This window comes from Callionymus lyra, unplaced genomic scaffold (genome assembly GCF_982586985.1).
Source record: "Callionymus lyra unplaced genomic scaffold, fCalLyr1.hap1.1 HAP1_SCAFFOLD_309, whole genome shotgun sequence".
NCBI classification, from domain to species: Eukaryota; Metazoa; Chordata; class Actinopteri; order Syngnathiformes; family Callionymidae; genus Callionymus; species Callionymus lyra.
The window spans coordinates 1-52,500 of record NW_028258706.1 but is presented as its reverse complement, the minus strand read 5'-3'; the positions used below and the strand labels follow the sequence as shown (position 1 = coordinate 52,500).

Below are 52,500 nucleotides of genomic sequence, written 5' to 3'. Positions count from 1 at the left end.
TCTCATCTTACCTTTCTGGGCAGTTTTAGTGTATCTGCCAATCAAATGAGGTCTGAATCGGCAGATCTGTTGTGTGGAGTCCCTCAAGGTTCTGTTCTGGGTCCTTTATTATTTGTACTTGATTCCTATGGTCAAATCATTCCTGATGTTTCTTCCACATGTTTGCTGATGACATCCAGCTCTACTGTTGATCCAACTGAGCTCCAGAGGCTGAACTTAGTCAATTGTTGCTAGAAATCAAACAATGAGTGAAAACACTTTGAAGCTAAATGTGGACAAAACTGAAACTCTGGTGATTGTTGATGATAAGGTTCAGGGTTGAGTCAGTACTTGAGTGACTTATGTCAGTCTGTCAAACTGAGCCTGAGAAACCTGGGTGTTGTATTTGATAAAGACATGTCTCTTGTTCAACACTGAAGAAAACTGACCAGAAACTGTTTCCTTCAACTGAGAAAAATCTCTAAACTTAGGAAAATGTTGTCGGAACATGATCTGGATCTTATAATCCATGCGTTTGTTTCTTCTCGTCTGGACTATTGTAACAGTTTGTTTTCATGTCTTAACAAGAAGGATCGTCTCTTCTGCAGTTGATTCAGAACTCTGAGCCGCTCTAGTAGAAGAACTCACATTTCTCCTTCCAGACTGTTGCTCTTAAGCTTCTCCTCTCTTTGCTCTTGATGATCTACTGACTCCTTCAAGAAACATCTGTGTTTGATGATCTACTGACTCCTTCAAGAAACATCTGTGTTTGATGATCTACTGACTCCTTCAAGAAACATGTGTGTTTGATGATCTACTGACTCCTTCAAGAAACATCTGTGTTTGATGATCTACTGACTCCTTCAAGAAACATCTGTGTTTGATGATCTACTGACTCCTTCAAGAAACATGTGTGTTTGATGATCTACTGACTCCTTCAAGAAACATGTGTGTTTGATGATCTACTGACTCCTTCAAGAAACATCTGTGTTTGATGATCTACTGACTCCTTTAAGAAACATCTGTGTTTGATGATCTACTGACTCCTTCAAGAAACATCTGTGTTTGATGATCTACTGACTCCTTCAAGAAACATCTGTGTTTGATGATCTACTGACTCCTTCAAGAAACATGTGTGTTTGATGATCTACTGACTCCTTCAAGAAACATGTGTGTTTGATGATCTACTGACTCCTTCAAGAAACATGTGTGTTTGATGATCTACTGACTCCTTCAAGAAACATGTGTGTTTGATGATCTACTGACTCCTTCAAGAAACATGTGTGTTTGATGATCTACTGACTCCTTCAAGAAACATCTTAAGACACTTTTATTTGTTCAGACCTTTCCTTGATTTTCTGGAACTCCTGTGTTGTTCTCAGTTTTATCTTGATCTTTAAAATATATACTTTATTGAGTATTGTTTTGATTGTTTAAGTTCTTTGTGACCCTGGTCTGGAAGAGCTCTCTATAAATCACCTGCTCTCTCTCTTCAGCCTGGAACGATGGTAAGATCCGTGGCTTCGGTCCAGAGACTGGACGTCTGTTGTTCGTGGTCCACGACGCTCACACTGAGGGAGTGACATGTGTGTCCGGCAGCAGAGACAGCAGGAGGCTGGTCAGCGGAGGAGGAGAGGGTCAGGTCAGTGGAGGAGGAGAAGGTCAGTGAAGCTCCTCCAGCTCAGATCTTCTCAACCACCTCCTCTCGCAGGTGTGTGTGTGGGAGCTGACGCGGCCCAGACCTCGACTCCTGCACCTCATGAAGGAACATCGAGGTTCTGTCAACGGCATCAAGGTCAAGAGCGACGACAGAGAGTGTGTGTCCGTCAGCTCGGACCGGACCTGCATCATCTGGGACCTGGTGTGAGTTCAACGTGTGCTGAGGAACATGAGGAACATGAGGAACATGAGCAACATGAGGAACATGAGAAACATTAGGAACATGAGGAACATGAGGAACATGAGAAACATGAGGAACATGAGGAACATGAGGAACATGAGGAACATGAGAAACATGAGGAACATGAGGAACATGAGAAACATGAGGAACATGAGGAACATGAGGAACATGAGAAACATTAGGAACATGAGGAACATGAGGAACATGAGAAACATGAGAAACATGAGGAACATGAGGAACATGAGGAACATGAGAAACATGAGAAACATGAGGAACATGAGGAACATGAGAAACATGAGAAACATGAGGAACATGAGGAACATGAGGAACATGAGAAACATGAGAAACATTAGGAACATGAGGAACATGAGAAACATGAGGAACATGAGGAACATGAGAAACATGAGGAACATGAGGAACATGAGGAACATGAGGAACATGAGAAACATGAGAAACATGAGAAACATGAGGAACATGAGGAACATGAGAAACATGAGAAACATGAGGAACATGAGGAACATGAGGAACATGAGGAACATGAGGAAGAAAGATCTGACACGAGTGTTCACTTGATGAACTTCTTTCATGATCATGAATCATCAATGTGTCGAGTCATGACTCATGTAAGAGTCAAAATATTGAGTCATCCATGTTTCTCCAGACGCTTCGTGAGCCTCCAGCTGGTCACTGCAAACTCAGTGTTCCTGACGGTTTGTTACCATCCTGAGGAGTTTCAGATCCTGACCAGTGGCACCGACGGGAAGGTGAGTCGCTTCTTTGACCTTGACTTGTTGCAGCATGTGTCTTTCGTCTGTTTTTCATGTGTCTTTCGTCTGTTTTTCATGTGTCTTTCGTCTGTTTTTCATGTGTCTTTCGTCTGTTTTTCATGTGTCTTTCGTCTGTTTTTCATGTGTCTTTCGTCTGTTTTTCATGTGTCTTTCGTCTGTTTTTCATGTGTCTTTCGTCTGTTTTTCATGTGTCTTTCGTCTGTTTTTCATGTGTCTTTCGTCTGTTTTTCATGTGTCTTTCGTCTGTTTTTCATGTGTCTTTCGTCTGTTTTTCATGTGTCTTTCGTCTGTTTTTCATGTGTCTTTCGTCTGTTTTTCATGTGTCTTTCGTCTGTTTTTCATGTGTCTTTCGTCTGTTTTTCATGTGTCTTTCGTCTGTTTTTCATGTGTTTTTCATGTGTCTTTCGTCTGTTTTTCATGTGTCTTTCGTCTGTTTTTCATGTGTCTTTCGTCTGTTTTTCATGTGTTTTTCATGTGTCTTTCGTCTGTTTTTCATGTGTCTTTCGTCTGTTTTTCATGTGTCTTTCGTCTGTTTTTCATGTGTCTTTCGTCTGTTTTTCATGTGTCTTTCGTCTGTTTTTCATGTGTCTTTCGTCTGTTTTTCATGTGTCTTTCGTCTGTTTTTCATGTGTCTTTCGTCTGTTTTTCATGTGTCTTTCGTCTGTTTTTCATGTGTCTTTCGTCTGTTTTTCATGTGTCTTTCGTCTGTTTTTCATGTGTCTTTCGTCTGTTTTTCATGTGTTTTTCATGTGTCTTTCGTCTGTTTTTCATGTGTCTTTCGTCTGTTTTTCATGTGTCTTTCGTCTGTTTTTCATGTGTTTTTCATGTGTCTTTCGTCTGTTTTTCATGTGTCTTTCGTCTGTTTTTCATGTGTCTTTCGTCTGTTTTTCATGTGTTTTTCATGTGTCTTTCGTCTGTTTTTCATGTGTTTTTCATGTATTTTTCATGTGTTTTTCATGTATTTTTCATGTGTTTTTCATGTGTCTTTCGTCTGTTTTTCATGTGTTTTTCATGTGTCTTTCGTCTGTTTTTCATGTGTCTTTCGTCTGTTTTTCATGTGTTTTTCATGTGTCTTTCGTCTGTTTTTCATGTGTCTTTCGTCTGTTTTTCATGTGTCTTTCGTCTGTTTTTCATGTGTTTTTCATGTATTTTTCATGTGTTTTTCATGTGTCTTTCGTCTGTTTTTCATGTGTTTTTCATGTGTCTTTCGTCTGTTTTTCATGTGTTTTTCATGTGTCTTTCATCTGTCTTTCGTCTGTTTTTCATGTGTCTTTCGTCTGTTTTTCATGTGTTTTTCATGTGTCTTTCATCTGTTTTTCATGTGTCTTTCGTCTGTTTTTCATGTGTCTTTCGTCTGTTTTTCATGTGTTTTTCATGTGTCTTTCGTCTGTTTTTCATGTGTTTTTCATGTATTTTTCATGTGTTTTTCATGTATTTTTCATGTGTTTTTCATGTGTCTTTCGTCTGTTTTTCGTGTGTTTTTCATGTGTCTTTCGTCTGTTTTTCATGTGTCTTTCGTCTGTTTTTCATGTGTCTTTCGTCTGTTTTTCATGTGTCTTTCGTCTGTTTTTCATGTGTCTTTCGTCTGTTTTTCATGTGTCTTTCATCTGTTTTTCATGTGTTTTTCATGTGTTTTTCATGTATTTTTCATGTGTTTTTCATGTGTCTTTCGTCTGTTTTTCATGTGTTTTTCGTCTGTTTTTCATGTGTCTTTCGTCTGTTTTTCATGTGTTTTTCATGTATTTTTCATGTGTTTTTCATGTGTCTTTCGTCTGTTTTTCATGTGTTTTTCATGTGTCTTTCATCTGTTTTTCATGTGTTTTTCATGTGTCTTTCGTCTGTTTTTCATGTGTTTTTCATGTGTCTTTTGTCTGTTTTTCATGTATTTTTCATGTGTTTTTCATGTGTTTTTCATGTGTCTTTTGTCTGTTTTTCATGTATTTTTCATGTGTTTTTCATGTGTTTTTCATGTGTTTTTCATGTGTTTTTCATGTGTCTTTCGTGTGTTTCTCGTGTGTTTTTCATGTGTCTTTCGTCTGTTTTTCATGTGTTTTTCATGTGTTTTTCATGTGTCTTTTGTCTGTTTTTCATGTGTTTTTCATGTGTTTTTCATGTGTTTTTCATGTGTCTTTTGTCTGTTTTTCATGTATTTTTCATGTGTTTTTCATGTGTTTTTCATGTGTTTTTCATGTGTCTTTCGTGTGTTTTTCATGTGTCTTTTGTCTGTTTTTCATGTGTTTTTCATGTGTTTTTCATGTGTCTTTCGTGTGTCTTTCGTGTGTTTTTCATGTGTCTTTTGTCTGTTTTTCATGTGTTTTTCATGTGTCTTTTGTCTGTTTTTAATGTATTTTTCATGTGTTTTTCATGTGTTTTTCATGTGTTTTTCATGTGTTTTTCATGTGTTTTTCATGTGTTTTTCATGTGTCTTTCGTGTGTTTCTCGTGTGTTTTCATGTGTTTCTCATGGATTCCTCTGAGTCTCACTTCACTTCTTTAATCTTCAACACCTGCTGCTTTGATTGACACGCGGCTGATCCAATCAAATCTCTTCTGGACTTTCATGTGTCAATAAATCATGAACGTGATCAAATATCAAAATGTTCAAATCTTGTTCGTTGAGATGATTTCACAGGAGTGACCTTGAAAACAATCTTTGTTAATGATAATAATATAATAATCCTGGTGGTCATTACACTGTGACCTTCAGGTGACCTTCTTTGACCTTCTGTGACCTTCAGGTGACCTTCTGGGACGTGCACTCGGGCTCGGCCATCAGGGAGATGGCGGCGTCTCAGGGAGCAGCGATCAACGACCTTCACATCAGCGAAGACGGAAGATTCTTCGCCACAGGTTTGTTTCCACGACGAGTCTTTCACGACACGAGTCAAAGATTCATCATTGAAATGATAGATGGTTGACTGAGAAGATGTGAACCTTCACTCCTCAGGTGGAGAAGACAAGGTGCTGAAGGTCTGGGACTACATGACGGGTTCTCTGACTCATGCTGGGACTCATGGAGGCAACATCACCAGAGTCCACATCAAGAACCAGATCCTCATCAGCAGCAGTGCAGACGGAGCCGTTCACTGCTGGAGGTTTCCTTCGACCTAGAAGATACAGAGTCAAGGTCATGACGCTGAGTCAAAGGTCATGATGCTGAGTCAAGGTCATGATGCTGAGTCAAGGTCATGACGCTGAGTCAAAGGTCATGATGCTGAGTCAAGGTCATGATGCTGAGTCAAGGTCATGACGCTGAGTCAAAGGTCATGATGCTGAGTCAAGGTCATGATGCTGAGTCAAGGTCATGACGCTGAGTCAAGGTCATGATGCTGAGTCAAGGTCATGACGCTGAGTCAAGGTCATGACGCTGAGACAAAGGTCATGATGCTGAGTCAAAGGTCATGATGCTGAGTCAAGGTCATGACGCTGAGTCAAAGGTCATGATGCTGAGTCAAGGTCATGATGCTGAGTCAAGGTCATGATGCTGAGTCAAGGTCATGATGCTGAGTCAAAGGTCATGATGCTGAGTTAAAATATAAACAGAAAATACACTAGAATTGTAAATAAACATGTTGTAATAACAATAGTCAATATGAGATCAATGTGTTTTCATGTCATGTCGTTACAAGAGATGACATGAAAATATCTCTGAAGATAAGATGATCCTCCACATGAAGGTGTTTGAAGCTCCGGAATAAAGTGTCTTCATTGATGAGTAACAAGGAGTAACAACAGAACTTGAGTAACAACAGAATGTGAATAACAATAGAACGTGAGTAACAATAGAACGTAAGTAACGATAGAATGTGAGTAACGATAGAACGTGAGTAACAATAGAACGTAAGTAACGATAGAATGTGAGTAACGATAGAACGTGAGTAACAATAGAACATGAGTAACAATATAATGTGAATAACAATAGAACGTGAGTAACAATAGAACATGAGTAACAATATAATATGAATAACAATAGAACGTGAGTAACAATAGAACGTAAGTAACGATAGAATGTGAGTAACGATAGAACGTGAGTAACAATAGAACATGAGTAACAATAGAACGTGAGTACCGATAGAACATGAGTAACGAAAGAACGTGAGTAACAATAGAACATGAGTAACAACAGAATGTGAATAACAATAGAACGTGAGTAACGATAGAACGTGAGTAACAATAGAACGTGAGTAACGATAGAACGTGAGTAACGATAGAACGTGAGTAACAATAGAACATGAGTAACAACAGAATGTGAATAACAATAGAACGTGAGTAACGATAGAACGTGAGTAACGATAGAACGTGAGTAACAATAGAACGTAAGTAACGATAGAATGTGAGTAACGATAGAACGTGAGTAACAATAGAACGTGAGTAACAATAGAACGTAAGTAACGATAGAATGTGAGTAACGATAGAACGTGAATAACAATAGAACATGAGTAACAATAGCATGTGAATAACAATAGAACGTGAGTAACAATAGAACATGAGTAACAATAGCATGTGAATAACAATAGAACGTGAGTAACAATAGAACGTAAGTAACGATAGAATGTGAGTAACGATAGAACGTGAATAACAATAGAACATGAGTAACAATAGAACGTAAGTAACGATAGAATGTGAGTAACGATAGAACGTGAGTAACAATAGAACATGAGTAACAATATAATGTGAATAACAATATAACGTGAGTAACAATAGAACATGAGTAACAATATAATGTGAATAACAATAGAACGTGAGTAACAATAGAACGTAAGTAACGATAGAATGTGAGTAACGATAGAACGTGAGTAACAATAGAACATGAGTAACAATAGAACGTGAGTAACAATAGAACTTGAGTAACAACAGAATGTGAATAACAATAGAACGTGAGTAACAATAGAACGTGAGTAACGATAGAACGTGAGTAACAATAGAACGTAAGTAACGATAGAATGTGAGTAATGATAGAACGTGAGTAACAATAGAACATGAGTAACAATAGAACGTAAGTAACGATAGAATGTGAGTAACGATAGAACGTGAGTAACAATAGAACATGAGTAACAATAGAACGTAAGTAACGATAGAATGTGAGTAACGATAGAACGTGAGTAACAATAGAACGTGAGTAACGATAGAACGTGAGTAACAATAGAACGTAAGTAACGATAGAATGTGAGTAACGATAGAACGTGAGTAACAATAGAACGTGAGTAACAATAGAACATGAGTAACAATAGAACTTAAGTAACGATAGAATGTGAGTAACGATAGAACGTGAGTAACTATAGAACATGAGTAACAATATAATGTGAATAACAATAGAACGTGAGTAACAATAGAACATGAGTAACAATATAATGTGAATAACAATAGAACGTGAGTAACAATAGAACGTAAGTAACGATAGAATGTGAGTAATGATAGAACGTGAGTAACAATAGAACATGAGTAACAATAGAACGTGAGTAACAATAGAACTTGAGTAAAAACAGAATGTGAATAACAATAGAACGTGAGTAACAATAGAACGTGAGTAACGATAGAACGTGAGTAACAATAGAACGTAAGTAACGATAGAATGTGAGTAACAATAGAACATGAGTAACAATAGAACGTGAGTAACAATAGAACTTGAGTAAAAACAGAATGTGAATAACAATAGAACGTGAGTAACAATAGAACGTGAGTAACGATAGAACGTGAGTAACAATAGAACGTAAGTAACGATAGAATGTGAGTAACGATAGAACGTGAGTAACAATAGAACATGAGTAACAATAGAACGTAAGTAACGATAGAATGTGAGTAACGATAGAACGTGAGTAACAATAGAACATGAGTAACAATATAATGTGAATAACAATATAACGTGAGTAACAATAGAACATGAGTAACAATATAATGTGAATAACAATAGAACGTGAGTATCAATAGAACGTAAGTAACGATAGAATGTGAGTAACGATAGAACGTGAGTAACAATAGAACATGAGTAACAATAGAACGTGAGTAACAATAGAACTTGAGTAACAACAGAATGTGAATAACAATAGAACGTGAGTAACAATAGAACGTGAGTAACGATAGAACGTGAGTAACAATAGAACGTAAGTAACGATAGAATGTGAGTAATGATAGAACGTGAGTAACAATAGAACATGAGTAACAATAGAACATAAGTAACGATAGAATGTGAGTAACGATAGAACGTGAGTAACAATAGAACATGAGTAACAATAGAACGTAAGTTACGATAGAATGTGAGTAACGATAGAATGTGAGTAACGATAGAACGTGAGTAACGATAGAACGTGAGTAACAATAGAACATGAGTAACAATAGAACGTAAGTAACGATAGAATGTGAGTAACGATAGAACGTGAGTAACAATAGAACATGAGTAACAATATAATGTGAATAACAATAGAACGTGAGTAACAATAGAACATGAGTAACAATGTAATGTGAATAACAATAGAACGTGAGTAACAATAGAACGTAAGTAACGATAGAATGTGAGTAATGATAGAACGTGAGTAACAATAGAACATGAGTAACAATAGAACGTGAGTAACAATAGAACTTGAGTAAAAACAGAATGTGAATAACAATAGAACGTGAGTAACAATAGAACGTGAGTAACAATAGAACGTAAGTAACGATAGAATGTGAGTAATGATAGAACGTGAGTAACAATAGAACATGAGTAACAATAGAATGTGAGTAACAATAGAACTTGTGTAACAATAGAAAGTAAGTAAATATAAAACATGAGTAACGTGAGTAACAATAGAACGTGAGTAACACTAGAACTTGGGTAACGATAGAACGTGAGTAACGATAGAACTTGAGTAACAATAGAACGTGAATTACAATAGAACTTGAGTAACAATAGAACGTAAGTAACGATAGAACTTGAGTAACAATAGAACGTGAGTAACACTAGAACTTGGGTAACGATAGAACGTGAGTAACGATAGAACTTGAGTAACAATAGAACATGAATAACAATAGAACTTGAGTAACAATAGAACGTAAGTAACGATAGAACTTGAGTAACAATAGAACGTAAGTAACGATAGAACTTGAGTAACAATAGAACTTGAGTAACAATAGAACGTAAGTAACGATAGAACTTGAGTAACAATAGAACGTAAGTAACGATAGAACTTGAGTAACAATAGAACTTGAGTAACGATAGAACTTGAGTAACAATAGAACGTAAGTAACAATAGAACTTGAGTAACAATAGAACTTGAGTAACGATAGAACTTGAGTAACAATAGAACGTAAGTAACGATAGAACTTGAGTAACAATAGAACTTGAGTAACGATAGAACTTGAGTAACAATAGAACTTGAGTAACGATAGAACTTGAGTAACAATAGAACGTAAGTAACGATAGAACTTGAGTAACAATAGAACTTGAGTAACGATAGAACTTGAGTAACAATAGAACCTAAGTAACGATAGAACTTGAGTAACAATAGAACTTGAGTAACGATAGAACTTGAGTAACAATAGAACGTAAGTAACGATAGAACTTGAGTAACAATAGAACGTAAGTAACAATAGAACGTAAGTAACGATAGAACTTGAGTAACAATAGAACTTGAGTAACAATAGAACTTGAGTAACAATAGAACTTGAGTAACAATAGAACGGGAGTAACAATAGTGAGATAGTCTAAGATCCAGGAGACCAGACCAGGGTCCACATGCATCAGTTTGTCCTGCAGCAGAGTGGACTTGATGGTGTTGAAGAACATGATCTTATGCAATACAACAATAATAGTAATAATAGTTCAAACAATAATAGTAATGATAGTTAAAAACAATAATAGTAATAATAGTTCAAACAATAATAGTAATAATAGTTCAAACAATAATAGTAATAATAGTTCAAACAATAATAGTTATAATAGTTCAAACAATAATAGTAATAATAGTTCAAACAATAATAGTAATAATAGTTCAAACAATAATAGTTATAATAGTTCAAACAATAATAGTAATAATAGTTCAAACAATAATAGTAATAATAGTTCAAACAATAATAGTAATAATAGTTCAAACAATAATAGTTATAATAGTTCAAACAATAATAGTAATAATAGTTAAAAACAATAATAGTTATAATAGTTCAAACAATAATAGTAATAATAGTTCAAACAATAATAGTAATAATAGTTCAAACAATAATAGTAATAATAGTTCAAACAATAATAGTTATAATAGTTCAAACAATAATAGTTATAATAGTTCAAACAATAATAGTAATAATAGTTCAAACAATAATAGTTATAATAGTTCAAACAATAATAGTAATAATAGTTAAAAACAATAATAGTTATAATAGTTCAAACAATAATAGTAATAATAGTTCAAACAATAATAGTAATAATAGTTCAAACAATAATAGTAATAATAGTTCAAACAATAATAGTTATAATAGTTCAAACAATAATAGTTATAATAGTTCAAACAATAATAGTAATAATAGTTCAAACAATAATAGTTATAATAGTTCAAACAATAATAGTAATAATAGTTCAAACAATAATAGTTATAATAGTTCAAACAATAATAGTAATAATAGTTAAAAACAATAATAGTTATAATAGTTCAAACAATAATAGTAATAATAGTTCAAACAATAATAGTAATAATAGTTCAAACAATAATAGTAATAATAGTTCAAACAATAATAGTTATAATAGTTCAAACAATAATAGTTATAATAGTTCAAACAATAATAGTAATAATAGTTCAAACAATAATAGTTATAATAGTTAAAAACAATAATAGTAATAATAATTCAAACAATAATAGTAATAATAGTTCAAACAATAATAGTTATAATAGTTCAAACAATAATGGTAATAATAGTTCAAACAATAATAGTAATAATAGTTAAAAACAATAATAGTTATAATAGTTCAAACAATAATAGTTATAATAGTTCAAACAATAATAGTAATAATAGTTAAAAACAATAATAGTTATAATAGTTCAAACAATAATAGTAATAATAGTTCAAACAATAATAGTAATAATAGTTCAAACAATAATAGTAATAATAGTTCAAACAATAATAGTAATAATAGTTAAAAACAATAATAGTTATAATAGTTAAAAACAATAATAGTAATAATAATTCAAACAATAATAGTAATAATAGTTCAAACAATAATAGTAATAATAGTTAAAAACAATAATAGTTATAATAGTTAAAAACAATAATAGTAATAATAATTCAAACAATAATAGTAATAATAGTTCAAACAATAATAGTTATAATAGTTAAAAACAATAATAGTAATAATAGTTCAAACAATAATAGTAATAATAGTTAAAAACAATAATAGTTATAATAGTTAAAAACAATAATAGTAATAATAATTCAAACAATAATAGTAATAATAGTTCAAACAATAATAGTTATAATAGTTCAAACAATAATAGTTATAATAGTTCAAACAATAATGGTAATAATAGTTCAAACAATAATAGTAATAATAGTTAAAAACAATAATAGTTATAATAGTTAAAAACAATAATAGTAATAATAGTTCAAACAATAATAGTAATAATAGTTAAAAACAATAATAGTTATAATAGTTCAAACAATAATAGTTATAATAGTTCAAACAATAATAGTAATAATAGTTAAAAACAATAATAGTTATAATAGTTCAAACAATAATAGTAATAATAGTTCAAACAATAATAGTAATAATAGTTCAAACAATAATAGTAATAATAGTTCAAACAATAATAGTAATAATAGTTAAAAACAATAATAGTTATAATAGTTAAAAACAATAATAGTAATAATAATTCAAACAATAATAGTAATAATAGTTCAAACAATAATAGTAATAATAGTTAAAAACAATAATAGTTATAATAGTTAAAAACAATAATAGTAATAATAATTCAAACAATAATAGTAATAATAGTTCAAACAATAATAGTTATAATAGTTAAAAACAATAATAGTAATAATAGTTCAAACAATAATAGTAATAATAGTTAAAAACAATAATAGTTATAATAGTTAAAAACAATAATAGTAATAATAATTCAAACAATAATAGTAATAATAGTTCAAACAATAATAGTTATAATAGTTCAAACAATAATAGTTATAATAGTTCAAACAATAATGGTAATAATAGTTCAAACAATAATAGTAATAATAGTTAAAAACAATAATAGTTATAATAGTTAAAAACAATAATAGTAATAATAGTTCAAACAATAATAGTAATAATAGTTAAAAACAATAATAGTTATAATAGTTAAAACAATAATAGTTATAATAGTTCAAACAATAATAGTTATAATAGTTCAAACAATAATAGTAATAATAGTTAAAAACAATAATAGTTATAATAGTTCAAACAATAATAGTAATAATAGTTCAAACAATAATAGTAATAATAGTTCAAACAATAATAGTAATAATAGTTCAAACAATAATAGTAATAATAGTTCAACCAATAATAGTAATAATAGTTCAAACAATAATAGTAATAATAGTTCAAACAATAATAGTAATAATAGTTAAAAACAATAATAGTAATAATAGTTAAAAACAATAATAGTAATAATAGTTAAAAACAATAATAGTTATAATAGTTCAAACAATAATAGTAATAATAGTTCAAACAATAATAGTTATAATAGTTCAAACAATAATAGTAATAATAGTTAAAAACAATAATAGTTATAATAGTTCAAACAATAATAGTAATAATAGTTCAAACAATAATAGTAATAATAGTTCAAACAATAATAGTAATAATAGTTCAAACAATAATAGTAATAATAGTTCAACCAATAATAGTAATAATAGTTCAAACAATAATAGTAATAATAGTTCAAACAATAATAGTAATAATAGTTAAAAACAATAATAGTAATAATAGTTAAAAACAATAATAGTAATAATAGTTAAAAACAATAATAGTTATAATAGTTCAAACAATAATAGTAATAATAGTTCAAACAATAATAGTAATAATAGTTAAAAACATCAATAATAGTAATAATAATATTAATAGTTAAAACAATATAATAGTAATAATAGTTCAACAGTAACAGGGGGAGGAACAGCAGGAACAGCAGGAAGTGACTCTCGCGTCGATCAAACGTCAGGTCATGACACACACACACACACACACACACACACACACACACACACACACACACACACACACACACACGTGACGCGGACACACGCACGCGGGGATGTCGGACATTCGTCGCTCAGGTGTGTTTCCTGCTGACGGGCGAGCGCGCGCGCAGGTGACAGGTGCACGACATGGAGTCACGGAAACGTCCCGCGAAGAAGCGCCGGGACCAGAAGTCACGGAGGTTCGGAGGAAGAAGATCCTTCAGGAGCTTCCTGGGCAGGATCCTCAGGACTCTGACGGCGCTGACGAACTTTCGTGACGGCGCGAGACCGGATGTGGACGACGGAGGGTTCGGTCCACGTGACACCGGCGGGTCGAGGTTCGACGGGACCCAGAAGCAGAGCCAGGAGCCCGGACCTGGACCCGGACCTGGACCCGGACCTGGACCTGGACCTGGACCCGGGGCTCACGGGGACCAGACCCCGGGCGCGCTGGGCCTGAAGAACCACGGGAACACCTGCTTCATGAACGCGGTGCTGCAGTGTCTCAGCAACACGGACCTGCTGGCGGAACATCTGGGTCTGGAGCGGTACCGCCTCGAGTCCGCCCGGGGCGAGGTGACGGAGCAGCTGGCCGGGCTGGTCCGAGCCCTGTGGACCCTGGACTACACCCCGCAGCTGTCCGTGCAGTTCAAGGTGAGTCCACGCTCACCTGTGGCTCACCTGTGGCCCACCTGTGGCTCACCTGTGGCTCACCTGTGGCTCACCTGTGGCCCACCTGTGGCTCACCTGTGGCCCACCTGTGGCTCACCTGTGGCCCACCTGTGGCTCACCTGTGGCTCACCTGTGGCTCACCTGTGGCCCACAAATCGATTTTTAGTTTATTTTGATCAAAGTTCTTTTATTGTGAAAATATATATATATATAAATATATATAATTATATTATATAATTTATATATATATAGTATAAATTATATATATAATATAAATTATATATATAATATAAATTATGTATAAATATATATTATATATATCATGTGTGTGTATATATATATATATATATATATATATAATATGTCGTCAAGTCTTTTTTTTTTGTCGTCCAGTCCTTCTCGTTTATGTCGTCAAGTCTTTCTCTTTTGTCTCATCAAGTCTTTCTCGTTTATGTCGTCAAGTCTTTCTCGTTTATGTCGTCAAGTCTTTCTCGTTTATGTCGTCAAGTCTTTCTCGTTTATGTCGTCAAGTCTTTCTCGTTAATGTTGTCAAGTCTTTCACGTTTATGTCGTCAAGTCTTTCTCGTTTATGTCGTCAAGTCTTTGTCGTTTATGTCGTCAAGTCTTTCTCGTTTATGTCGTCAAGTCTTTCTCGTTTATGTCGTCAAGTCTTTCTCGTTTATGTCGTCAAGTCTTTCTCGTTTATGTCGTCAAGTCTTTCTCGTTAATGTCGTCAAGTCTTTCTCGTTTATGTCGTCAAGTCTTTCTCGTTTATGTCGTCAAGTCTTTCTCGTTAATGTCGTCAAGTCTTTCTCGTTAATGTCGTCAAGTCTTTCTCGTTTATGTCGTCAAGTCTTTCTCGTTAATGTCGTCAAGTCTTTCTCGTTTATGTCGTCAAGTCTTTCTCGTTTATGTCGTCAAGTCTTTCTCGTTTATGTCGTCAAGTCTTTCTCGTTTATGTCGTCAAGTCTTTCTCGTTTATGTCGTCAAGTCTTTCTCGTTAATGTCGTCAAGTCTTTCTCGTTTATGTCGTCAAGTCTTTCTCGTTAATGTCATCAAGTCTTTCTCGTTAATGTCGTCAAGTCTTTCTCGTTAATGTCGTCAAGTCTTTCTCGTTTATGTCGTCAAGTCTTTCTCGTTTATGTCGTCAAGTCCTTCTCGTTTATTTCGTCAAGTCTTTCTCGTTTATGTCGTCAAGTCTTTCACGTTTATGTCGTCAAGTCCTTCTCGTTAATGTCGTCAAGTCCTTCTCGTTATTGTCGTCAAGTCTTTCTCGTTTATGTCGTCAAGTCTTTCTCGTTTATTTCGTCAAGTCCTTCTCGTTAATGTCGTCAAGTCTTTCTCGTTTATGTCGTCAAGTCTTTCACGTTTATGTCGTCAAGTCTTTCTCGTTTATGTCGTCAAGTCTTTCTCGTTTATGTCGTCAAGTCTTTCACGTTTATGTCGTCAAGTCTTTCTCGTTAATGTCGTCAAGTCTTTCTCGTTTATGTCGTCAAGTCTTTCTCCTTATTGTCGTCAAGTCTTTCTCGTTAATGTCGTCAAGTCTTTCTCGTTTATGTCGTCAAGTCTTTCACGTTTATGTCGTCAAGTCTTTCTCCTTATTGTCGTCAAGTCTTTCTCGTTAATGTCGTCAAGTCTTTCTCGTTTATGTCGTCAAGTCTTTCACGTTAATGTCGTCAAGTCTTTCTCGTTAATGTCGTCAAGTCTTTCTCGTTAATGTCGTCAAGTCTTTCTCGTTTATGTCGTCAAGTCTTTCTCCTTATTGTCGTCAAGTCTTTCTCGTTAATGTCGTCAAGTCTTTCTCGTTTATGTCGTCAAGTCTTTCACGTTTATGTCGTCAAGTCTTTCTCGTTAATGTCGTCAAGTCTTTCTCGTTAATGTCGTCAAGTCTTTCTCGTTAATGTCGTCAAGTCTTTCTCGTTAATGTCGTCAAGTCTTTCTCGTTATTGTCATCAAGTCTTTCACGTTTATGTCGTCAAGTCTTTCTCGTTAATGTCGTCAAGTCTTTCTCGTTTATGTCGTCAAGTCTTTCACGTTTATGTCGTCAAGTCTTTCTCGTTAATGTCGTCAAGTCTTTCTCGTTAATGTCGTCAAGTCTTTCTCGTTAATGTCCTCAAGTCTTTCTCGTTAATGTCGTCAAGTCTTTCTCGTTATTGTCGTCAAGTCTTTCACGTTTATGTCGTCAAGTCTTTCTCGTTAATGTCGTCAAGTCTTTCACGTTTATGTCGTCAAGTCTTTCTCGTTAATGTCGTCAAGTCTTTCTCGTTTATGTCGTCAAGTCTTTCTCCTTATTGTCGTCAAGTCTTTCTCGTTAATGTCGTCAAGTCTTTCTCGTTTATGTCGTCAAGTCTTTCACGTTTATGTCGTCAAGTCTTTCTCGTTAATGTCGTCAAGTCTTTCTCGTTAATGTCGTCAAGTCTTTCTCGTTAATGTCGTCAAGTCTTTCTCGTTAATGTCGTCAAGTCTTTCTCGTTATTGTCGTCAAGTCTTTGTCGTTTATGTCGTCAAGTCTTTGTCGTTTATGTCGTCAAGTCTTTGTCGTTTATGTCGTCAAGTCTTTCTCGTTTATGTCGTCAAGTCTTTCTCGTTTATGTCGTCAAGTCTTTCTCGTTTATGTCGTCAAGTCTTTCTCGTTATTGTCGTCAAGTCTTTCTCGTTAATGTCGTCAAGTCTTTCAGGTTACTGTCGTAAAGTCTTTCACGTTTATGTCGTCAAGTCTTTCTCGTTAATGTCGTCAAGTCTTTCTCTTTAATGTCATCAAGTCTTTCTCGTTTATTTCGTCAAGTCTTTCTCGTTATTGTCGTCAAGTCTTTCACGTTTATGTCGTCAAGTCTTTCTCGTTATTGTCGTCAAGTCTTTCTCGTTAATGTCGTCAAGTCTTTCACGTTTATGTCGTCAAGTCTTTCTCGTTACTGTCGTAAAGTCTTTCACGTTTATGTCGTCAAGTCTTTCTCGTTAATGTCGTCAAGTCTTTCTCTTTAATGTCGTCAAGTCTTTCTCGTTTATTTCGTCAAGTCTTTCTCGTTATTGTCGTCAAGTCTTTCTCGTTTATTTCGTCAAGTCTTTCACGTTTATGTCGTCAAGTCTTTCTCGTTATTGTCGTCAAGTCTTTCTCGTTAATGTCGTCAAGTCCTTCTCGTTAATGTCGTCAAGTCCTTCTCGTTATTGTCGTCAAGTCTTTCTCGTTTATGTCGTCAAGTCTTTCTCGTTTATTTCGTCAAGTCCTTCTCGTTAATGTCGTCAAGTCTTTCTCGTTTATGTCGTCAAGTCTTTCACGTTTATGTCGTCAAGTCTTTCTCGTTTATGTCGTCAAGTCTTTCTCGTTTATGTCGTCAAGTCTTTCACGTTTATGTCGTCAAGTCTTTCTCGTTAATGTCGTCAAGTCTTTCTCGTTTATGTCGTCAAGTCTTTCTCCTTATTGTCGTCAAGTCTTTCTCGTTAATGTCGTCAAGTCTTTCTCGTTTATGTCGTCAAGTCTTTCACGTTTATGTCGTCAAGTCTTTCTCCTTATTGTCGTCAAGTCTTTCTCGTTAATGTCGTCAAGTCTTTCTCGTTTATGTCGTCAAGTCTTTCACGTTAATGTCGTCAAGTCTTTCTCGTTAATGTCGTCAAGTCTTTCTCGTTAATGTCGTCAAGTCTTTCTCGTTTATGTCGTCAAGTCTTTCTCCTTATTGTCGTCAAGTCTTTCTCGTTAATGTCGTCAAGTCTTTCTCGTTTATGTCGTCAAGTCTTTCACGTTTATGTCGTCAAGTCTTTCTCGTTAATGTCGTCAAGTCTTTCTCGTTAATGTCGTCAAGTCTTTCTCGTTAATGTCGTCAAGTCTTTCTCGTTAATGTCGTCAAGTCTTTCTCGTTATTGTCGTCAAGTCTTTCACGTTTATGTCGTCAAGTCTTTCTCGTTAATGTCGTCAAGTCTTTCTCGTTTATGTCGTCAAGTCTTTCACGTTTATGTCGTCAAGTCTTTCTCGTTAATGTCGTCAAGTCTTTCTCGTTAATGTCGTCAAGTCTTTCTCGTTAATGTCGTCAAGTCTTTCTCGTTAATGTCGTCAAGTCTTTCTCGTTATTGTCGTCAAGTCTTTCACGTTTATGTCGTCAAGTCTTTCTCGTTAATGTCGTCAAGTCTTTCACGTTTATGTCGTCAAGTCTTTCTCGTTAATGTCGTCAAGTCTTTCTCGTTTATGTCGTCAAGTCTTTCTCCTTATTGTCGTCAAGTCTTTCTCGTTAATGTCGTCAAGTCTTTCTCGTTTATGTCGTCAAGTCTTTCACGTTTATGTCGTCAAGTCTTTCTCGTTAATGTCGTCAAGTCTTTCTCGTTAATGTCGTCAAGTCTTTCTCGTTTATGTCGTCAAGTCTTTCTCCTTATTGTCGTCAAGTCTTTCTCGTTAATGTCGTCAAGTCTTTCTCGTTTATGTCGTCAAGTCTTTCACGTTTATGTCGTCAAGTCTTTCTCGTTAATGTCGTCAAGTCTTTCTCGTTAATGTCGTCAAGTCTTTCTCGTTAATGTCGTCAAGTCTTTCTCGTTAATGTCGTCAAGTCTTTCTCGTTATTGTCGTCAAGTCTTTCACGTTTATGTCGTCAAGTCTTTCTCGTTAATGTCGTCAAGTCTTTCTCGTTTATGTCGTCAAGTCTTTCACGTTTATGTCGTCAAGTCTTTCTCGTTAATGTCGTCAAGTCTTTCTCGTTAATGTCGTCAAGTCTTTCTCGTTTATGTCGTCAAGTCTTTCACGTTTATGTCGTCAAGTCTTTCTCGTTTATGTCGTCAAGTCTTTCACGTTTATGTCGTCAAGTCTTTCACGTTTATGTCGTCAAGTCTTTCTCGTTAATGTCGTCAAGTCTTTCTCGTTAATGTCGTCAAGTCTTTCTCGTTATTGTCGTCAAGTCTTTCACGTTTATGTCGTCAAGTCTTTCTCGTTAATGTCGTCAAGTCTTTCTCGTTAATGTCGTCAAGTCTTTCTCGTTAATGTCGTCAAGTCTTTCTCGTTAATGTCGTCAAGTCTTTCTCGTTATTGTCGTCAAGTCTTTCTGGTTTATGTCGTCAAGTCTTTCACGTTTATGTCGTCAAGTCTTTCTCGTTAATGTCGTCAAGTCTTTCTCGTTAATGTCGTCAAGTCTTTCACGTTAATGTCGTCAAGTCTTTCTCGTTAATGTCGTCAAGTCTTTCTCGTTAATGTCGTCAAGTCTTTCTCGTTAATGTCGTCAAGTCTTTCACGTTAATGTCGTCAAGTCTTTCTCGTTATTGTCGTCAAGTCTTTCTCGTTTATGTCGTCAAGTCTTTCACGTTAATGTCGTCAAGTCTTTCTCCTTATTGTCGTCAAGTCTTTCTCTTTTATCTCGTCAAGTCTTTTTAGTTGATCTCTTCAAGTCTTTCTCGTTTATGTCGTCAAGTCTTTCTCGTTTATGTCGTAGAGTCTTTGACTTTTATCTCGTCAAGTCTTTTTAGTTGATCTCTTCAAGTCTTTCTCGTTTATGTGAATCTAATGTTCTATTTATACTTGACCATTGATTCATTCTCACTTCCTGTCATGTGATGCTTCTATGAAACGCTGACATCATCGCGTCTCCTCTAGAGCACAGTCGCCAAACACGCCTCTCAGTTTCGAGGGAACTCGCAACACGACGCTCTGGAGTTCCTGCTGTGGTTGTTGGACACGGTTCACGAAGACGCCAGCGACGGCAGCGACGCCAGAATGGAGGTGAGAACATGACGCGTGTTGTTGGTGAAGATACGTCGTCAACATCTGGACACGGAACGTAAACACGTCTGTGGAACATCTCAGTGAAGCTTCTGGTTCTGGAGGGAACATTTGTTTCGAGATGATCTTTGTCTTTGAATCTTGACTCGTGTCTGTAACTGGACGAGTGTCTCTGAGATGTTGATGTTTCTGTTCAATGTTCTTGAACATATTTAATAACTTGTTTGTTTCGATTTTTAACAATAATAATAATAATAATAAAATAATTACACAACAATAACACACTCTAATGTTGCTCAGATTAAAAGTTTTCATGTTTGTTACACATGTTTGTTACACATGTTTGTTACTCATGTATGTGACACATGTTTGTTACACATGTTTGTTACACATGTTTGTTACACATGTTTGTTACACATGTTTGTTACACATGTTTGTTACACATGTTTGTTACTCATGTATGTGACACATGTTTGTTACACATGTTTGTTACACATGTTTGTTACACATGTTTGTTACACATGTTTGTAACACATATATGTGACACATGTTTGTTACACATGTTTGTTACACATGTTTGTTACACATGTTTGTTACACATGTTTGTTACACATGTTTGTAACACATATATGTGACACATGTTTGTTACACATGTTTGTTACACATGTTTGTTACACATATATGTGACACATGTTTATTACACATGTTTGTTACACATGTTTTTGACACATGTTTGTTACACATGTGACACATGTTTGTGACACATGTTTGTGACACATGTTTGTTACACATGTATGTGACACATGTTTGTAACACATGTATGTTACACATGTTTGTTACAGATGTTTGTTACACATGTTTGTTACACATATATGTGACACATGTTTGTTACACATGTTTGTTACACATGTTTTTGACACATGTTTGTTACACATGTTTGTGACACATGTTTGTGACACATGTTTGTTACACATGTATGTGACACATGTTTGTAACACATGTATGTTACACATGTTTGTTACAGATGTTTGTTACACATGTTTGTTACACATGTTTGTGACACATGTTTGTTACACATGTATGTGACACATGTTTGTTACACATGTATGTGACACATGTTTGTGACACATGTTTGTGACACATGTTTGTGACACATGTTTGTGACACATGTTTGTTACACATGTTTGTGACACATGTTTGTTACAAATGTTTGTTGCACATGTTTGTTACACATGTTTGTGACACATGTTTGTGACACATGTTTGTTACACATGTTTGTGACACATGTTTGTTACACATGTTTGTGACACATGTTTGTGACACATGTTTGTGACACATGTTTGTGACACATGTTTTTGACACATGTTTGTTACACATGTTTGTGACACATGTTTGTTACAAATGTTTGTTACACATGTTTGTTACACATGTTTGTTACACATGTTTGTGACACATGTTTGTTACACATGTTTGTTACAAATGTTTGTTACACATGTTTGTTACACATGTTTGTTACACATGTTTGTGACACATGTTTGTTACACATGTTTGTGACACATGTTTGTTACACATGTTTTTGACACATGTTTGTTACACATGTATGTGACACAAGTTTGTGACACATGTTTTTGACACATGTTTGTTATACATGTTTTTGACGCATGTTTTTGACGCATGTTTGTTACACATGTTTGTTTACACATGTTTTTGACACATGTTTGTTACACATGTTTGTGACACATGTTTGTGACACATGTTTGTGACACATGTTTGTGACACATGTTTGTTACACATGTTTGTTATACATGTTTTTGATGCATGTTTGTTACACATGTTTGTGACACATGTTTGTTACACATGTTTGTTACACATGTTTGTGACACATGTTTGTTACACATGTTTGTGACACATGTTTGTTACACATGTTTGTTACACATGTTTGTGACACATGTTTGTTACACATGTTTGTTATACATGTTTTTGACGCATGTTTGTTACACATGTTTTTGACACATGTTTGTTACACATGTTTGTTACACATGTATGTGACACATGTTTGTGACACATGTTTGTTACACATGTTTGTTATACATGTTTTTGACACATGTTTGTTACACATGTTTGTTACACATGTTTTTGACACATGTTTGTTACACATGTTTGTTACACATGTATGTGACACATGTTTGTGACACATGTTTGTTACACATGTTTGTTACACATGTATGTGACACATGTTTGTGACACATGTTTGTTACACATGTTTGTTATACATGTTTGTTACACATGTTTGTGACGCATGTTTGTTACACATGTTTGTTACACATGTTTTTGACACATGTTTGTTACACATGTTTGTTACACATGTATGTGACACATGTTTGTGACACAAGTTTGTTACACATGTTTGTTACACATGTATGTGACACATGTTTGTGACACATGTTTGTTACACATGTTTGTTACACATGTATGTGACACATGTTTGTGACACATGTTTGTGACACATGTTTGTTACACATGTTTGTTACACATGTTTGTTACACATGTATGTGACACATGTTTGTTACACATGTTTGTTACACATGTATGTGACACATGTTTGTGACACATGTTTGTGACACATGTTTGTTACACATGTTTGTGACACATGTTTGTGACACATGTTTGTTACACATGTTTGTTACACATGTTTTTGACACATGTTTGTTACACATGTTTGTTACACATGTATGTGACACATGTTTGTGACACATGTTTGTTACACATGTTTGTTACACATGTATGTGACACATGTTTGTTACACATGTATGTGACACATGTTTGTGACACATGTTTGTTACACATGTTTGTTACACATGTATGTGACACATGTTTGTTACACATGTTTGTGACACATGTTTGTTACACATGTTTGTTACACATGTTTGTGACACATGTTTGTTACACATGTTTGTTACACATGTTTGTTACACATGTTTGTTACACATGTTTGTTACACGTGTTTGTTACACGTGTTTGTTACACATGTTTGTTACACATGTTTTCAGTCATCGTGAGATCAGTGTAACACAACTGTTGTGTTGTTCTCTGGTGAGAAAGTTGTTCTTCATCAACGTTGTTTCCTTTGATCGTCTCCGTGAACATTATAAAAATGTTCTTCACGAAACATGACGTGAGTTCAAAGGTCGAGACAAAGATTCATTGAAAAGCAGCTTCAGATCCTGAACCTCAGAAACTGGACGAACCTGCTGGTCCTCGTGGTTCAACACGAACCACATTCTTGTGCAGCTTAAAGCATGACTCAAGCTCCGCCCCCTGAACCCGAGTCAACATGGTTTCACTCAAATACATGGAAGTCAGTGAAGAAATAAGATTTGAACACAATCGTCGTGAAGATGTTTCAAAGTCGAGCAACATCAGCAGGTGTCGCAGGTGACTCGTCAGTCACGTGACCCTGATGACATCATGGATGATTGACACCTGCAGGAGCCGGTCGAGCAGGTCAAGGAATGTTTCAGCAGCAGAGCCAGTTCTGCAGGTGGTTCAGCAGGTGGTTCTTCAGGTGGTTCTTCAGGTGGTTCTTCAGGTGGTTCTTCAGGTGGTTCTTCAGGTGGTTCTTCAGGTGGTTCTTTAGGTGGTTCTTCAGGTGGTTCTGCAGGTGGTTCTTCAGGTGGTTCTGCAGGTGGTTCTTCATGTGGTTCTTCAGGTGGGTTCTGCAGGTGGTTCAGCAGGTGGTTCTTCAGGTGGTTCTTCAGGTGGTTCTTCAGGTGGTTCTTCAGGTGGTTCTGCAGGTGGTTCAGCAGGTGGTTCTTCAGGTGGTTCTTCAGGTGGTTCTTCAGGTGGTTCTTCAGGTGGTTCTGCAGGTGGTTCAGCAGGTGGTTCTTCAGGTGGTTCTTCAGGTGGCTCTTTAGGTGGTTCTTCAGGTGGTTCTTCAGGTGGTTCTGCAGGTGGTTCTTCAGGTGGTTCTTCAGGTGGTTCTTCAGGTGGTTATTCAGGTGGTTCTTCAGGTGGTTCTTCAGGTGGTTCTTTAGGTGGTTCTTTAGGTGGTTCTTTAGGTGGTTCTTCAGGTGGTTCTTCAGGTGGTTCTTCAGGTGGTTCTTCAGGTGGTTCTTTAGGTGGTTCTTCAGGTGGTTCTGCAGGTGGTTCTTCAGGTGGTTCTGCAGGTGGTTCTTCAGGTGGTTCTTCAGGTGGTTCTTCAGGTGGTTCTTCAGGTGGTTCTTCAGGTGGTTCTGCAGGTGGTTCTTTAGGTGGTTCTTCAGGTGGTTCTGCAGGTGGTTCTTCAGGTGGTTCTTCAGGTGGTACAAGGAACACGTCTCGATGACAGAAGTCGTAGATGTTCATCACGACAGTGACCCGAGTCTTCACTCACGAGCGTCATATGACGTCAAGAATCCTTCAAAAATCCTCCAACATCCAGATGTTGTGTAGAAATCATTGAACACATGATCCACTCGTGAGAAGAACATTTGGTTTAACTTCAAGAAATTAGTATGTGTGTGTGTGTGTGTGCGTGTGTGTGTGAGTTTGTGTGTGTGTGTGTGTGTGTGTGTGTGTGTGTGTGTGTCTCTCTCCAGTCTAAGCTCCTCAATAGAACCTTCAGGTCACAGGAGACTCGTTTCTCTACTTTATTCTCTTCTTCACGTCATTCTTTCAGTCGAAGGTTCTTGTGTTTCTTCAATATTCTCAGAAGATTCACTTCAAATGTTGATTATTTTTAATGTTTTCCTTTTATTTGAGCGGAGAATAGAAAATAATCTGTCAAATGTTTTTTAAACATTTAAAAATGTACATATTAAAATGGACTAAAATATTAAAATGGACACAATTGAATATATATAGTATATATACTATATATACTATATATATTCAGTATATATAAAATATCATCTTCTAGATCAATTTTCAGTGAGCAGGTTTCTTAAGACTCACACATTATAAGTAATAAACACAAATAAATGAAAACTGTGATCCTCCTTCACACCACAAGATGTCACTGTGACATTGATTTAAGGAACATCTTGACTTCAGATCATCTTTGTACCTGCAGGACACGAGGTCTCTGGACTCCAGGACCAGATCCACTCATCAGCCCAAGAGTCGGAACAGTTTTGTCCAAGAACACTTTCAGGCTCAGTACAGGTGAGACTAACATGTGTCAGTGGATCATACGTGTTGAAGACTAACATGTGTCAGTGGATCATACGTGTTGAAGACTAACATGTGTCAGTGGATCATACGTGTTGAAGACTAACATGTGTCAGTGGATCATATGTGTTGAAGACTAACATGTGTCAGTGGATCATATGTGTTGAAGACTAACATGTGTCAGTGGATCATATGTGTTGAAGACTAACATGTGTCAGTGGATCATATGTGTTGAAGACTAACATGTGTCAGTGGATCATATGTGTTGAAGACTAACATGTGTCAGTGGATCATACGTGTTGAAGACTAACATGTGTCAGTGGATCATACGTGTTGAAGACTAACATGTGTCAGTGGATCATACGTGTTGAAGACTAACATGTGTCAGTGGATCATATGTGTTGAAGACTAACGTGTGTCAGTGGATCATATGTGTTGAAGACTAACATGTGTCAGTGGATCATATGTGTTGAAGACTAACATGTGTCAGTGGATCATATGTGTTGAAGACTAACATGTGTCAGTGGATCATACGTGTTGAAGACTAACATGTGTCAGTGGATCATACGTGTTGAAGACTAACATGTGTCAGTGGATCATACGTGTTGAAGACTAACATGTGTCAGTGGATCATATGTGTTGAAGACTAACGTGTGTCAGTGGATCATACGTGTTGAAGACTAACGTGTGTCAGTGGATCATACGTGTTGAAGACTAACGTGTGTCAGTGGATCATATGTGTTGAAGACTAACATGTGTCAGTGGATCATATGTGTTGAAGACTAACATGTGTCAGTGGATCATACCTGTTGAAGACTAACATGTGTCAGTGGATCATATGTGTTGAAGACTAACATGTGTCAGTGGATCATACGTGTTGAAGACTAACATGTGTCAGTGGATCATATGTGTTGAAGACTAACATGTGTCAGTGGATCATATGTGTTGAAGACTAACATGTGTCAGTGGATCTTATGTGTTGAAGACTAACGTGTGTCAGTGGATCATACGTGTTGAAGACTAACGTGTGTCAGTGGATCATACGTGTTGAAGACTAACATGTGTCAGTGGATCATATGTGTTGAAGACTAACATGTGTCAGTGGATCATACGTGTTGAAGACTAACATGTGTCAGTGGATCTTATGTGTTGAAGACTAACGTGTGTCAGTGGATCATACGTGTTGAAGACTAACATGTGTCAGTGGATCATATGTGTTGAAGACTAACATGTGTCAGTGGATCATACGTGTTGAAGACTAACATGTGTCAGTGGATCTTATGTGTTGAAGACTAACATGTGTCAGTGGATCATACGTGTTGAAGACTAACATGTGTCAGTGGATCATAAGTGTTGAAGACTAACATGTGTCAGTGGATCATATGTGTTGAAGACTAACATGTGTCAGTGGATCATACGTGTTGAAGACTAACGTGTGTCAGTGGATCATATGTGTTGAAGACTAACGTGTGTCAGTGGATCTTATGTGTTGAAGACTAACGTGTGTCAGTGGATCATACGTGTTGAAGACTAACATGTGTCAGTGGATCATATGTGTTGAAGACTAACATGTGTCAGTGGATCATACGTGTTGAAGACTAACATGTGTCAGTGGATCATACCTGTTGAAGACTAACATGTGTCAGTGGATCATATGTGTTGAAGACTAACATGTGTCAGTGGATCATATGTGTTGAAGACTAACATGTGTCAGTGGATCATATGTGTTGAAGACTAACATGTGTCAGTGGATCATACGTGTTGAAGACTAACATGTGTCAGTGGATCATACGTGTTGAAGACTAACATGTGTCAGTGGATCATACGTGTTGAAGACTAACATGTGTCAGTGGATCATATGTGTTGAAGACTAACATGTGTCAGTGGATCATATGTGTTGAAGACTAACATGTGTCAGTGGATCATATGTGTTGAAGACTAACATGTGTCAGTGGATCATACGTGTTGAAGACTAACATGTGTCAGTGGATCATATGTGTTGAAGACTAACATGTGTCAGTGGATCATATGTGTTGAAGACTAACATGTGTCAGTGGATCATATGTGTTGAAGACTAACATGTGTCAGTGGATCATATGTGTTGAAGACTAACATGTGTCAGTGGATCATATGTGTTGAAGACTAACATGTGTCAGTGGATCATATGTGTTGAAGACTAACATGTGTCAGTGGATCATACCTGTTGAAGACTAACATGTGTCAGTGGATCATATGTGTTGAAGACTAACATGTGTCAGTGGATCATATGTGTTGAAGACTAACATGTGTCAGTGGATCATACGTGTTGAAGACTAACATGTGTCAGTGGATCATACCTGTTGAAGACTAACGTGTGTCAGTGGATCATATGTGTTGAAGACTAACATGTGTCAGTGGATCATATGTGTTGAAGACTAACATGTGTCAGTGGATCATATGTGTTGAAGACTAACATGTGTCAGTGGATCATACCTGTTGAAGACTAACATGTGTCAGTGGATCATATGTGTTGAAGACTAACATGTGTCAGTGGATCATATGTGTTGAAGACTAACATGTGTCAGTGGATCATATGTGTTGAAGACTAACATGTGTCAGTGGATCATATGTGTTGAAGACTAACATGTGTCAGTGGATCATACGTGTTGAAGACTAACATGTGTCAGTGGATCATATGTGTTGAAGACTAACATGTGTCAGTGGATCATATGTGTTGAAGACTAACATGTGTCAGTGGATCATATGTGTTGAAGACTAACATGTGTCAGTGGATCATATGTGTTGAAGACTAACATGTGTCAGTGGATCATATGTGTTGAAGACTAACATGTGTCAGTGGATCATATGTGTTGAAGACTAACATGTGTCAGTGGATCATACCTGTTGAAGACTAACATGTGTCAGTGGATCATATGTGTTGAAGACTAACATGTGTCAGTGGATCATATGTGTTGAAGACTAACATGTGTCAGTGGATCATACGTGTTGAAGACTAACATGTGTCAGTGGATCATACCTGTTGAAGACTAACGTGTGTCAGTGGATCATATGTGTTGAAGACTAACATGTGTCAGTGGATCATATGTGTTGAAGACTAACATGTGTCAGTGGATCATATGTGTTGAAGACTAACATGTGTCAGTGGATCATACCTGTTGAAGACTAACATGTGTCAGTGGATCATATGTGTTGAAGACTAACATGTGTCAGTGGATCATATGTGTTGAAGACTAACATGTGTCAGTGGATCATATGTGTTGAAGACTAACATGTGTCAGTGGATCATACATGTTGAAGACTAACATGTGTCAGTGGATCATATGTGTTGAAGACTAACATGTGTCAGTGGATCATATGTGTTGAAGACTAACATGTGTCAGTGGATCATATGTGTTGAAGACTAACATGTGTCAGTGGATCATATGTGTTGAAGACTAACATGTGTCAGTGGATCATATGTGTTGAAGACTAACATGTGTCAGTGGATCATATGTGTTGAAGACTAACATGTGTCAGTGGATCATACGTGTTGAAGACTAACATGTGTCAGTGGATCATATGTGTTGAAGACTAACGTGTGTCAGTGGATCATATGTGTTGAAGACTAACATGTGTCAGTGGATCATATGTGTTGAAGACTAACATGTGTCAGTGGATCATACGTGTTGAAGACTAACATGTGTCAGTGGATCATATGTGTTGAAGACTAACATGTGTCAGTGGATCATATGTGTTGAAGACTAACATGTGTCAGTGGATCATATGTGTTGAAGACTAACATGTGTCAGTGGATCATACGTGTTGAAGACTAACATGTGTCAGTGGATCATATGTGTTGAAGACTAACATGTGTCAGTGGATCATATGTGTTGAAGACTAACATGTGTCAGTGGATCATACCTGTTGAAGACTAACGTGTGTCAGTGGATCATATGTGTTGAAGACTAACATGTGTCAGTGGATCATATGTGTTGAAGACTAACATGTGTCAGTGGATCATACGTGTTGAAGACTAACATGTGTCAGTGGATCATATGTGTTGAAGACTAACATGTGTCAGTGGATCATACGTGTTGAAGACTAACATGTGTCAGTGGATCATACGTGTTGAAGATTAACATGTGTCAGTGGATCATACGTGTTGAAGACTAACATGTGTCAGTGGATCATACGTGTTGAAGACTAACATGTGTCAGTGGATCATACGTGTTGAAGACTAACATGTGTCAGTGGATCATACGTGTTGAAGACTAACATGTGTCAGTGGATCATATGTGTTGAAGACTAACATGTGTCAGTGGATCATATGTGTTGAAGACTAACATGTGTCAGTGGATCATATGTGTTGAAGACTAACATGTGTCAGTGGATCATATGTGTTGAAGACTAACATGTGTCAGTGGATCATATGTGTTGAAGACTAACATGTGTCAGTGGATCATATGTGTTGAAGACTAACATGTGTCAGTGGATCATATGTGTTGAAGACTAACATGTGTCAGTGGATCATACGTGTTGAAGATTAACATGTGTCAGTGGATCATACGTGTTGAAGACTAACATGTGTCAGTGGATCATACGTGTTGAAGACTAACATGTGTCAGTGGATCATATGTGTTGAAGACTAACATGTGTCAGTGGATCATACGTGTTGAAGACTAACATGTGTCAGTGGATCATATGTGTTGAAGACTAACATGTGTCAGTGGATCATATGTGTTGAAGACTAACATGTGTCAGTGGATCATACGTGTTGAAGACTAACATGTGTCAGTGGATCATACGTGTTGAAGACTAACATGTGTCAGTGGATCATACGTGTTGAAGACTAACATGTGTCAGTGGATCATACGTGTTGAAGACTAACATAACAACTATAAGTTTCCTGAGAATGTGGTGAACACTTTACTCATGTGTGTGTTAAAGTTACAACAACAGTTGTGTTGTTAAGAATAATATTAAAACACTTTAACTTTCATCTAAACACATCTTTGTTTCTCTTCAAGGTCACAGTGACCTTCAAACATGAGCTTCTTTCAAAAACACTTTGTTTGAATGTTTGTTTAAGTCAAGTTGGTGAAGAATCGTATCTAAGATTCAACGAACATGTTAACACGCGTGTCGTCCTCAGGTCGTCGCTCACGTGTCCTCACTGCCTGAGACAGAGCAACACGTTCGACCCGTTCTTGTGCATCTCACTGCCTGTCGCTCTGCGCCAGACGAGGTGAGACAAGATTCTTATCTTTTCAAATCTTGAAACATGTTGATATAATGTTGTTTTGAACAACATCAGAGTCGCTCGTGCTATGTTGCTTCTGTCTGACTCTATTGTTGCTGTCTGACTCTATTGTTGCTGTCTGACTCTATTGTTGCTGTCTGACTCTAGTGTTGCTGTCTGACTCTATTGTTACTGTCTGACTCTATTGTTGCTGTTTGACTCTATTGTTGCTGTCTGACTCTAGTGTTGCTGTCTGACTCTATTGTTGCTGTCTGACTCTATTGTTGCTTCTGTCTGACTCTATTGTTGCTTCTGTCTGACTCTAGTGTTGCTGTCTGACTCTAGTGTTGCTGTCTGACTCTATTGTTGCTGTCTGACTCTATTGTTGCTGTCTGACTCTATTGTTGCTGTCTGACTCTATTGTTGCTGTCTGACTCTAGTGTTGCTGTCTGACTCTATTGTTGCTGTCTGACTCTATTGTTGCTGTCTGACTATATTGTTGCTTCTGTCTGACTCCATTGTTGCTGTCTGACTCTATTGTTACTGTCTGACTCTACTGTTACTGTCTGACTCTATTGTTGCTGTCTGACTCTATTGTTGCTGTCTGACTCTATTGTTACTGTCTGACTCTATTGTTGCTTCTGTCTGACTCTATTGTTGCTGTCTGACTCTATTGTTGCTGCCTGGCTCTATTGTTACTGTCTGACTCTATTGTTACTGTCTGACTCTATTGTTGCTGTCTGACTCTATTGTTACTGTCTGACTCTATTGTTACTGTCTGACTCTACTGTTACTGTCTGACTCTATTGTTGCTTCTGTCTGACTCTATTGTTGCTGTCTGACTCTATTGTTGCTGCCTGGCTCTATTGTTACTGTCTGACTCTATTGTTGCTTCTGTCTGACTCCATTGTTGCTGTCTGACTCTATTGTTGCTACCTGGCTCTATTGTTACTGTCTGACTCTATTGTTACTGTCTGACTCTATTGTAGCTGCCTGACTCTATTGTTGCTGTCTGACTCTATTGTTACTGTCTGACTCTATTGTTGCTGTCTGACTCTATTGTTGCTGTCTGACTCTATTGTTACTGTCTGACTCTATGGTTGCTGTCTGACTCTATTGTTACTGTCTGACTCTATTGTTACTGTCTGACTCTATTGTTGCTTCTGTCTGACTCTATTGTTGCTGTCTGACTCTATTGTTGCTGCCTGGCTCTATTGTTACTGTCTGACTCTATTGTTACTGTCTGACTCTATTGTTGCTGCCTGGCTCTATTGTTACTGTCTGACTCTATTGTAGCTGCCTGACTCTATTGTTGCTGTCTGACTCTATTGTAGCTGCCTGACTCTATTGTTGCTGTCTGACTCTATTGTTGCTGTCTGACTCTATTGTAGCTGCCTGACTCTATTGTTGCTGTCTGACTCTATTGTTGCTGTCTGACTCTATTGTTACTGTCTGACTCTATTGTTGCTGTCTGACTCTATTGTTACTGTCTGACTCTATTGTTGCTGTCTGACTCTATTGTTGCTTCTGTCTGACTCTATTGTTACTGTCTGACTCTATTGTTACTGTCTGACTCTATCGTTGCTGTCTGACTCTATTGTTACTGTCTGACTCCATTGTTGCTGTCTGACTCTATTGTTGCTTCTGTCTGACTCTATTGTCGCTTCTGTCTGACTCTATTGTTGCTTCTGTCTGACTCTATTGTTGCTTCTGTCTGACTCTATTGTTGCTTCTGTCTGACTCTATTGTGCTTCTGTCTGACTCTATTGTTGCTTCTGTCTGACTCTATTGTCGCTTCTGTCTGACTCTATTGTTACTGTCTGACTCTATTGTCGCTTCTGTCTGACTCTATTGTTGCTTCTGTCTGACTCTATTGTTGCTTCTGTCTGACTCTATTGTTGCTTCTGTCTGACTCTATTGTGCTTCTGTCTGACTCTATTGTCGCTTCTGTCTGACTCTATTGTTGCTTCTGTCTGACTCTATTGTTGCTTCTGTCTGACTCTATTGTGCTTCTGTCTGACTCTATTGTTGCTTCTGTCTGACTCTATTGTCGCTTCTGTCTGACTCTATTGTCGCTTCTGTCTGACTCTATTGTCGCTTCTGTCTGACTCTATTGTTGCTTCTGTCTGACTCTATTGTCGCTTCTGTCTGACTCTATTGTAGCTTCTGTCTGACTCTATTGTTGCTTCTGTCTGACTCTATTGTTGCTTCTGTCTGACTCTATTGTTGCTTCTGTCTGACTCTATTGTTGCTTCTCTCTGACTCTATTGTCGCTTCTGTCTGACTCTATTGTTACTGTCTGACTCTATTGTCGCTTCTGTCTGACTCTATTGTTACTGTCTGACTCTATTGTTGCTTCTGTCTGACTCTATTGTTGCTTCTGTCTGACTCTATTGTTGCTTCTGTCTGACTCTATTGTTGCTTCTGTCTGACTCTATTGTCGCTTCTGTCTGACTCTATTGTCGCTTCTGTCTGACTCTATTGTTGCTTCTGTCTGACTCTATTGTTGCTTCTGTCTGACTCTATTGTTGCTTCTGTCTGACTCTATTGTCGCTTCTGTCTGACTCTATTGTTACTGTCTGACTCTATTGTTGCTTCTGTCTGACTCTATTGTTGCTTCTGTCTGACTCTATTGTTGCTTCTGTCTGACTCTATTGTTGCTTCTGTCTGACTCTATTGTCGCTTCTGTCTGACTCTATTGTTGCTTCTGTCTGACTCTATTGTTGCTTCTGTCTGACTCTATTGTTGCTTCACAGGCCGGTGTGTGTGACCCTAGTGTTCAGTACCAAAGGTCAAAGGTACCTTCGGGTCGGTCTTGCGGTTCCTCTGTTCGGGTCCATGTCGACCCTGCGAGTGCTGGTGGCAGAAGAAGGAGGTATTTCACCTGCACAGGTGAGTCGTTGTTCTCCAGGTGTAGCTGACGATCGCGTCTTCATTATTATTTTCTATCTGCGTCTGACGGTGAACTCTGACCTGAGGCTCGTCTCTGCAGGTCATTCTCTCCGAGCTCAACTCCACGGGTTTCCATCGTTCCTTCTGGGACGCCGACGACCTGACGTCGGTGTCGGACTCTGACGTCGTCTACGCCTTCCAGGCTCCGCCCCCTCTCGGCCGGGGGTCGTCCTCGCTCTCGGGTGCGTTGTCGAGTTGACCTTCAGTGACCTTGAGTGACCTCGTGACGACCCCGTGTTCGTGCTTCATCAGAACATCATGAGGATCGAGTGTTTATGAGCAGATGTTCCTTCAAAACATCCAGAAACATCTCCTGGTCTTTGATGTCAATCAAATCACGAGACGTTTAAATCCTTAAATCCTAGATTATTATCGATCGAACAGAAACAAATGATTGAATGTGAAGTAATTCTACTTCCTGTTTCTTTGACGAGCTGCAGCACAAACAGGAAGTGAGTCTGTGATTTGTCTCCAGGGTCTCACCGCAGCCTCCCGTCCTCGCCCGTCCACAGACCCCCGCAGAGGTCGGCGACCTCGACCCTCGAGCACCGGGGTCACGGATCCAAAGTCCTGCTGCTGGTCTGCAACACGGCCGGGTCTGGACCTCAGGCCGTCAGGTCCGGAGTTTAACATTATTGTCATTAAATCATGAGATTTAACCTTTGACATGTTGAAACTTTATTGAAGTGTTTTGAGTTCAAAGTTCAGAACATGTTGAAGTCAAGGTTCTGGTCTCAGGTTCGGACCCCCGTTCCTGCTGTGGGAGGACAGGACTGTGTCGTGGCAGCAGCTGCAGCAGAACCTCCTCAACAAGATCTACTACTTGATGCTGGACACGTCCCAGGCTCAGGTAACTGACCTGCATGACCTTGACCTGTGACCTTTGAAGACACTCCATCAGATTCAACTCTTTACGTTTGTTTTCTTTTGATTCTTACTTTCTAGACGATGTTTATATTTTCTGAAGAAACTTTTGTCTCGATGTTTGAAAAAAACAGTTTGATTCGTGTTGATCTCAAGGTCACGACCTGAACCCTAAACAAGAGAAACTGTTAATGAAATAAAGGTTAATAATAATGTCGGTGAATATTCAACACGTCTCTGCAAACATCAAGTCCTTCTGCTGTCAATCATTTAAGGTTTAAAAACTTGTTAAAAAGTTTAAAAACTCATTTAAAAAGTTTAAAAACTCATTTAAAAGTTTAAAAACTCATTTAAAAGTTTAAAAACTCATTTAAAAAGTTTAAAAACTCATTTAAAAAGTTTAAAAACTCATTTAAAAGTTTAAAAACTCATTTAAAAGTTTAAAAACTCATTTAAAAAGTTTAAAAACTCATTTAAAAGTTTAAAAACTCATTTAAAAGTTTAAAAACTCATTTAAAAAGTTTAAAAACTCATTTAAAAAGTTTAAAAACTCATTTAAAAGTTTAAAAACTCATTTTTAAAAGTTTAAAAACTCATTTAAAAGTTTAAAAACTCATTTAAAAGTTTAAAAACTCATTAAAAAGGTTTAAAAACTCATTTAAAAGTTTAAAAACTCATTTAAAAGTTTAAAAACTCATTTAAAAAGTTTAAAAACTCATTTAAAAGTTTAAAAACTCATTTAAAAGTTTAAAAACTCATTTAAAAAGTTTAAAAACTCATTTAAAAAGTTTAAAAACTCATTTAAAAGTTTAAAAACTCATTTTTAAAAGTTTAAAAACTCATTTAAAAGTTTAAAAACTCATTTAAAAGTTTAAAAACTCATTAAAAAGGTTTAAAAACTCATTTAAAAGTTTAAAAACTCATTTAAAAGTTTAAAAACTCATTAAAAAGGTTTAAAAACTCATTTAAAAGTTTAAAAACTCATTTAAAAGTTTAAAAACTCATTAAAAAGGTTTAAAAACTCATTTAAAAGTTTAAAAACTCATTTAAAAGTTTAAAAACTCATTAAAAAGGTTTAAAAACTCATTTAAAAGTTTAAAAACTCATTTAAAAGTTTAAAAACTCATTTTTAAAAGTTTAAAAACTCATTTAAAAAGTTTAAAAACTCATTTAAAAGTTTAAAAACTCATTTAAAAGTTTAAAAACTCATTTTTAAAAGTTTAAAAACTCATTTAAAAGTTTAAAAACTCATTTAAAAGTTTAAAAACTCATTTAAAAGTTTAAAAACTCATTAAAAAAGTTTAAAAACTCATTTAAAAGTTTAAAAACTCATTTAAAAGTTTAAAAACTCATTTAAAAAGTTTAAAAACTCATTTAAAAAGTTTAAAAACTCATTTAAAAGTTTAAAAACTCATTTAAAAGTTTAAAAACTCATTTAAAAGCACATTTTCCCCGAAACCTTTTGCGACTTCATAAAATATTGACAGTTTACGTCAAGATTTAAATCTTCGGCTTCGATCATTGAAGTTCGACTGAAGATCGGATTCAAAGAGAAACAGAATCTTGTTTTTAAATAAACGACAAACCCTGTGATTCCATCAAAGATCTTTCCTTTAAAAACTCCTCAATGTCAGAGTGAACATGACTTTACGTTGACACTGTTTTCTTCACCAGCATTAAATACGTTTCAAAAACTAAACATATTTCCAACAAGGATGTCATTTTCTCTCCGTCCAGTAGATGGTGCAACAGTTTCTTCATCACGTGATTAAAATGAGATTAAACTAAGAATCTATCAAATATTTGATTGATTTCTACTGTTGATTGAAAGTAAGATAGAGCTTCATAAGAAAGCAGTTGTTCTTGTGAGTCTGGTCGTCCTCGAGAGTGAAGGTGACCTCCTGTGACCTCCTGTGACCTCCTGTGACCTCCTGTGACCTCTTGTAACCTCCTGTGACCTCCTGTGACCTCCTGTGACCTCCTGTGACCTCCTGTGACCTCCTGTGACCTCCTGTGACCTCCTGTGACCTCCTGTGACCTCCCGTGACATCCTGTGACCCCCTGTGACCTCCTGTGACCTCCTGTGACCTCTTGTAACCTCCTGTGACCTCCTGTGACCTCCTGTGACCTCTTGTAACCTCCTGTGACCTCCTGTGACCCCCTGTGAACTCCTGTGACCTCCCGTGACCTCCCGTGACCTCCCGTGACCTCCTGTGAACTCCTGTGACCTCCCGTGACCTCCTGTGACCTCCTGTGACCCTGTAGATGTAGATGTGTTTGACTCACTGACTCACGACTGTGCTGCAGGCCGAGGTCCAGTCGTTCCGGCTGCGAGTGTTGGGAGGATCCACCGCCTTCAGCTACTTATCGCCGCAGGACGACCGACCGCTCGTCCATCCTGCCTTCGACAGGTACGACCTCTTGACCCCGAGAAGAACCGTCAGTAGATCCTCAGTTGATTTTTATATTTAAAGTCAATATAAAAGTTATTAAAGTGTCTCCAGACATTACTAACACTATATGTTGACGCTTTTATGATCCAAACAACTTGAATGTTTTATCGTCAAGTTTCTATTTACACGACATTTGTTTCTTCATATTTGCTGTCGTGAGTTTTATTATTTATTATTATATATTTAGTTACTAATGTTAATATATTTGTACTGAACCACCACCACATCGCAGTTACTCTGTTCTGACACTGGGGGAGCCAGAGTCAGTGAGTCGAAGCCAACATTTGTGATATTTTCCAATATTAACGACACATGAACGACACATGAACGACACATGAACGACACATGAACGACACATGAACGACACATGGACGACACATGAACGACACATGAACGAAACATGAACGAAACATGAACAACACATGAACGACACATGAACGACACATGAACGACACATGGACGACACATGAACGACACATGAACGAAACATGAACGAAACATGAACGACACATGAACGACACATGAACGACACATGGACGACACATGGACGACACATGGACGACACATGAACGACACATGAACGAAACATGAACAACACATGAACGAAACATGAACGACACATGAACGACACATGGACGACACATGAACGACACATGAACGACACATGAACGACACATGAACGACACATGAACGACACATGAACGGTACATGAACGACACATGAACGAAACATGAACGACACATGAACGGTACATGAACGACACATGAACGACACATGAACAGTACATGAACGACACATGAACGGTACATGAACGACACATGAACGGTACATGAACGGTACATGAACGACACATGAACGACACATGAACGGTACATGAACGACACATGAACGACACATGAACAGTACATGAACGACACATGAACGGTACATGAACGACACATGAACGGTACATGAACGACACATGAACGACACATTAACGACACATGAACGACACATGAACGGTACATGAACGACACATGAACGACACATGAACGACACATGAACGGTACATGAACGGTACATGAACGACACATGAACGACACATGAACGACACATGAACGGTACATGAACGAAACATGAACGGTACATGAACGACACATGAACGGTACATGAACGACACATGAACGACACATGAACGACACATGAACGGTACATGAACGACACATGAACGACACATGAACGACACATGAACGACACATGAACGGTACATGAACGACACATGAACGGTACATGAACGGTACATGAACGGTACATGAACGACACATGAACGGTACATGAACGACACATGAACGACACATGAACGACACATGAACGGTACATGAACGACACATGAACGACACATGAACGACACATGAACGACACATGAACGGTACATGAACGGTACATGAACGACACATGAACGGTACATGAACGACACATGAACGACACATGAACGGTACATGAACGACACATGAACGACACATGAACGACACATGAACGACACATGAACGACACATGAACGACACATGAACGACACATGAACGACACATGAACGACACATTAACGACACATGAACGACACATGAACGACACATGAACGCGCATGAACGACACATGAACGGTACATGAACGGTACATGAACGGTACATGAACGACACATGAACGACACATGAACGACACATGAACGACACATGAATGACACATGAACGAAACATGAACGACACATGAACGGTACATGAACGACACATGAACGACACATGAACGGTACATGAACGACACATGAACGGTACATGAACGACACATGAACGGTACATGAACGACACATGAACGACACATGAACGACACATGAACGGTACATGAACGACACATGAACGACACATGAACGACACATGAACGGTACATGAACGGTACATGAACGGTACATGAACGACACATGAACGACACATGAACGACACATGAACGACACATGAACGACACATGAATGACACATGAACGGTACATGAACGACACATGAACGGTACATGAACGACACATGAACGACACATGAACGACACATGAACGACACATGAACGGTACATGAACGGTACATGAACGACACATGAACGACACATGAACGGTACATGAACGACACATGAACGGTACATGAACGACACATGAACGGTACATGAACGACACATGAACGACACATGAACGACACATGAACGGTACATGAACGACACATGAACGACACATGAACGGTACATGAACGACACATGAACGACACATGAACGACACATGAACGGTACATGAACGGTACATGAACGACACATGAACGGTACATGAACGACACATGAACGACACATGAACGACACATGAACGGTACATGAACGACACATGAACGACACATGAACGACACATGAACGACACATGAACGACACATGAACGACACATGAACGACACATGAACGACACATGAACGGTACATGAACGACACATGAACGACACATGAACGACACATGAACGACACATGAACGAAACATGAACGACACATGAACGACACATGAACGGTACATGAACAACATAAACGGTACATGAACAACATAAACGGTACATGAACAACATAAACGGTACATGAACAACATGAACGGTACATGAACAACATGAACGGTACATGAACAACATGAACGGTACATGAACGACACATGAACGACACATGAACGGTACATGAACGACACATGAACGACACATGAACGACACATGAACGGTACATGAACGGTACATGAACGACACATGAACGACACATGAACGACACATGAACGGTACATGAACGAAACATGAACGGTACATGAACGACACATGAACGGTACATGAACGACACATGAACGACACATGAACGACACATGAACGGTACATGAACGACACATGAACGACACATGAACGACACATGAACGACACATGAACGGTACATGAACGACACATGAACGGTACATGAACGGTACATGAACGGTACATGAACGACACATGAACGGTACATGAACGACACATGAACGACACATGAACGACACATGAACGGTACATGAACGACACATGAACGACACATGAACGACACATGAACGACACATGAACGGTACATGAACGGTACATGAACGACACATGAACGGTACATGAACGACACATGAACGACACATGAACGGTACATGAACGACACATGAACGACACATGAACGACACATGAACGACACATGAACGACACATGAACGACACATGAACGACACATGAACGACACATGAACGACACATGAACGACACATTAACGACACATGAACGACACATGAACGACACATGAACGCACATGAACGACACATGAACGGTACATGAACGGTACATGAACGGTACATGAACGACACATGAACGACACATGAACGACACATGAACGACACATGAATGACACATGAACGAAACATGAACGACACATGAACGGTACATGAACGACACATGAACGACACATGAACGGTACATGAACGACACATGAACGGTACATGAACGACACATGAACGGTACATGAACGACACATGAACGACACATGAACGACACATGAACGGTACATGAACGACACATGAACGACACATGAACGACACATGAACGGTACATGAACGGTACATGAACGGTACATGAACGACACATGAACGACACATGAACGACACATGAACGACACATGAACGACACATGAATGACACATGAACGGTACATGAACGACACATGAACGGTACATGAACGACACATGAACGACACATGAACGACACATGAACGACACATGAACGGTACATGAACGGTACATGAACGACACATGAACGACACATGAACGGTACATGAACGACACATGAACGGTACATGAACGACACATGAACGGTACATGAACGACACATGAACGACACATGAACGACACATGAACGGTACATGAACGACACATGAACGACACATGAACGGTACATGAACGACACATGAACGACACATGAACGACACATGAACGGTACATGAACGGTACATGAACGACACATGAACGGTACATGAACGACACATGAACGACACATGAACGACACATGAACGGTACATGAACGACACATGAACGACACATGAACGACACATGAACGACACATGAACGACACATGAACGACACATGAACGACACATGAACGACACATGAACGGTACATGAACGACACATGAACGACACATGAACGACACATGAACGACACATGAACGAAACATGAACGACACATGAACGACACATGAACGGTACATGAACAACATAAACGGTACATGAACAACATAAACGGTACATGAACAACATAAACGGTACATGAACAACATAAACGGTACATGAACAACATGAACGGTACATGAACAACATGAACGGTACATGAACAACATGAACGGTACATGAACAACATGAACGGTACATGAACAACATAAACGGTACATGAACAACATGAACGGTACATGAACAACATGAACGGTACATGAACAACATAAACGGTACATGAACAACATAAACGGTACATGAACAACATAAACGGTACATGAACAACATAAACGGTACATGAACAACATGAACGGTACATGAACAACATAAACGGTACATGAACAACATAAACGGTACATGAACAACATGAACGGTACATGAACAACATAAACGGTACATGAACAACATAAACGGTACATGAACAACATAAACGGTACATGAACAACATGAACGGTACATGAACAACATGAACGGTACATGAACAACATAAACGGTACATGAACAACATAAACGGTACATGAACAACATAAACGGTACATGAACAACATGAACGGTACATGAACAACATAAACGTTACATGAACAACATGAACGGTACATGAACAACATAAACGGTACATGAACAACATAAACGGTACATGAACAACATGAACGGTACATGAACAACATAAACGGTACATGAACAACACATGAACGGTACATGAACGACACATGAACGACACATGAACGACACATGAACGGTACATGAACGACACATGAACGACACATGAACGACACATGAACGGTACATGAACGACACATGAACGACACATGAACGACACATGAACGGTACATGAACGGTACATGAACGGTACATGAACGACACATGAACGACACATGAACGACACATGAACGACACATGAACGACACATGAATGACACATGAACGGTACATGAACGACACATGAACGGTACATGAACGACACATGAACGACACATGAACGACACATGAACGACACATGAACGGTACATGAACGGTACATGAACGACACATGAACGACACATGAACGGTACATGAACGACACATGAACGGTACATGAACGACACATGAACGGTACATGAACGACACATGAACGACACATGAACGACACATGAACGGTACATGAACGACACATGAACGACACATGAACGGTACATGAACGACACATGAACGACACATGAACGACACATGAACGGTACATGAACGGTACATGAACGACACATGAACGGTACATGAACGACACATGAACGACACATGAACGACACATGAACGGTACATGAACGACACATGAACGACACATGAACGACACATGAACGACACATGAACGACACATGAACGACACATGAACGACACATGAACGACACATGAACGGTACATGAACGACACATGAACGACACATGAACGACACATGAACGACACATGAACGAAACATGAACGACACATGAACGACACATGAACGGTACATGAACAACATAAACGGTACATGAACAACATAAACGGTACATGAACAACATAAACGGTACATGAACAACATAAACGGTACATGAACAACATGAACGGTACATGAACAACATGAACGGTACATGAACAACATGAACGGTACATGAACGACACATGAACGACACATGAACGGTACATGAACGACACATGAACGACACATGAACGACACATGAACGGTACATGAACGGTACATGAACGACACATGAACGACACATGAACGACACATGAACGGTACATGAACGAAACATGAACGGTACATGAACGACACATGAACGGTACATGAACGACACATGAACGACACATGAACGACACATGAACGGTACATGAACGACACATGAACGACACATGAACGACACATGAACGACACATGAACGGTACATGAACGACACATGAACGGTACATGAACGGTACATGAACGGTACATGAACGACACATGAACGGTACATGAACGACACATGAACGACACATGAACGACACATGAACGGTACATGAACGACACATGAACGACACATGAACGACACATGAACGACACATGAACGGTACATGAACGGTACATGAACGACACATGAACGGTACATGAACGACACATGAACGACACATGAACGGTACATGAACGACACATGAACGACACATGAACGACACATGAACGACACATGAACGACACATGAACGACACATGAACGACACATGAACGACACATGAACGACACATGAACGACACATTAACGACACATGAACGACACATGAACGACACATGAACGCACATGAACGACACATGAACGGTACATGAACGGTACATGAACGGTACATGAACGACACATGAACGACACATGAACGACACATGAACGACACATGAATGACACATGAACGAAACATGAACGACACATGAACGGTACATGAACGACACATGAACGACACATGAACGGTACATGAACGACACATGAACGGTACATGAACGACACATGAACGGTACATGAACGACACATGAACGACACATGAACGACACATGAACGGTACATGAACGACACATGAACGACACATGAACGACACATGAACGGTACATGAACGGTACATGAACGGTACATGAACGACACATGAACGACACATGAACGACACATGAACGACACATGAACGACACATGAATGACACATGAACGGTACATGAACGACACATGAACGGTACATGAACGACACATGAACGACACATGAACGACACATGAACGACACATGAACGGTACATGAACGGTACATGAACGACACATGAACGACACATGAACGGTACATGAACGACACATGAACGGTACATGAACGACACATGAACGGTACATGAACGACACATGAACGACACATGAACGACACATGAACGGTACATGAACGACACATGAACGACACATGAACGGTACATGAACGACACATGAACGACACATGAACGACACATGAACGGTACATGAACGGTACATGAACGACACATGAACGGTACATGAACGACACATGAACGACACATGAACGACACATGAACGGTACATGAACGACACATGAACGACACATGAACGACACATGAACGACACATGAACGACACATGAACGACACATGAACGACACATGAACGACACATGAACGGTACATGAACGACACATGAACGACACATGAACGACACATGAACGACACATGAACGAAACATGAACGACACATGAACGACACATGAACGGTACATGAACAACATAAACGGTACATGAACAACATAAACGGTACATGAACAACATAAACGGTACATGAACAACATAAACGGTACATGAACAACATGAACGGTACATGAACAACATGAACGGTACATGAACAACATGAACGGTACATGAACAACATGAACGGTACATGAACAACATAAACGGTACATGAACAACATGAACGGTACATGAACAACATGAACGGTACATGAACAACATAAACGGTACATGAACAACATAAACGGTACATGAACAACATAAACGGTACATGAACAACATAAACGGTACATGAACAACATAAACGGTACATGAACAACATGAACGGTACATGAACAACATGAACGGTACATGAACAACATAAACGGTACATGAACAACATAAACGGTACATGAACAACATAAACGGTACATGAACAACATGAACGGTACATGAACAACATAAACGTTACATGAACAACATGAACGGTACATGAACAACATAAACGGTACATGAACAACATAAACGGTACATGAACAACATGAACGGTACATGAACAACATAAACGGTACATGAACAACATGAACGGTACATGAACAACATAAACGGTACATGAACAACATAAACGGTACATGAACAACATGAACGACACATGAACGACACATGAACGGTACATGAACAACATAAACGGTACATGAACAACATAAACGGTACATGAACAACATAAACGGTACATGAACAACATAAACGGTACATGAACAACATGAACGGTACATGAACAACATGAACGGTACATGAACAACATGAACGGTACATGAACAACATGAACGGTACATGAACAACATAAACGGTACATGAACAACATGAACGGTACATGAACAACATGAACGGTACATGAACAACATAAACGGTACATGAACAACATAAACGGTACATGAACAACATAAACGGTACATGAACAACATAAACGGTACATGAACAACATGAACGGTACATGAACAACATGAACGGTACATGAACAACATAAACGGTACATGAACAACATAAACGGTACATGAACAACATAAACGGTACATGAACAACATGAACGGTACATGAACAACATAAACGGTACATGAACAACATGAACGGTACATGAACAACATAAACGGTACATGAACAACATAAACGGTACATGAACAACATGAACGGTACATGAACAACATAAACGGTACATGAACAACATGAACGGTACATGAACAACATAAACGGTACATGAACAACATAAACGGTACATGAACAACATGAACGGTACATGAACAACATGAACGGTACATGAACAACATAAACGGTACATGAACAACATGAACGGTACATGAACAACATGAACGGTACATGAACAACATGAACGGTACATGAACAACATGAACGGTACATGAACAACATGAACGGTACATGAACAACATAAACGGTACATGAACAACATAAACGGTACATGAACAACATAAACGGTACATGAACAACATGAACGGTACATGAACAACATGAACGGTACATGAACAACTTAAACGGTACATGAACAACGTAAACGGTACATGAACAACATAAACGGTACATGAACAACATAAACGGTACATGAACAACATGAACGGTACATGAACAACATAAACGGTACATGAACAACATAAACGGTACATGAACAACATAAACGGTACATGAACAACATAAACGGTACATGAACAACATGAACGGTACATGAACAACATGAACGGTACATGAACAACATAAACGGTACATGAACAACATGAACGGTACATGAACAACATGAACGGTACATGAACAACATGAACGGTACATGAACAACATAAACGGTACATGAACAACATGAACGGTACATGAACAACATAAACGGTACATGAACAACATGAACGGTACATGAACAACATAAACGGTACATGAACAACATAAACGCTACATGAACAACATAAACGGTACATGAACAACATAAACGGTACATGAACAACATGAACGGTACATGAACGACACATGAACGGTACATGAACGACACATGAACGACACATGAACGACACATGAACGACACATGAACGACACATGAACGGTACATGAACGGTACATGAACGACACATGAACGACACATGAACGGTACATGAACGACACATGAACGGTACATGAACGACACATGAACGACAAATGAACGACACATGAACGGTACATGAACGACACATGAACGACACATGAACGACACATGAACGGTACATGAACGGTACATGAACGGTACATGAACGACACATGAACGGTACATGAACGACACATGAACGACACATGAACGACACATGAACGACACATGAACGACACATGAACGACACATGAACGAAACATGAACGACACATGAACGGTACATGAACGACACATGAACGACACATGAACGACACATGAACGACACATGAACGACACATGAACGACACATGAACGAAACATGAACGACACATGAACGACACATGAACGACACATGAACGGTACATGAACGACACATGAACGGTACATGAACGACACATGAACGACACATGAACGGTACATGAACGACACATGAACGACACATGAACGACACATGAACGACACATGAACGAAACATGAACGACACATGAACGACACATGAACGACACATGAACGACACATGAACGGTACATGAACGACACATGAACGACACATGAACGACACATGAACGGTACATGAACGACACATGAACGACACATGAACGACACATGAACGGTACATGAACGGTACATGAACGACACATGAACGGTACATGAACGACACATGAACGACACATGAACGACACATGAACGGTACATGAACGACACATGAACGACACATGAACGACACATGAACGACACATGAACGACACATGAACGACACATGAACGACACATGAACGGTACATGAACGGTACATGAACGACACATGAACGACACATGAACGGTACATGAACGACACATGAACGACACATGAACGACACATGAACGGTACATGAACGACACATGAACGGTACATGAACGGTACATGAACGACACATGAACGACACATGAACGGTACATGAACGACACATGAACGACACATGAACGACACATGAACGACACATGAACGACACATGAACGACACATGAACGACACATGAACGACACATGAACGACACATGAACGGTACATGGACGACACATGAACGACACATGAACGACACATGAACGACACATGAACGGTATATTAACGACACATGAACGACACATGAACGACACATGAACGACACATGAACGACACATGAACGACACATGAACGACACATGAACGACACATGAACGGTACATGAACGACACATGAACGACACATGAACGACACATGAACGACACATGAACGACACATGAACGGTACATGAACGACACATGAACGACACATGAACGACACATGAACGACACATGAACGACACATGAACGGTACATGAACGACACATGAACGACACATGAACGACACATGAACGACACATGAACGGTACATGAACGACACATGAACGGTACATGAACGACACATGAACGACACATGAACGACACATGAACGATACATGAACGACACATGAACGACACATGAACGACACATGAACGACACATGAACGACACATGAACAACATAAACGGTACATGAACAACATAAACGGTACATGAACAACATAAACGGTACATGAACAACATAAACGGTACATGAACAACATGAACGGTACATGAACAACATAAACGGTACATGAACAACATAAACGTTACATGAACAACATAAACGGTACATGAACAACATGAACGGTACATGAACAACATAAACGGTACATGAACAACATAAACGGTACATGAACAACATAAACGGTACATGAACAACATAAACGGTACATGAACAACATGAACGGTACATGAACAACATAAACGGTACATGAACAACATAAACGGTACATGAACAACATAAACGGTACATGAACAACATGAACGGTACATGAACAACATGAACGGCACATGAACAACATGAACGGTACATGAACAACATGAATGGTACATGAACAACATGAACGGTACATGAACAACATGAACGGTACATGAACAACATAAACGGTACATGAACAACATGAACGGTACATGAACAACATGAACGGTACATGAACAACATGAACGGTACATGAACAACATGAACGGTACATGAACAACATAAACGGTACATGAACAACATGAACGGTACATGAACAACATAAACGGTACATGAACAACATGAACGGTACATGAACAACATAAACGGTACATGAACAACATAAACGGTACATGAACAACATAAACGGTACATGAACAACATAAACGGTACATGAACAACATGAACGGTACATGAACAACATAAACGGTACATGAACAACATGAACGGTACATGAACAACATAAACGGTACATGAACAACATAAACGGTACATGAACAACATGAACGGTACATGAACAACATAAACGGTACATGAACAACATAAACGGTACATGAACAACATAAACGGTACATGAACAACATAAACGGTACATGAACAACATGAACGGTACATGAACAACATGAACGGTACATGAACAACATAAACGGTACATGAACAACATGAACGGTACATGAACAACATGAACGGTACATGAACAACATGAACGGTACATGAACAACATGAACGGTACATGAACAACATAAACGGTACATGAACAACATAAACGGTACATGAACAACATAAACGGTACATGAACAACATGAACGGTACATGAACAACATGAACGGTACATGAACAACATGAACGGTACATGAACAACATGAACGGTACATGAACAACATAAACGGTACATGAACAACATAAACGGTACATGAACAACATAAACGGTACATGAACAACATAAACGGTACATGAACAACATGAACGGTACCTGAACAACATAAACGGTACATGAACAACATGAACGGTACATGAACAACATGAACGGTACATGAACAACATGAACGGTACATGAACAACATAAACGGTACATGAACAACATAAACGGTACATGAACAACATGAACGGTACATGAACAACATAAACGGTACATGAACAACATGAACGGTACATGAACAACATAAACGGTACATGAACAACATAAACGGTACATGAACAACATGAACGGTACATGAACAACATGAACGGTACATGAACAACATAAACGGTACATGAACAACATGAACGGTACATGAACAACATGAACGGTACATGAACAACATGAACGGTACATGAACAACATGAACGGTACATGAACAACATAAACGGTACATGAACAACATAAACGGTACATGAACAACATGAACAACATGAACGGTACATGAACAACATGAACGGTACATGAACAACGTAAACGGTACATGAACAACATAAACGGTACATGAACAACATAAACGGTACATGAACAACATGAACGGTACATGAACAACATGAACGGTACATGAACAACATAAACGGTACATGAACAACATGAACGGTACATGAACAACATAAACGGTACATGAACAACATGAACGGTACATGAACAACATAAACGGTACATGAACAACATAAACGGTACATGAACAACATAAACGGTACATGAACAACATAAACGGTACATGAACAACATGAACGGTACATGAACAACATGAACGGTACATGAACAACATAAACGGTACATGAACAACGTAAACGGTACATGAACAACATAAACGGTACATGAACAACATGAACGGTACATGAACAACATGAACGGTACATGAACAACATAAACGGTACATGAACAACATAAACGGTACATGAACAACATAAACGGTACATGAACAACATAAACGGTACATGAACAACATGAACGGTACATGAACAACATAAACGGTACATGAACAACATGAACGGTACATGAACAACATAAACGGTACATGAACAACATAAACGGTACATGAACAACATAAACGGTACATGAACAACATGAACGGTACATGAACAACATAAACGGTACATGAACAACATGAACGGTACATGAACAACATAAACGGTACATGAACAACATAAACGGTACATGAACAACATAAACGGTACATGAACAACATAAACGGTACATGAACAACATGAACGGTACATGAACAACATAAACGGTACATGAACAACATAAACGGTACATGAACAACATAAACGGTACATGAACAACATGAACGGTACATGAACAACATGAACGGTACATGAACAACATAAACGGTACATGAACAACGTAAACGGTACATGAACAACATAAACGGTACATGAACAACATGAACGGTACATGAACAACATGAACGGTACATGAACAACATAAACGGTACATGAACAACGTAAACGGTACATGAACAACATAAACGGTACATGAACAACATGAACGGTACATGAACAACATAAACGGTACATGAACAACATGAACGGTACATGAACAACATAAACGGTACATGAACAACATGAACGGTACATGAACAACATGAACGGTACATGAACAACGTAAACGGTACATGAACAACATAAACGGTACATGAACAACATGAACGGTACATGAACAACATAAACGGTACATGAACAACATAAACGGTACATGAACAACATAAACGGTACATGAACAACATGAACGGTACATGAACAACATAAACGGTACATGAACAACATAAACGGTACATGAACGGCGCAGGTCTCTGAGTGACGTCTCTTCCCTCCAGAGCGCTGCAGCTGTGTGGACCTGGTGGACCTCCTCACGTCAAGATGGTCATGGAGTGGCAGCCGAACACCAAGGAAAGGTGATGATGCAACATGTGGTGTTGAAGTGATGGAGCCTCATGTGTTGCTTCAGTGTGTTCGGCAGCATCCAGGAGGAGGTGGTGAAGGACGCCGAGAGCGTGAGGAACCAGCAGCAGCAGCACCTGCAGCAGCACACCTGCACCTTAGACCAGTGTATCCACCTGTACACCAAAGAAGAGCAGGTGAGACATCACTCTCTGATGAGGATTGTTATGAGCAGATCAATCCTCAAACCTTCTTCTTCATGGTGCTTGTGACCCTCTCAGCTGGCTCCGGATGATGCCTGGAAGTGTCCTCACTGTAAGAAGCTGCAGCAGGGGATGGTGAAGATGAGCCTGTGGACTCTTCCGGACATACTCATCCTGCACCTGAAGCGCTTCAGACAGGTTTGTCCTCTAACTAGTGTTACTTCAAGACTGTGTTACTTCAAGACTGTGTTACTCCAAGACTGTGTTACTTCAAGACTGTGTTACTTCAAGACTGTGTTACTCCAAGACTGTTACTTCAAGACTGTGTTACTTCAAGACTGTGTTACTCCAAGATTGTTACTTCAAGACTGTGTTACTTCAAGACTGTGTTACTTCAAGACTGTGTTACTCCAAGACTGTGTTACTTCAAGACTGTGTTACTTCAAGACTGTGTTACTCCAAGACTGTTACTTCAAGACTGTGTTACTTCAAGACTGTGTTACTTCAAGACTGTGTTACTTCAAGACTGTGTTACTCCAAGACTGTGTTACTCCAAGACTGTTACTTCAAGACTGTGTTACTTCAAGACTGTGTTACTCCAAGATTGTTACTCCAAGACTGTGTTACTCCAAGACTGTGTTACTTCAAGACTGTTACTCCAAGACTGTTACTCCAAGACTGTATTAATCCAAGACTGTTACTTCAAGACTGTGTTACTCCAAGACTGTTACTTCAAGACTGTGTTACTCCAAGACTGTGTTACTCCAAGACTGTTACTCCAAGACTGTATTAATCCAAGACTGTTACTCCAAGACTGTGTTACTCCAAGACTGTTACTTCAAGATTGTGTTACTCCAAGACTGTGTTACTCCAAGACTGTTACTTCAAGACTGTGTTACTTCAAGACTGTGTTACTTCAAGACCGTGTTACTTCAAGACTGTTACTCCAAGACTGTGTTACTCCAAGACTGTTACTCCAAGACTGTTACTCCAAGACTGTATTAATCCAAGACTATTACTCCAAGACTGTTACTCCAAGACTGTTACTCCAAGACTGTGTTACTTCAAGACTGTATTACTCCAAGACTGTGTTACTCCAAGACTGTGTTACT

General features: G+C 38.2%; 2 protein-coding genes across 2 annotated transcripts in view; both read left to right on the top strand.

The window, feature by feature from the left end:
- LOC148057928 (cilia- and flagella-associated protein 52-like) overlaps nucleotides 1-5,777 on the top strand; it is a gene marked incomplete at its 5' end in the record, with an annotated part of 8,086 nt that extends 2,309 nt beyond the window's left edge. The window contains 5 exons of the mRNA XM_087782693.1: nucleotides 1,476-1,621; nucleotides 1,691-1,842; nucleotides 2,541-2,643; nucleotides 5,405-5,516; nucleotides 5,614-5,777. Of these exons, the coding sequence (XP_087638819.1) occupies nucleotides 1,476-1,621; nucleotides 1,691-1,842; nucleotides 2,541-2,643; nucleotides 5,405-5,516; nucleotides 5,614-5,777 (677 nt within the window). The remainder of the gene's footprint in view (nucleotides 1-1,475; nucleotides 1,622-1,690; nucleotides 1,843-2,540; nucleotides 2,644-5,404; nucleotides 5,517-5,613) is intronic.
- An 8,072-nt stretch (nucleotides 5,778-13,849) lies between these two features.
- Nucleotides 13,850-51,586, top strand: LOC148057927 (ubiquitin carboxyl-terminal hydrolase 43-like; the record flags this gene model as incomplete). The annotated part of the gene is given in 12 exon segments (XM_087782694.1): nucleotides 13,850-14,495; nucleotides 20,080-20,205; nucleotides 25,256-25,347; nucleotides 30,485-30,577; nucleotides 33,328-33,463; nucleotides 33,564-33,705; nucleotides 33,999-34,140; nucleotides 34,262-34,373; nucleotides 36,695-36,798; nucleotides 51,122-51,199; nucleotides 51,253-51,382; nucleotides 51,467-51,586. Coding segments are annotated over 12 exon segments (1,782 nt in total), but the record flags the coding sequence as incomplete, so codon positions are not given.
- Nucleotides 51,587-52,500: the final 914 nt, after the last annotated feature.